Source organism: Drosophila pseudoobscura, chromosome X (genome assembly GCF_009870125.1).
Source record: "Drosophila pseudoobscura strain MV-25-SWS-2005 chromosome X, UCI_Dpse_MV25, whole genome shotgun sequence".
NCBI lineage: Eukaryota > Metazoa > Arthropoda > Insecta > Diptera > Drosophilidae > Drosophila > Drosophila pseudoobscura.
In genome coordinates this window covers 34,621,355-34,692,374 of record NC_046683.1, presented here as the reverse complement: position 1 = coordinate 34,692,374, position 71,020 = coordinate 34,621,355, and the positions used below count along the sequence as shown (strand labels likewise).

Genomic DNA, 71,020 nt, shown 5'->3' with positions numbered 1-71,020 from the left:
CTTCCTGCTGTGTCCTGTTGGTGACTCCTGGTTCGACGAGCTGGTCCTGGATTGATCCAGTGGAGCCCTAGCTGTCTCTGCCAAAGTCCCTTGCTTCCTGCTGTGTCCTGTTGGTGACTCCTGGTTCGACGAGCTGGCCCTGGATTGATCCAGTGGAGCCGTAGCTGTCTCTGTCAAAGTCCCTTGCTTCCTGCTGTGTCCTGTTGGTGACTCCTGGTTCGACGAGCTGGCCCTGGATTGATCCAGTGGAGCCGTAGCTGTCTCTGCCAAAGTCCCTTGCTTCCTGCTGTGTCCTGTTGGTGACTCCTGGTTCGACTAGCTGGCCCTGGATTGATCCAGTAGAGCCGTAGCTGTCTCTGCCAAAGTCCCTTGCTTCCTGCTGTGTCCTGTTGGTGACTCCTGGTTCGACGAGCTGGCCCTGGATTGATCCAGTGGAGCCCTAGCTGTCTCTGTCAAAGTCCCTTGCTTCCTGCTGTGTCCTGTTGGTGACTGCTGGTTCGACGAGCTGGCCCTGGATTGATCCAGTGGAGCCGTAGCTGTCTCTGTCAAAGTCCCTTGCTTCCTGCTGTGTCCTGTTGGTGACTGCTGGTTCGACGAGCTGGCCCTGGATTGATCCAGTGGAGCCGTAGCTGTCTCTGTCAAAGTCCCTTGCTTCCTGCTGTGTCCTGTTGGTGACTCCTGGTTCGACGAGCTGGCCCTGGATTGATCCAGTGGAGCCGTAGCTGTCTCTGCCAAAGTCCCTTGCTTCCTGCTGTGTCCTGTTGGTGACTCCTGGTTCGACGAGCTGGTCCTGGATTGTTCCAGTGGAGCCGTAGCTGTCTGTGCAAAGTCCTTGTTGTGTTGCGTTGTCCTGTTGGTGTCTGGATTCGTGCCGGGGAACTGGCCATGGTTGGATCCATCGGTGTCGCAGTTCTTTCCGTCGTAGCTTTCTTCGTGTCCTGTTGTGGTGGCGTAGTCCTGGGGTTGTTGCTTGATCTTGTCGGCTAAGGTCTTGTTGTAGCGGCGGTTGAATGGTTCGTGGTTGGCTGTGGGGTGTTGGTCTGGGGCTGGTCTCGGATGGCAGTGGAGTCCGCAAACGTGACGACCCGTGGGCGTGGCTGGGCGGTGCATGATGGTATCGTCCCGGCGGGTTTCTGCTGCAACTTCAGCTGTAGATATGCCCGTCCACAGTGGATTCTTGCGCGGATGCCACAGAGGAAGTCGAGTCCCAAGATGAAGTCGTCTAATACCGTGGGGAGTATAAAAAGCGACACCTGTGTTTCTTGTTGATCCAGGCGCACGGTGACTGCTATCGCTTGGTTGATCTCCTTCCTGGTTCCATCTGCCAGGCGGATCCTGGTCCTCACCTCTCGCCTGTTCTTGGTCGTCCCTATCTCCTTCGCCAACCGCTCACTGATGAAGGATCGTGTAGCTCCAGTGTTGAGGATAGCAGCAAATGCTCTCCCATTGATGTCCACCAGGGCAGCGATCCTTCCTCCGGTCATGCTTAATGGGTGGGTTTCCTCTGTTCCTGGGTGCGCGCCTCCGTCCATGTCCCAGTTGGGCGGAGACCCGATTCGTTTCCCGTCGCGGGTTTCCGGCAGCAGTTGATGGTCCGTACCCCTCGGTGGCCACATTCCCAACAGAACAGCTTCTGTCGGTTTGTACACGCACCACTGAAATGGCCGTTTTCCCCGCAGTTCCGGCAGGCTCGTTGTACGTCGATCGCTTGCTATTCCTCGGTTTTCCCGGGTGTCTCGTGTGTGTTGCCCCGTTGGGGGTTGGTTCCATTGCCGGTAAAGGCGGCACGGGGTCGATGGTTCTGTGCAGTCCCGATGCTGCGGAGTGCTTCTCGGTCCCGCGCGGTTTCGTAGGCCGAGACGAGCTGGGTCAATTCTGTGAGGGATCGGAAATCCTGTCTGCGCGTGTACATTTGATACTCCGGGCGGAGATTTTCGTAGATCCGCTCGAGTTCCTGTTCCCGAGTGTACTGGGCTCGCTGCATCATCAGACGTAATTCGATACGGTAATCCCGGAAGGATTCCTTGGGCTTCTGTTCCCGACTTCGTATGGTGTCTTCCAGCCGCTGGAAGTATCTGGGGGGCAGGAAGAATTCTAGGAATTCTTTCCGAAAGTCTGTCCAATTTTGTCTCTGCATCTGAAAAGTTCGGAACCATCCTTCGGCCTTACCTGTAAGAAGACCGGAGATGGCTTGCGGCAACTGCTCGGGGCTCCCGCCATACGATTCCCCTCGCTCCTCGAGCCTTTCGATGAACGCTAGTGGGTCCGCGTGGTCGTCGAAAGTAAATCCCCATTTCCGGAGTTTGCCCGCCAGTAACGAGTACGAGATCTCACCCCCTCCGGGTCGTGAGACCCGATGTCCCTGAGAAAAACATGGCTGTTCTCCTTCCGTGGATGTCTGGTGGCTAGGCGTGGCCAGGGGTCCAGTGGTAGTGGGTCCTGGCTCGTGGTTCTTGCTCGATGCCTCTGGTCTGGTTCCTTGGAGTGGTCCTTGGGTAGCTCGTTGTGGTTGCTCGTCCTGGGCGGCCGGTGTCTCGGTTGCTGTCTCGCGGTATCCGTGGGTGGATCCTTGGCTCGTGCTGGGCAGCTCGGGTATAATCAATCGCAGTTTTGGTCCCTCCTTACTGTCTTCCATCTTCGTCCGGCTCCCTGGCCCGGGTGACGTGGCTGGGCTCCGGTGGTCCCTGGGGCTCGGTATGTTCCCAAAGTGCGTAGCCAATTCATCCAGCCTTGCCTGCACGGCTTCGGGGTGCCCAGGGCGTGCGATGAATGCGGTGCTCCGGCTCCTTAGATCCTCCACCGTCCCGGTTTCTCCTAGTCCAAACTCCTTAGCCAGGCTCTGCAGCTCGTCCTTCCTGCGGGACGCTATCCAGCGGATGTTCATCCTGATCCTGTTCCACTAATCGGGGCACCGGTGAGAGTCGTTATCAGCACGGTACTGGGTCAGGGCTCCTGTACTAGGATACACAGCACTGGGTGGGGGGTCCTGTTCGAAGGACACGCGGCACGGTACTCGATTGATGATCCTGTACTAGGATACACAGAACTGGGTTGGATGATCCTGTCGAAGGATATGTGGCACGGTACAGGGAACGGTTCCCTGTGGAAGCTCGGTAATCTCTCTCTGACTGCTCGGTATAAACCGTCTGACTGTCCGGTAATAGCTCCTTCACTGCTCGGTAGTGACTACCTGACTGCTCGCTGGTAACTCCCTGACTGCTCGGTGATAACCCCTTCACTGCTCGGTCGTGACTCCCTGACTCGTGTTCCTGCTCCGCCTTATATTGGCCGTGGCCATTCCTTTGTGACCGAGGGCTCCTCTGCCATCTAGCTGTTCCTCTGCCTTCGCCCTCTGTCCCCCGCTGCTCCGTTGTTCTCCCGCTGCTCCGCTGCTTGGCTTCTCTGTCACTGCTCCGCTGCTCTATCGCTGGGACGCCGCTGCTGCTTTGCTGCTCTGTCGCTGCGCCGCTGCCGCTGCTTTCCTGCACTTCTCCGCTCCGCCGCTGGCTCGCTGCTCTGTAGCTGCTGATTTGCTGCTCTTCTCCGCTCTGCCGCTGGCTCGCTGCTCTGTCGCTGCTGCCTTGCTGCTCTTCTCCGCTCTGCCGCTGTCTTGCTGCTCTTCTCCGCTCTGCCGCTGTCTTGATGCTCTTCTCCGCTCTGCCACTGTCTCGCTGTTCCGTCGCTGCTGCTTTGCTGCTCTGTCTCTGGTGCCGCTTTGTCGTCGTCGCGCGCCAAAGTTCTAGGCGCCGGCCGCGGCCATTTTCTCCCGGTACGCGGTGTCTTCGGCGTCTCTCCCCGTCTCTTTCTACTGCGTAGGTGGCTGGCTGCGTGGTTTTCCGCGTGGTTTTCGCCGGCGCGTCTGGGACACGTGCCGGCGGCTGTTGTTTGGGGGGTATTAAGTAAACCAGCCTCAGCTGTACACAAGTCGAGGGATCAAAGATTGGTGCTGGCTGTTCGCCGGGGCTCTGATTTTGGGCTGCTAATCCCCGATTTGAAGAGAGGGGAGAGGGGAGCCCAGCTTAGCAGATGCCGCATGATCCACGACTCACATCTGCGTCGCCGGGTCCCCAGTGCGAGGGTGTAGGGGATGGAACCCAGCCTTGCGGATGCCGCATCGCCGGGTCCCCAGGGGAGAAAGGTATGGGAAAGGCAAGCCCAGCTTGGGGGATGCCGCATGATCCACGACTCACATCCACTTCGCCGGGCCCCCAGGGAATAGGGAAGAGAGGGGGAGGGGCTGAGGGACTCCTACGGGCGAAAGTTCTGAAACCGGTGGTTTGAGGTGGGTGTCTTTATTGTGGGGGAATAAACGACAAAAATTTACAAACATTTTGGGAAACTTCTGGTTCTGTGCGTACACCCTGCCTACTGCACCGATCTATCCCCCCAGAGCTCACATACGTGAGGTGGCTCACCCTTGCTTTCCCTTCCTTGGGTCCGGCGGCCGGTCCTCGTCACGGTGGTCACGACTTATATATTTTTGTCTTTTTTTTTCGCGGGGTCGGGGCACTGTTTCTTTCTCCCAACCGCTCTGGTTCAGCACTTGGAGATCACTCCCGAGCCTGGCCCGCGCTGGACCGTGCCCGGCCTCTGCTTTACTTTTTGCAGCTTCTCTGCCGCTTCGTGGCTGCGCAGCTTTCGGCTGTCGGCCTCGGCTCGGGGGTGTTTTTCATGGTTCGCCGTCGGCTCTCTCCCTCGGCTGCGTGGGCGATCGGCGATTCGCTCTCTTGCATGCTGTTCCTTTGCGTTCGGCCGTTCTCTCTCTTGCTTTGGCTGCGTGGGCGTAAGAGCGATCGGCGACTCTCTTCGTTTCCTTCTCTTCCATGTCGGCTCTCTTTGCTGCGTGGCCGTAGTAGGCGTCTCTCTTTCGTGTTGTCTCTTCGCTGTTAATAAGTAAAACGCCTCACTATTTTAGGGGTTTTCTTAGCCTATTTCTTATTTTAATTGGGGAAACTAAGGATTCATGGTTGTCTTTGTTATAATAGTAATAGTAGTAGTAATAAAATGAGATAATAAGCCGCCCCCGGGCTGTCCCTTCAGGGGATGGTGTTGTGGTCAGGTTTTGTGGAGGCTTGTGCCTTCATACTCCCTTCCTACTTCGGGGTGGGGCGCGGTGAAATGCGCACCAAATTTCCGCTGATGGATACGTGGAAGCGTTGGCCGTCGTGGTATTCAAGGCTGCGCCCGCGCCGCGTCGCGTTTGCCTGAGCGCTGGCGCCTTCCAGCAGGCTTTGTGGGATGCGGCGGTCAGGCGTGCTTACCCGCCCGGCGACTGGGGCGATTGGCCATGCCTGTTCTTCCCGCAACACGTTTAGCTCGGGCATCTCCTCGAACGCTGTGAGCAGTACGCCCGCCTCTGCCTCTTCCAAACCCAATGACAGGTCGCTGTCCTCCTTTGGGCGACTCGGGTTTCCAGGTTCGGCCGGTTCCAGGTCGAGTCCGGGTTCGGGGCGTTGGGGTAGGTGGGAGCTGGCGATAGCCACTCCATTGGTGCGTAGTCCAGCAGCTGCCAATCGCGATTCTTCTTTCTTTCCGGGGCTGCCGCCTTCTCCTGCGCGTCCCACTCTTGCAGTTGGGCGTGCCAACCGTCGTCCCAGCTGGTGTCCGGGATCGGGCCGCTTGGATTCTCCTGCCCTCCCAGAATGCGGGCTACCTCCTCGTCCCCGTCATCCCTGGGTATCGAGTCCGTCCTCCAGGCCGAGTTCCTGGAGTAGCTGGGGCAGCTCATTGCCGGTTACGCGTCTCGGTGGCTCGTCCTCACCCGGAAGGGTGATGTTCCGGAGCCGTCGGGGCAAGGCTTCGTCCGGACTGCTGTCGCGGATCCGTAGCGAAGTGGTGTCGTCCTCTCCTAGGAGCTGTGCCTCGTCGCTGCTTGCTGTGTCGTTGTCCGACGCAGGGATGATCTCCCTCTCGGGCCTGGGTGGGGTGATGGGTCGTGGATGGGCGAGCAGCAGCTGCAGGGTCTGGTCGGCGTCCTTCCAGGTGGTCCAGGGTGCCACGTCAGGCCTAGGCGGCCTGGGTGGTCGCGGTATCGCTTCAGTTGCTGGGCCATACTGCGTGGTATTGCCCGGTTCTGCTTGCGGGGTCGGGGAGTGGTGTCTCGGTTGTGTTTGGTTGGTCGTGGACCGTGGTTGCCTTGGGCTGGACGGCGACGCACTCTAGGATGCCATTCCGTGCCATCCTCTGCCTCTAGAGGCTGTGCGTCGCTCGTCCTTGGGTTGTCCATGTCGGATCTGGTGGGGGGAAGAAACCTTGTTTGGTTAGAACCTGACCTGTGCCACTGGTGTGCCCTGGGCCCTGGGTTTTCCTGATCGCTGCGTTTTCTAGTTTCTGGATATTTCTTCCTCTAATCCCTTAAGGGGAGTTAAGCTATCTTACTGCAGCGCACTGCATCGTCCTCATCGTGTCTTCTTCGTCTTCGCTGGTGAGGGTGGGTTCGTCGTCGTCGCTGGTGGGGGTGTGCTCGTTGTCGTGGTAGGCCTTGAGGTCGGCTAGTCCGGCCGTTCGTCGTTGTCTTCCCGCATGCTTCTGGAGTCGTGCTATGGTGGGGGAAATAAATTTTACTACTTTGTAAGACCCCTCATATTTGGGAGCCAGTTTGGCAGCGAAGTTGTCCGCCGCTTTGGACAGGTGATGTTGGCGTAGCATCACGAGCGTCCCGATCGTGGGTCTCCATTCCCGTCGACGTAGGTTATAGTTCCTGCTCTGCGTCTATGATGCCTGCTGGGTATTTTCCTGTACGATGCCGAAGATTTCCTTGAGTCGCTTGGCCTTGTCGGTTGGGATCTCTGTCACTTCGCCTAGTCCTGGGGTCGCCTCTTCGTACAAGGCTCCAGGCAACCGAGGTTCCCGGCCGAGTACGATGAATGCTGGGCTGAAGCCTGTGGTGTCCGATGTGCTGCTGTTGATGGCTAGGCTGAGTTCGGGCAGCAGCTCGTCCCATGTCCGCTGGTCTCCATCGATGTACTGAGCGATCATGGTTTTGATCGTCCTGTTGGCTCGTTCCGTGGGGTTTTGTTGTGGGGTATAGGGCGCCGTATACTCCAATTCCATGCCTGCGAGCTTGCAAAACTTTCGGAAAGAGCGACTTGTAAATTGGGTCCCGTTGTCGCATACGAATTTCCGTGGGGTTCCGAAGCGGCTCAGGATCCGTTCCCGGAAAGCGGTCTCCAGTAGTGCGGTGGTGACCTTGCGGAGGGGGACCAACTCCACCCACTTGCTGAAAGCGTCGAAGAACACCAGCAACATAGTATTGCCGTGTTTGGATCGGGGCAATGGTCCGATGAAGTCGGCGCAGACGATGTCCAATGGTTCTTGGGCTTGTCGGGTGTGCAGAGTTTCTGCAGCCAGGGGCAGGGGCAGGGGCAGGGGTCTCGGTCCGCGTCCACTCGCTGCAGGGTTTCTACTGGCTGTCGCGAGAGGGCGTCAGCCACAACGTTCTGGCTTCCTCGACGGTAGTGGATGTCCAACCGATATTGTTGGAGCTCCAAGGCCCAGCGGGCGATGCGTCCCGTTGGATTATCGATGGAGTTCAACCACTTCAAGGCAAGGTGATCCGTGATTACATCGAAGTGGTAGCAGGAAGCATCGGAGCTTCCTGATTGCCCAGACTATGGCAAGGCTGTCTTTCTCGGTGGCCGAGTAGTTTTCCTCTGCCTTGAGTAGTCGACGGCTGGCGTAGGCGATGACTCTTTCTGCTCCGTCGATCTGTTGTGTCAACACTGCTCCGAGGCCATACGAACTGGCGTCCGTTTGGAGTACGAATCGCTCGGCGAAGTCGGTGCTTGCGTGAGTCTTTCCTTGAGAGTCTCGAATGCCTGATGTTGTTCGTCTGTCCACTCCCACTTTTGATCCTTTTTGAGCAGGTTGGTCATGGGCTGGACCACCGTGGCGAAGTTGGGGACGAAACGTCGGTACCAGGATGCCATCCCGTTGCAGCGTCGCAGTTCTTTCAGTGTGGTGGGCGGTGCTAGTTTCTGGACTGCGCTGACCTTGTCTAAGTCCGTGTGGATGCCTTGTTCGCTGATGACATGGCCGAGTTAGACTAAACTCTTCCTGAAGAAACTACACTTGTTTCGGTTTAGTCGGAGGTTCGCCTCTCGCAGCCACCTGAAGACCTCGCGAAGGTGGTCGATGTGTTCTTCTAGTGTGGCTCCGATGACGATGATGTCGTCGAGATACGCGAACGCGTACGGCTCCATGGTGGGTCCGATGCTGGAACGTCGCTGGGGCTGAGTGCAGGCCGAAAGGCATGACCTTCCACTGGAAGAGTCCTCTGCCGGGGACGGTAAATGCTGTTGCCTCTCTGCTGCTTTTGGCCACCGGGATCTGCCAGTATCCGTTTTTGAGGTCCAGCGTGGAGATGTAGCGAGCGTGGCGTAGTCTCTCGAGAATGTGGTTAATCCGTGGCAGCGGATACGCGTCAGGCACCGAGCGGTCATTTAGCTGGCGATAATCCACGCACATTCGCATTTCTCCGGTCTTCTTTCCTACCAAAACGATTGGGGCACTGTGGGGACTTCGGGATGGTTCGATCCTTCCGTCCCGGAGCAGCTCGTCCACCTGTGCGTTGATGATCTTCTGCATGGCCGGGTTCTTCGGGAAGTAGCGCTGCTTCACGGGCCTGTTGTCTCGCATTGTGATCGTGTGTTCGGCGATGGGGGAGACTCCAGTTAGTCCGTCGAATTTCGCCAATTCTTCTTCCAGAAACTTGCCTGCCCACGGCGTAGGGGGTGGTTCGGGGTCTGGGTCTTGCTGCCACGGCGATAGGTCCTCCAGTTTCAGGGCGGTAATGGTGGCCAAGATCGCGTTCTCGTAGTCATCCGAGTCGGCTGGGCGAAACGGGTTGCGTTCCCGAGCTATCTCGGCGTCGGCTAATGGCTCCAGTTGGTATTCCATCGTCGGGGTTGCTGTGATCTCGTCCTGTGGTATCGGGGTTCGTGGCTTGCGTGATGTCTGTCATGTTGGGTGACTACGTGGTGACTCCCGGTTCGATGAGCTGGCCCTGGATTGATCCCGCGAGGCCGCACCTGTCTTTGCTGGAGTATCCTGGTGATTCCTGGGTCCTGTTGCTGACTCCCGGTTCGACGAGCTGGCTCTGGATTGATCCAGGGGAGCCGTAGCTGTCTCTGCCAAAGTCCCTTGCTTCCTGCTGTGTCCTGTTGGTGACTCCTGGTTCGACGAGCTGGCCCTGGATTGATCCAGTGGAGCCCTAGCTGTCTCTGTCAAAGTCCCTTGCTTCCTGCTGTGTCCTGTTGGTGACTGCTGGTTCGACGAGCTGGCCCTGGATTGATCCAGTGGAGCCGTAGCTGTCTCTGCCAAAGTCCCTTGCTTCCTGCTGTGTCCTGTTGGTGACTGCTGGTTCGACGAGCTGGCCCTGGATTGATCCAGTGGAGCCGTAGCTGTCTCTGTCAAAGTCCCTTGCTTCCTGCTGTGTCCTGTTGGTGACTCCTGGTTCGACGAGCTGGCCCTGGATTGATCCAGTGGAGCCGTAGCTGTCTCTGCCAAAGTCCCTTGCTTCCTGCTGTGTCCTGTTGGTGACTCCTGGTTCGACGAGCTGGTCCTGGATTGTTCCAGTGGAGCCGTAGCTGTCTGTGCAAAGTCCTTGTTGTGTTGCGTTGTCCTGTTGGTGTCTGGATTCGTGCCGGGGAACTGGCCATGGTTGGATCCATCGGTGTCGCAGTTCTTTCCGTCGTAGCTTTCTTCGTGTCCTGTTGTGGTGGCGTAGTCCTGGGGTTGTTGCTTGATCTTGTCGGCTAAGGTCTTGTTGTAGCGGCGGTTGAATGGTTCGTGGTTGGCTGTGGGGTGTTGGTCTGGGGCTGGTCTCGGATGGCAGTGGAGTCCGCAAACGTGACGACCCGTGGGCGTGGCTGGGCGGTGCATGATGGTATCGTCCCGGCGGGTTTCTGCTGCAACTTCAGCTGTAGATATGCCCGTCCACAGTGGATTCTTGCGCGGATGCCACAGAGGAAGTCGAGTCCCAAGATGAAGTCGTCTAATACCGTGGGGAGTATAAAAAGCGACACCTGTGTTTCTTGTTGATCCAGGCGCACGGTGACTGCTATCGCTTGGTTGATCTCCTTCCTGGTTCCATCTGCCAGGCGGATCCTGGTCCTCACCTCTCGCCTGTTCTTGGTCGTCCCTATCTCCTTCGCCAACCGCTCACTGATGAAGGATCGTGTAGCTCCAGTGTTGAGGGTAGCAGCAAATGCTCTCCCATTGATGTCCACCAGGGCAGCGATCCTTCCTCCGGTCATGCTTAATGGGTGGGTTTCCTCTGTTCCTGGGTGCGCGCCTCCGTCCATGTCCCAGTTGGGCGGAGACCCGATTCGTTTCCCGTCGCGGGTTTCCGGCAGCAGTTGATGGTCCGTACCCCTCGGTGGCCACATTCCCAACAGAACAGCTTCTGTCGGTTTGTACACGCACCACTGAAATGGCCGTTTTCCCCGCAGTTCCGGCAGGCTCGTTGTACGTCGATCGCTTGCTATTCCTCCTGGCCGATTCCTCGGTTGGCGATCTCGGTTTTCCCGGGTGTCTCGTGTGTGTTGCCCCGTTGGGGGTTGGTTCCATTGCCGGTAAAGGCGGCACGGGGTCGATGGTTCTGTGCAGTCCCGATGCTGCGGAGTGCTTCTCGGTCCCGCGCGGTTTCGTAGGCCGAGACGAGCTGGGTCAATTCTGTGAGGGATCGGAAATCCTGTCTGCGCGTGTACATTTGATACTCCGGGCGGAGATTTTCGTAGATCCGCTCGAGTTCCTGTTCCCGAGTGTACTGGGCTCGCTGCATCATCAGACGTAATTCGATACGGTAATCCCGGAAGGATTCCTTGGGCTTCTGTTCCCGACTTCGTATGGTGTCTTCCAGCCGCTGGAAGTATCTGGGGGGCAGGAAGAATTCTAGGAATTCTTTCCGAAAGTCTGTCCAATTTTGTCTCTGCATCTGAAAAGTTCGGAACCATCCTTCGGCCTTACCTGTAAGAAGACCGGAGATGGCTTGCGGCAACTGCTCGGGGCTCCCGCCATACGATTCCCCTCGCTCCTCGAGCCTTTCGATGAACGCTAGTGGGTCCGCGTGGTCGTCGAAAGTAAATCCCCATTTCCGGAGTTTGCCCGCCAGTAACGAGTACGAGATCTCACCCCCTCCGGGTCGTGAGACCCGATGTCCCTGAGAAAAACATGGCTGTTCTCCTTCCGTGGATGTCTGGTGGCTAGGCGTGGCCAGGGGTCCAGTGGTAGTGGGTCCTGGCTCGTGGTTCTTGCTCGATGCCTCTGGTCTGGTTCCTTGGAGTGGTCCTTGGGTAGCTCGTTGTGGTTGCTCGTCCTGGGCGGCCGGTGTCTCGGTTGCTGTCTCGCGGTATCCGTGGGTGGATCCTTGGCTCGTGCTGGGCAGCTCGGGTATAATCAATCGCAGTTTTGGTCCCTCCTTACTGTCTTCCATCTTCGTCCGGCTCCCTGGCCCGGGTGACGTGGCTGGGCTCCGGTGGTCCCTGGGGCTCGGTATGTTCCCAAAGTGCGTAGCCAATTCATCCAGCCTTGCCTGCACGGCTTCGGGGTGCCCAGGGCGTGCGATGAATGCGGTGCTCCGGCTCCTTAGATCCTCCACCGTCCCGGTTTCTCCTAGTCCAAACTCCTTAGCCAGGCTCTGCAGCTCGTCCTTCCTGCGGGACGCTATCCAGCGGATGTTCATCCTGATCCTGTTCCACTAATCGGGGCACCGGTGAGAGTCGTTATCAGCACGGTACTGGGTCAGGGCTCCTGTACTAGGATACACAGCACTGGGTGGGGGGTCCTGTTCGAAGGACACGCGGCACGGTACTCGATTGATGATCCTGTACTAGGATACACAGAACTGGGTTGGATGATCCTGTCGAAGGATATGTGGCACGGTACAGGGAACGGTTCCCTGTGGAAGCTCGGTAATCTCTCTCTGACTGCTCGGTATAAACCGTCTGACTGTCCGGTAATAGCTCCTTCACTGCTCGGTAGTGACTACCTGACTGCTCGCTGGTAACTCCCTGACTGCTCGGTGATAACCCCTTCACTGCTCGGTCGTGACTCCCTGACTCGTGTTCCTGCTCCGCCTTATATTGGCCGTGGCCATTCCTTTGTGACCGAGGGCTCCTCTGCCATCTAGCTGTTCCTCTGCCTTCGCCCTCTGTCCCCCGCTGCTCCGTTGTTCTCCCGCTGCTCCGCTGCTTGGCTTCTCTGTCACTGCTCCGCTGCTCTATCGCTGGGACGCCGCTGCTGCTTTGCTGCTCTGTCGCTGCGCCGCTGCCGCTGCTTTCCTGCACTTCTCCGCTCCGCCGCTGGCTCGCTGCTCTGTAGCTGCTGATTTGCTGCTCTTCTCCGCTCTGCCGCTGTCTTGCTGCTCTTCTCCGCTCTGCCGCTGTCTTGATGCTCTTCTCCGCTCTGCCACTGTCTCGCTGTTCCGTCGCTGCTGCTTTGCTGCTCTGTCTCTGGTGCCGCTTTGTCGTCGTCGCGCGCCAAAGTTCTAGGCGCCGGCCGCGGCCATTTTCTCCCGGTACGCGGTGTCTTCGGCGTCTCTCCCCGTCTCTTTCTACTGCGTAGGTGGCTGGCTGCGTGGTTTTCCGCGTGGTTTTCGCCGGCGCGTCTGGGACACGTGCCGGCGGCTGTTGTTTGGGGGGTATTAAGTAAACCAGCCTCAGCTGTACACAAGTCGAGGGATCAAAGATTGGTGCTGGCTGTTCGGCGGGGCTCTGATTCTGGGCTGCTAATCCCCGATTTGAAGAGAGGGGAGAGAGGAGCCCAGCTTAGCAGATGCCGCATGATCCACGACTCACATCTGCGTCGCCGGGTCCCCAGGGCGAGGGTGTAGGGGATGGAACCCAGCCTTGCGGATGCCGCATCGCCGGGTCCCCAGGGGAGAAAGGTATGGGAAAGGCAAGCCCAGCTTGGGGGATGCCGCATGATCCACGACTCACATCCACTTCGCCGGGCCCCCATGGAATAGGGAAGAGAGGGGGAGGGGCTGAGGGACTCCTACGGGCGAAAGTTCTGAAACCGGTGGGTTGAGGTGGGTGTCTTTATTGTGGGGGAATAAACGACAAAAATTTACAAACATTTTGGGAAACTTCTGATTCTGTTCGTACACCCTGTCTACTGCACCGATCTATCCCCCCCAGAGCTCACATACGTGAGGTGGCTCACCCTTGCTTTCCCTTCCTTGGGTCCGGCGGCCGGTCCTCGTCACGGTGGTCACGACTTATATATTTTTGTCTTTTTTTTTCGCGGGGTCGGGGCACTGTTTCTTTCTCCCAACCGCTCTGGTTCAGCACTTGGAGATCACTCCCGAGCCTGGCCCGCGCTGGACCGTGCCCGGCCTCTGCTTTACTTTTTGCAGCTTCTCTGCCGCTTCGTGGCTGCGCAGCTTTCGGCTGTCGGCCTCGGCTCGGGGGTGTTTTTCATGGTTCGCCGTCGGCTCTCTCCCTCGGCTGCGTGGGCGATCGGCGATTCGCTCTCTTGCATGCTGTTCCTTTGCGTTCGGCCGTTCTCTCTCTTGCTTTGGCTGCGTGGGCGTAAGAGCGATCGGCGACTCTCTTCGTTTCCTTCTCTTCCATGTCGGCTCTCTTTGCTGCGTGGCCGTAGTAGGCGTCTCTCTTTCGTGTTGTCTCTTCGCTGTTAATAAGTAAAACGCCTCACTATTGTAGGGGTTTTCTTAGCCTATTTCTTATTTTAATTGGGGAAACTAAGGATTCATGGTTGTCTTTGTCATAATAGTAATAGTAGTAGTAATAAAATGAGATAATAAGCCCCCCCGGGGCTGTCCCTTCAGGGGATGATGTTGTGGCCAAAATTTGGCGGAGCAAATGGTGTCAAATTGAGTTGGGGAGATGCTTCTCTTAAACGAGGCTATCTCCCTGGCATAAGAGAAGTTAAATTTCTCCACCTTTAATCCTACGCCTTTTATTTTGCTTTGAATAAAAGCAATTACGTCATTAGATGTGAGATCAGGGGCCAGCCGTGAAACAAAAACTTGTCGTTTTGGTGGGACTACCACCAGTAGTTTAGTCACCACAGGCCTAGTACCTGTGGTAGCAATATCCAGAGGTCCGGAACGTCTATTTACTGGTGGGATCGGGATAGACGGGACAACTAGCGAACTTGCGGACACCACGGACACGGACGCTGCAGACGTACTTGGCTGCTCATTCTCCGAGGAGATGAATTCGAATACCGAATCGGCAGCAGCTGTCGTTGCCCTTGGAGTGGCAAACGAGATCAGCTGCTGCACACTTGGAGCGGTCGACTGAGTGACGGTTGGCACCTGCAGATACGCTGTCGCAGAGCCAACAGGGGACATTCGGCTGATCGTGGGTGATCTGCTTCTTACAGGTTTTTTTGGCGCATACCACAGCGTATTCCCTTTTTATTATTTCTTTATTTACTCAAGTAAATTTACGAAAAAAATAAAATTTTCAAATCAAATTGGCATCAGACCAATGTGTCAGACAACGCTCAAAACGGAATTGATAAAAGATGAGAGCAGAGTGGAGAGCGGTTATAGCGAGCGGTACTGATTAGAGAGCGCTATTGCTCAGAAAGTTTAAAGAGTGAGAGAGAAATAACAGTTATTGAAGTTGAGGTGATAGCGATAAAACAACAAAAGCTACAAGACGAGACACGAGAGCTGTAATGCAATGTAATTTACTCACGGCAACAACACAAACACAACAAGCCGACGCCGAAAAATTTTAAGTTCAATAAATAATAATTAAACACAAATCAAAAGGCATGCACTCGCGGAATAAAATAGATTTCCAGATAGAAGTTGAATTGGGAAGGTATTTAATGTTTATTTAAGAAAACACCGGTTGTTCATGTTGTGAGGAAAGGTATTCCCACACATAGGGGGCAGTATAGGGTTAAGCGCTAACGACCGTTATCCGGGGATATCCGGAGGCGGCGAATTCCCGAGGAGAGCGCCCCCGGGGTCCAAAGATGAGAGGGGAGGACCCCTGGGGAGAGAGCAGGGATGACGGGATCGGGCCGGCAGTGGCCCAGCGCATGTCCAAATATGGTCATGAGATCACGCCACCAGCCAGGTCCCGTTGGAGAGCGAGCTGCGGGATGACGGGATCGGGCCGGCAGTGGTCCAGCGCATGACCAAATATGGTCATGAGATCACGCCACCAGCCAGGTCCCGTTGGAAAGCGACAAGGGAATGAAGGAACGCCGATGGAAAAATACGGGCACCGCATGGCGGAAAGTGCCGTTAGCGCCAGGCGGCATCGGCGGCATCGGCGGCGCCGACGCAGAAGCGAGCCTATAAGAGGAGGGCCGCGACCAGAAAACAGGACAGTCCACAGACGGAGCCAGCACGAGTGAAGTGAATAGTGAGCCACGAAAAGTGAAACCAAGCAAAGGGAAAAGAACCGTAAGATAGCGTACCGTACCGCGTAGCGTAAGATAGACTTAAGATACCAATAAAGCATTTTAACATACCAGTACAAGATCCAACCCGTGCATTCTTACTTGTCGTCGGGGCAACATATAAATATTGTTGCAGCGAGCCTACCGACCGCTGAGCCAGCCCAGCTGCATCAGACGGAGAAGAACGGTTCGTTACAACTGGCGCCCAACGTGGGGCCTTGCGACAAGTAAAAGACAAAGTGCACTTGGGAAGGGCGGTACTGAGTTTGGTATCGAGAGAACATAAAAATGAGGAGCCGACGATGGGTTCACTCATTGAGGAAAGAGGACTTGGTCCAGTGCGCGCGGGCGTGCGGTCTTCGATTGGAAGGTACGCTGACCGAGATGCGCCGAATCTTCAAGGAGTGGATTGAGAAGCACGGAGAGGAACCGGAGTATGCGGACGCGCTCGAGGCCTGGGAGATGAAGGCGGGAGGAGCCGCGACCGCGACCCAGATGGAGGACGGGGCGGATCCATACGAGCGCCTGACGCTGCCGGCGAGTGCGGAGCAAGTAACGCTGTGGAGACGGCCGTCCGAGACCCAAGAGGAGCTCATCGCGAGCCTGGCGGTCCCGGTGAAAAGCCGGCCGCCTAGCCGACCGCGGGCAGAGAGTGGGGAGAGGCCCACCCGGCCAGCACCGTCGGAGCAAGGGAGCGCGAGAAACCCACAGAGGGAGGAAGAAGGGAGAGCAGGGGAGGATCATCGACGGGGACTCGAAGAACAAACCACGAGACCGTCCAGTTCGAGTTTTGCCCACGTCGCCAAGCAGGTCAGGGAGTGGTCGTTTCGGTTCGACGGAACGGCAAAACCACTCGAGTTCCTGGAACAGATCGAGTGGTCAGCCGACATGTACGGGTTGGAGTTGAATTTAATTCCGCGAGCCATGCCTGAGCTGCTAAAGGGTCGGGCGCTCATGTGGTTCGTAGCCAACAACAGGCAGTGGCAGACATGGAACGCATTTGCGCGTAGCTTCCAAGCATACTTCCTGCCGAGGGGGTATTTTGAAAAATTACTCCAGGAGGTGAGGTTGAGGAAGCAAAGATGGGGAGAGCCATTCAAGGACTACATGGTGGAGATGCAGACCCTCATGCGGCCACTAAAATGCACGCCCGAAGAGCAGTTGGAGCTCATCAGAGACAACAGCATGCCAGATTTGAGGGTGTTCATCCGGCCACATAGGTGCAGAGACCTGGACCACATGATGACGCTGGCCGACGAGTTTGAGGCTCTGGAGAGGGATCGGCTGGAGTTCCAACGAGAATGTCCGGCGAGCAAAGCAAAAGCAAATAATCCGTTCGCCCGTCCGACAGTAACGGAGATATGTCGCCGCTGCCAGGGCGAAACGGCAGCCAGCCCTGATTCGACAGGGGAAAAAAGGCCGGTCCCAACGCGGCGGGACGACCAAACGAACACGAACATAGAGGCGGGGTTTGTGAAAAACCCAGCCCAGGCGTGTCGACGATGCGGGAGTGACCGCCATTGGGCACAAGCATGCAATGGCCGGCCTATAACATTCTGCTGGAGGTGCGGCAAGGTAGGGGCCCCGACATGGCAGTGCTGCCCGAAAGCGGGAAACGCCCCGCGACCCAAGCCGCGGAGGGCCGTGCCAGGGTCGCAAGACGAAGCCCCCCAAAGCTCGTAGGAGAACTCACGGAGGAGGATGTCCAGCTGTCGGCGGTGGTGAGGATCGCCGGCAGCAATTGGAAAGCAACGGTCGATACCGGGGCGACAAGCAGTTTTATCAGCTGCGAGGCGGCGAATAGACTGGGGGAAGAGAGGCAGCCGAAAGAAACGAGGAAGCTGGTGCGGCTGGCTGACGGACGCAGCCGGGAAATCAACGCCCAGATCGAGGTGGAGTTGGCCTTCGGGGACAAGATCGTTACAATCCCGTTTCTCGTGATGCCCGGAGTAATAGATGAGCTGGTCCTGGGATGGGATTTCCTCACCGCGGTCGGAGCAGAGGTGACCTGTGCGGGACACAGGGTTGTGATCCCTGCGAGAGGCCACCGCCAGGGGCGGTTGGAGGAGAAGTTGTCAGTGGCGGTGGTAGCGAACACGGAAGGGTCTGTCGGGCCCGCATCCGACGGAACGCGAGCGGAGGAGGGTTCGGTGGAAGACTTCCTGGCAAAGGAGTTGGAAGAGTTCCGAGAACTGAAGGGAGTGTCGAAGATAGCTACACACACGATCACGATGAGTGATGCCCAGCCGGTCAAGCAGCGTTACTATCCCAAAAATCCCAAGATGCAAGCCGAAATCAACCAACAGGTTGACGAACTGCTGGCAAGAGGGTGCATTGAGCCATCGAAGAGTCCGTACAGTTCACCCATCGTGATGGTCAAAAAGAAGACGGGAAAGTGGAGATTATGCGTGGACTTCAGACAGATAAACGCGAAGTCCATCAAGGATGCATACCCCATGCCAAGAATAGACTATATTTTGGACCAACTCAGGGAGGCACGGTTCATTAGTAGCTTAGACTTAAAGGACGGATATTGGCAGATACCACTGGAGGTAGGCAGTAGAAAATTCACCGCGTTCACGGTGCCCGGCAAAGGGCTGTTCCAGTGGAAGGTGATGCCTTTCGGACTCCACTCAGCCTCGGCTACGTTCCAGAGGGCATTGGATCAGGTGATAGGCCCCGAGATGATGCCACACGCGTTTGCGTACCAAGACGACATCATTGTCATCGGCCGTACCGAGGAGGAGCACAAGCGCAACCTCGAAGAAGTTTTTCGGCGGTTAAAGAACGCAAACTTGCGTCTAAATGTGGACAAGTGTCAATTTTTTAGGAAAGAGCTACGATACTTGGGGCATTTGGTAACGGGAGACGGAATCTGCACCGATCCCGAGAAAGTGGCGGCCATTAAGGAGTTGCAGCCGCCAGCAAGTGTCAAGGAGCTACGACAATACTTGGGCGTGGCCTCCTGGTACAGGCGGTTCGTAAAGGGATTCGCCACGTTGGTGCAGCCCCTCAGCACTTTGCTGAAGAAGAAGGCCAAGTGGGAATGGTCAACGGAGCAGCAACAAGCGTTCGAGGACGTAAAAAGTCGGCTGACAGCAGACCCAGTGTTGGCATGCCCAGATTTCTCAAAGAAATTCGTGCTCCAGACGGACGCCAGCGACTACGGACTGGGTGCGCCAGGCGCAAGACCGAAAGAGGGCGCCAGGGACCCCGGTCGAAAACAAAGCACGCGCGCGCCGGTCGCGCGGGTATTTTTGAAACATCCCAAACCCGGGTCGCGGAAAACCGGAGCTTTTCCGCTGTGAGGGAGCGTACGCTCCACCCACATTTTTTTCCACCCATCATCTTGCCGGCATTTTCCCACTGGAGGGACCCGAAATTATTTCATTGGAATTAAGATTTTTGACTTTTTATTTTCTAGGTTTAAGCATTGACTGTTCAGTTTTAGGTTAAGGGGGAGGGGGGAAGGCCACGAAGGCCACTTGTTATTAATTTTATATTATACGGCCCGAGGGGTCTCTAAGCCCCACGTAGCTTACTATTTTCGTAAAAAGGGGGCAAGTCGCGATCACGGCGGACGCCACTGGCTTTCCAGAACCAAGACCCAACAACAACGACGCAGCAGCGGCCAAAGGGAGACGAGGAAAACAACGGGATCCAGCGAGCCGCCGGCATCGACGCAGCAACAGGCAGAGAGGGAAGCATCGACAAGATAACACAACAACAACGACGCAGCAGCGGCCAAAGAGAGACGAGGAAAACAACGGGATCCAGCGAACCGCCGGCATCGACGCAGCAACAGGCAGAGAGGGAAGCATCGACAAGATAACACAACAACAACGACGCAGCAGCGGCCAAAGGGAGACGAGGAAAACAACGGGATCCAGCGAGCCGCCGGCATCGACGCAGCCACGGCAGAGAGGAAGGCGCTGACAAGATAAGCCAACAGCATCGACGCAGCAGCGGCCGAGGAGAAGCGCTGACAAGACAAGCCGACAGCATCAACGCAGCAGCGGCAGAAGAGGGCCGCTGAGAGCGGCAATCAAATCCAGCAACGACGCCCCAGCAGTGGAAAAGAGAGGGGAAATAACGACGCTAGCCGCCCACGCCGACGCTGGATCGGCAGAGCCAGCAGAACGCCGGCTCTGAAGCTGGGAAAACGTAAAAGGGAAGTTAGTTAGATGAGAGGCAGTGGTAGGAATCGGACGCGTTGACGGAAGAAAAAACCTAAGTGGCGCGCGAGAAGAAAAGGAACACACGTGGCGGACTACTTGGACATTAACGCGATCAACAGTGCGCGAAGGATCCGGCATCGACACTACGTTTACGGAGGCGGGATCCTGCACCGGCGCTGCAATCCCAGGGAAAAGAGGAGCCTTTCGCCAAGCACGAGCGTGGGAGTAGAGGGGTAAGCGAGTCTCAAGACGTGCATGCGGGCTGCTGAGCGGTGCGATAGGTAGGGAACCAAAGAAGAATAAAGTGAAATGTAACGAATACAACGAAAACATAGCCTGGTCGTCAACAATCTATATGCTAGGGAACCCGAATGCCAGGGGCTTCATCTTCTCCGCACTTCCCCGCGCCTCTTGCCCGAGTCTCCCTCTTTGGCTACACCCACGTAGTAATTCTTAGTCCGTCGGGGCCCCCGCGTGATTCCCCCAGTAGTTCGTGGCCCAACAGGATCCTGAGACCGCTGTCCGGCGATTGCCTAGGCGTTCTCGGTGACAACTGTTGGCGTCCCCCCCGCATGATTCCCTCCAGTAGTTTGTGATCCCGCAGTAGTTCTTAGTTCGACAAGATCCCGGGGGCGCTATCCGGCGATTGCCTAAGCCCTCCCGGCGATGTTTGCCGATATCCCCGACCCTCGTAGTAATTCTTAGTCCGACGGGGCCCCCGTTAGTGCTGTCCGGCGATAGCCTAGGTACTCGCGGTGGTATTCGTCGGTATCCCCGCATAGCAACGACCTTCGCAGTAGTTCTTAGTTTGACAGGATCCCGGGAGCGCTATCCGGCGGTTGCCTAAGTCCTCCCGGCGATACTTGACGATATCTCCGACCCTCGTAGTAATTCTTAGTCCGACGGAGCCCCCGCGAGTGCTGTCCGGCGATAGCCTAGGTACTCGCGGTGGTATTTGTCGGTATCCCCGCATAGCAACGACCTTCGCAGTAGTTCTTAGTTTGACAGGATCCCGGGAGCGCTGTCCGGCGATTGCCTAAGTCCTCCCGGCGATGCTTGCCGATATCTCCGACCCTCGTAGTAATTCTTAGTCCGACGGGGCCCCCGCGAGTGCTGTCCGGCGATAGCCTAGGTACTCGCGGTGGTATTTGTCGGTATCCCCGCATAGCAACGACCTTCGCAGTAGTTCTTAGTTCGACAGGATCCCGGGAGCGCTATCCGGCGGTTGCCTAAGTCCTCCCGGCGATACTTGCCGATATCTCCGACCCTCGTAGTAATTCTTAGTCCGACGGAGCCCCCGCGAGTGCTGTCCGGCGATAGCCTAAGTACTCGCGGTGGTATTTGTCGGTATCCCCGCATAGCAACGACCTTCGCAGTAGTTCTTAGTTTGACAGGATCCCGGGAGCGCTGTCCGGCGATTGCCTAAGTCCTCCCGGCGATGCTTGCCGATATCTCCGACCCTCGTAGTAATCCTTAGTCCGACGGGGCCCCCGCGAGTGCTGTCCGGCGATAGCCTAGGTACTCGTGGTGATATTTGTCGGTATCCCCGCATAGCAAAGACCTTCTAGTAGTTCTTAGTTCGACAGGATCCCGGGGGCGCTATCCGGCGATTGCCTAAGCCCTCCCGGCGATGCTTGCCGATATCTCCGACCCTCTTAGTAATTCTTAGTCCGACAGGGCCACGTAAGCGCGGTCCGGCGGTTGCCACTGCCGCGCCCCGTACTGTTCCCTTTCCTCTCGGTCGCTCCTGTCTGGGGATTGCCTCCCTGTCCCGTCGACGGCCCCGAACTCGGAGTCCCGGCAAATTATAAATATTGCTGTAATTTCGACCCTGGAGTAGACTGAGATATGTACCCCAGCCCAGGATCGCTTCCTTACAGATGGCGCCCGAGCAGGGACTCCGGGATGCCGTTATGTTTTGGGGCGCTCAGTAGAACAGTTGATCAGAAAACGAGTAGCAGAAGGAATCGGGACTGTACCACGCGCAAGCATGGCCAGTCGGAATCATTAGGCCAAGAATAGCTGTATATCTCTGGAAAACCGCACGTGAGGTCGCCCATTATTCACGTACAGCCGAGACTGGCTTCCCTAACCTCCCTAGCAATAGCGTCAGCACGTGGCCGCCGAGCCCACACGAGGAGGAGAACGCCGTGGCGAGACGGCAGAGAAAGAGAACCGAGCCGAAGCTGGGCAGAGATCGCAAGAAAGAGAGCGACACGCACGCGGCGAGCAGCGAGTCGTGAGCTGTAGACGCCGAACGAGTATCGGAACCCTCCCGTAGACCGACCGTCCCGGCTATATATGTCGGACTCAGTATCCAGCGTTCAAGCAGTCAGTGCCCGGCGTCAGCGAGAAGCAGTCAGTGCCCGGTGTCTGCGAGAAGCAGTCAGTATCCAGCGTTCAAGCAGTCAGTGCCCGGCGTCAGCGAGAAGCAGTCAGTATCCAGCGTTCAAGCAGTCAGTGCCCGGCGTCAGCGAAGAGCAGTCAGTATCCAGCGTTCAAGCAGTCAGTGCCCGGCGTCAGCGAGAAGCAGTCAGTATCCAGCATTCAAGCAGTCAGTGCCCGGCGTTCGAAGCAGAGAGTAAATGCCCAGCCTTCAAAGTGATCGGTCAGCGTCCAGCCATCAACACGAGACGAGATCCAGCGCTTAAATCAACGAACCCATCACGACCAGGACGACAAGGACAATTCCAAGGACAACGATAGCAAGGACTATTGACCGGCCCAGCAAGGATCAACAGTCAGGACAATTCCAAGGACAGCGATAGCAAGGACCATCGACCGGCCTAGCAAGGGTCGATCCTCAGGCTACTATAAAGACCGACGACAACCACGACCATCGACCAGGACCCCAAACAGCAAGGACTCCAAGGACGCCCCACTGTACAACCGTGTTAACCGTGCCTACGCCGTGCTTCCGTGACTAACCCCAAGGACTCCGGTATTCAGCGCGTTACCTAAGAAAAAGACTCTACCGGAGGGTCAATACGTGATACTACCGTCGGAAACGCGAAAGACTTCGAAGTGCCAGTTCGACCACCGTGCTTCGACATGGGGGTACAGTGGATTTCGTATCGGCGCAAGGACGAATTGCAGGCCATCGCCGTCGAATTCGGCCTCGGTGAAACCGGGACAGTGGACGAACTGCGCAGCCGGATCTCGGCCTTCATCTCGCGCGGCGAGCATCCGACGGCGATCGAAAAGCGGATCGAAGAGCTCGGAACGGTCTTCGACAGCGCGCCCAGCCCGAGGAACCCGAGGAACACGTCCACGTCGCCGGGACCGAGTCAACGTGAACAGAAGGAAGGGATCTGTGCGGAACAGCCCCTATCCATCGTAATTCCCGAGTTCCCGCGCGCAGCTCAAGGTCCTGGGTACAGTGACTCTAGCCGGCTTGAAGCCACGACCGACCGACGACATGGTGATAATCACTACCAGCACCGCTTCCCCGAGGAAGCCGGAACTTCGCGACCCGGAAGGGAAGAAATCTCCTTCGCCGCCCTCGCCGATAAGCTGCGCAATTGGGGCCTGAAGTTCGACGGACACTCGGATGCGCTGGCTTTCATCGAACGGTTGGAAGAAAGGGTCGACTCACATGGCGGGAGTCCAGCACAACTGCCGCGAGCCATCTCCGGGCTACTAACTGGCAAGGCAGAAGGATGGTTTAGGACGTTCCAGATGCAAGGCAAGCCGTGGACCGAGTTCCGGAAAGAGTTCTTGGAGTTCTTCCTACCCCCGCGATACTTTCAGCGCTTGGAAGATACGATCCGCTCCCGTCACCAACGACCCCGAGAAGCCTTTCAGGACTACTTGATCGACCTCCGACTCATGATGCAACGAGCTCAGTATACTCCAGACAGGGAGCTGAACAGGATCTACGAGAACCTTCGGCCGGAATACCAACTGTTCACCCGTAGACATGAGTTCGAGACGTTGCGAGAACTGACCCAATTGGTAGTAGCATACGAGACAACGCGGGACCGCGAACAAACCCGCCACGCTTACGACCGCCCAGATACGAAACCCAGAACGACATCATACCAAGGACCCGGATTAGCCACCCCGCAGCAGGCTCCTCCAGACGACACCGGGCCCTCCCGGAGCGCCGAGACGGCCAGCCGCGTAGTGACCCAGGATGGAGATCCGCCGGTGAACACACGCCGGGCCTGTCGGAATTGCGGAGAGGAAGGTCATTTCAGCAGTTCATGCAGGAATCGGCGAGTGTTATTCTGTTGGGAGTGTGGTCGCCGCGGCATCCGGACGATCGACTGCTGTAGGCTGTCCGAGTCGGGAAACGGACCGAGTCTCCGCTCGTAAGGGAACCGATCGGAGACATACCTCCAGGGCCCCCTGGAGTAACTCATCCCTTAAGTTTGGAAGGAGGCAGGATCGCCGCGCTAGTAACCATCGAAGGAGTACCGCTCACAGCTACCCTCGACACAGGAGCGACGCGGTCGTTCGTCAGTCAGCGCATCGCTCATGAAGTAAGTACCGGAGGGAACGCACGGAATATAAGGACTACCGTCCGCCTGGCAGACGGTACAGCAAAGGAGGTGACGCAAGCAGTTTCGGTCAAGGTACGTCTGGATCAACAGGAAACGCGGGTGATTCTATTAGTCCTACCCATGGTAGTGGACGACATCATACTGGGGCTCGATTTCCTTTGCGGCGTCCAGACCACAATACAATGCGGCCGAGCGTACTTGCAGTTGACCCAGCGGGCGATCCGGGAAACCAACCCGATCCCCACATCATCCTCGACTCGGCCCCGCATGGTTACTTTTAGTGACGAACGTCCAGCGACGGCATCCGCTGCTCCTACCCCCTCGACCAATCCTACAGCGACCCACCGGACGAAACCAACGCACCAGAGTCTCGAACCCGCCAGACCCCGCAATGTACCAGTGACAACGCACCAGAATCCCGACCACGCCAGACCCAGCAACGTAACAGTGAAAACGCACCAGAATCTCGAACCCGCCAGACCCAGCAACGTAACAGTGACAACGCACCAGAATCTCGAACCCGCCAGACCCAGCAATGTACCAGTGACAACGCACCAGGATCTCGAACCCGCCAGACCCAGCAACGTAACCCGAACCCAACCCACGATTCGATACGACCACGCCAGAATCATCAACGAAGCTACGACAGAGACGACTGCGACACCGCTGGACACACCCAGGGCCAGTCCGTCCGCCCCGAAGAACACCCAGAGTAACGAAACCACGCCGGAGACGACTGCGACACCGCCGGACGCACCCAGGGCCAGTCCGTCTGCCTCGAAAACCACCCAGAGTATCCCTAACAGGACAACGCTTCTAAGCCTCGACCACGCCAGAACCAGAAGTGACATCAGGACAGCGCTTCCAAGTTTCGACCACGCCAGACCCAGCCGCAATACAAGGACAACGCTTCTAAGCTGCGACCACGCCAGACCCAGCAACGATACAAGGACAACGCATCAAAGCCCCGACCGAGACGGACCCGGCGGCGCTAAAAATATAACCCGATCGACGCGAGCCAAATCAGACATGCCCAGCCGTGCGGCGCAGCCAGTGCAAACGACCCCGCAGGAAACCAGCCTCGCTCCACAACACGACCCGTTACGCCTGGAAGACGACGGCCCTGAAGGACATGGACGGGTCGAGGTAGACCACCTCGCGTCTAACCCCCCAACGGATTATCAACCCGCCCCTTTAGCCGATGCCGCGGCCGGTCGACAACGCAACCCTTTTCGAAGGTCAGGCTCGACTAACCCTATCGCCGTAAACCTCGCCGTCATAACCTGTGCCCCGCTCGAAGAAATCTCGCCACCGACAGCCCCCATCATCGAACCACCCCTACCGCCGTGGGTAGCCGAGTTCTTGAAGCAAGAATTGGCCAAGTTCGAGGGATTGAAGGGCGTGTCTCACATAGCCGAGCATACCATCACCCTGAAGGACGACAAGCCGATAAAGCAGAGGTACTTCCCCAAGAATCCGGCCATGCAGAAAATTATCAATGCTCAGGTCGACGAGTTGCTGCTAGACGGACGGATAGAAGCTTCAAAAAGCCCACACAGTGCACCCATCGTACTGGTGGGAAAGAAGACAGGCGAGATGCGGATGTGCGTAGACTACCGACAGCTCAACGCGCAATCGATACCCGACGCCTACCCGCTGCCCAGGATCAACCACATCATCGAGAGGCTCCGTAACGCGCGTTACATCTCGACGTTGGACCTCAAGAACGGGTATTGGCAGATCTCTATGGCCGAGGGGAGCCGAGAATGCACCGCCTTCACCGTTCCGGGCCGAGGACTCTTCCATTGGAAGGTGATGCCGTTCGGACTACACTCAGCATCGGCTACATTCCAGCGGGCCTTGGACAGCGTCATCGGACCACAGATGGAACCCAACGCCTTTGCTTACCTCGACGATATCATTGTCATCGGAGCGGCACTGGAAGAACACGTCGACCATCTGCGAGAGGTTTTCCGAAGACTGCGGGAAGCCAATCTAAGATTAAACCAAAAGAAATGCAGTTTTTTCCAGAAAAGCATCGCATATCTGGGACATGTCATTAGTGAGCGGGGTATACACACCGACCCAGATAAGATCGTCGCCGTCCGGAAGTTGGCCCCACCAAGTTCGATAAAGGAGCTTCGACGATGCCTAGGAATGGCATCGTGGTACCGGAGGTTCGTCCCAAACTTCGCAACCTAAACTTGTACAACCTATGACTAGCCTCTTGAAGAAGGAGAAAAGGTGGATCTGGAGTGACGAACAGCAGGCCGCTTTCGAGGAGTTGAAGGAGAAGTTAACCCAAGCACCCGTCTTAGCCTGCCCGGATTTCACGGAGAGGTTCGCTCTACAAACTGACGCAAGCGCCTACGGTCTAGGGGCAGTCCTGACGCAACAGATCCGCGGAGAGGAGAGGGTCATAGCCTACGCTAGCCGAAGGCTCTTGAAAGCAGAAGAAAACTACTCGGCCACGGAAAAGGAATGCTTAGCCATCGTCTGGGCCATCAGGAAATTGCGATGCTACCTGGAGGGTTACCACTTCGACGTCATCACCGACCATCTCGCTTTGAAGTGGTTAAACTCGATCAATAACCCGACCGGTCGCATCGCTCGTTGGGCTCTGGAACTCCAACAGTATCGCTTCGACGTGCTTTACCGACGCGGAAGCCAGAACGTCGTAGCAGACGCTCTTTCCCGGCAACCTACCGACACCATACAGCGAACCCTAGAAGACCTGCCCACCTGCCCCTGGATACTGTAGCAAGGTAATAATTAGTGAGGCATTCAACTAGTATTTAAAATAGCATACAGCGCGCATTGGTATTTACCGCACCATCGATACACTCGGTGGGAAATACCAATAGTGAGATATCGGATAAGAAACATCGATAAGAGAGTAAGTTCACTTTGTAAATGGCGATTGTGAGAGACGGACGCGCAGCTAATAAAAAAGAGTTACATTAAATCACCGGGCTTGTGTTTTTATACCTATACAGTTCACTCACGCACCGATATTGGTCACTACAATTCCCGGGTTAGACGGCCTACAATTTCAGAAGTGGGATACGATCAATCGCCGCCAGTGAAAAATAGCGAAAATTTTTATTTTCTCGTCCGTCGAAGACGCCATCGCTGAAAAAAAACATGTCGGACTTGGTCGGCACGGAGGAGTTCTCGGCCGCCCAGCTGCGCGAATGGCTGGAGTCCCTCAATCTACCAAAAGGTGGAAGCAAAGCTGCCATGGCAGCGAGACTTAACGAAATACCAGTAGAGCTGCGGGGACAGGGACCACCGGCAGCCGAAACATGCGAGAACGAGAGGGAAGATGAGGCAGCCGCAGATCAAGACTCGACGAAGAGCGAACGCAAAGAGAAGAACGAAAAAGCACCGCAAGCGCCTGGGCACAACAACAACCAAGGCGAATATCGAGCAGAGGTTGAAATGTTAAAACTGCAAATCGAGCTGCTGAAGCTGCAGAGCGAGAGGGAGAAGGAAGGGAGAGGAGAGAACACAGCACCAGCCGCCAACAATGACGCTGGCGTCATGTTGCTAAATGCCGCCAAAGACATGTTGCCAACATATCATGGCAACACTTCTGGAAACAACGATGACGTCACAACTTGGATCGCGCAGTTTAAGGCCGTCGCAAAAGTGAACAAACTGAAGGATGAGAAGCTACTAATGCTGCTAATGTCGAAGCTTAAGGACAAAGCATTGGTGTGGCTGCATTCGAGTCCGGAACACATGTCGCTGCCAATCGATCAATTGTTGAACGTCATGGAAGACACTTTCCATCCCAAGGAAAGCAAACTGTTGCTCCGTCGCAAGTTCGAGTCCCGTTCATGGGCACGTGGCGAGGAGTTCTCGATGTACTTCAACGCCAAAGTGTCGCTGGCATCCCGCATAGTCATTGACGACGAGGAGTTTATTGACGGAGTCATCGAAGGTATCCCAGATGTAGGCCTGCGTAGGCAAGCCCACATGCAGTGCTTTGGCGCTCCATATCAACTACTCAAGGCGTTCGAGAAGATCATGCTGCCAAAGAAGTACGGTTCAACTGAAGGGGCAAACACTGGAGCCTCGCCAACACCCATTCGCTGCTACAACTGCAACTCTTTGGGCCACGTGGCAGGGGAGTGCCGCAAGCCCAAGCGCGAAAGAGGAGCGTGCTACGGATGCGGCAGCATGAGTCACCAGGTGTCACACTGTGACGAAAAGAAGTACAAGGTACATAACGATTATATATACAAATTTAATATATACATTAGCAATTACAATAACAAATGCTTGTCCTTAGATTGCCTCATCGACTCAGGGAGCCCAATAAGTTTTATGAAGTTATCGTGTCTAGAGCACCAGTCGGAAAATAACCTAAATAAAGTGGAAGAGCGCTCACGATTAAGTTCGAACGAAATCAAAGAAGATGATTTAAGTTTATATAAGTTTAACAAAGACAAGAAAAACAGAGAAATTGAATTTATTTTGAATAAAAATGCGGATTACGCTTATGTTGGACTAAATAATAGCAAACTTAACATCTTTGGTAAAATACCCAGTTTTGTAATTATTAACAAAAATCGAATCAACTTTGAATTACTAGTAGTGGCAGACGAGTCGATGGGCTATGAGGCTGTGTTAGGTAGGGATTTTATGAATTTATGCAAATTTAAAATTGTAAGTGACATTTGCAAGGAGAAGGAGAGTGAGACAAAAAACGAGTGTGAAATAAAAGATGAGTGTTTAGGAGAAAATGAGTGTTTAGGAGAAAATGAGCGTTTAGAAGAAAATGAGTGTTTAGAAGAAAATGAGTGTTTAGGAGAAAATGAGTGTTTAGAAAAAAATGAGTGTTTAGGAGAAAATGAGTGTTTAGAAAAAAATGAGTGGAAAATAGAGAATGAGTGTTTAGGAGAATATGAATGTGAAGTAAAAGATGAGGGTGATAAAGAGAATAAGCATGAAGTAGAAAGTGGAGGCAAGGTAGAAAATGAGTGTTCTGCAATGGTTGAGTGTCTGGAAGACAGCGATACCTGCGAGAGCGTAAAAACCAATTTCAACGAACTACCAAGCCAGTATCCAGACAAAGAAAACGACTGGGAGTTGAAAGTAGGGACAGATTGTAGCCAAGAACTCGCAGGACGACTTAAATACATGTTTAGGACAGCGTATGTAAACGCAGAAAGACCAAACTTACCACAAACCAAGTGGGAAATGAAGTTGAATTTCGAACACGAAAAACCGTTTCATTGCCCACCTAGAAGACTGTCGTATAGCGAAAAAGCCCAAGTACAGAAAATGATAGACGAATACACAGAAAAAGGTTACATCAGAACCAGTGAGTCAGAATACGTTTCGCCTATAGTACTGGTAAAAAAGAATTCGGGAGAGTTGAGACTGTGCGTCGATTATCGCACACTTAATAAAGGTATGATAAAGGACAATTACCCAACACCTCTTATAGACGACCTACTAGATAAACTGTCAGGGAAAAGACTTTTCACCAAGTTAGACCTGAAGAATGGATACTTCCACGTATTTATGCATAAAGATTCAGTTAAATACACATCGTTCACGACCCCCATGGGACAATACGAATGGTTGAGGATGCCGTTCGGGTTACGAAATGCATCGGCGGTGTTTCAAAGATTCACAAACAAAATTTTTGCAGATATGGTAAAGGAAGACAAAGTTATAATATACATGGACGATATTATGGTAGCAACAAAAGATAGTGATAGTCACATGGAAATTTTAGAAGAAGTGATGAGACGATTGGTAGAGAATAAACTTGAATTAAGGATTGATAAATGCGAATTCTTACAGTCAGAAGTTAAGTACCTGGGCTATTCCATATCGGGTAACGGAATTAAACCAGATACGAAGGGATTACAGGCAGTAAAAGGGTTCCCAGTCCCCACGAAAACGAACGAAGTGCAGAGTTTCTTAGGGTTATGTTCTTACTTTAGACGGTTCGTAAAAGATTTTTCTACGAAAGCTAAGCCCCTTTATGATTTGGTCAAAAAAGACAGGAAGTTTGAATTCGGTATCGTAGAACTAGAATGTTTCGAACAACTCAAAAGTAATTTGTTGGAAGCACCGATCTTGGCACTTTACAATCCCAGAGATCCGACAGAATTACATTGCGATGCAAGTTCGTTAGGTTTCGGGTCAATTCTAATGCAGAAGAAGGGTGATGGCAGAATGCACCCGGTGTTTTATTTCTCCAAGCGGACAACAATTACCGAAGCAAAATACCACAGCTTTGAACTGGAGACACTAGCGATAATTTATGCACTACAACGGTTTAGAGTATACGTGCAAGGCATACCCTTCAAAATAGTGACAGACTGCAACGCGCTAACTATGACTCTAAACAAAAAAGAACTCAATCCACGCATTGCCCGCTGGGCGTTAGAGTTACAAAATTATGACTACAAGTTAGAACACAGGTCAGGTAGTAGAATGCAACACGTAGATGCGCTAAGCAGAGCCGTTCAGATACTCACGGTAGACACAAACACCTTTGAAGAAAATTTAATTATATGCCAAAACAGAGATAACAAACTGATGGAGCTGAGAGAAACGTTACAGAAATCAGAACACAAACATTATGAGATGAGAAACGGAATAATATACAGGAAAAAAGATAACAATACTATCCTATTCTGCGTACCCGAGGAAATGGAAGGCCACGTACTCTATAAGTACCACGATGAACTAGGGCACGTCGGTATAGACAAGATGACTGACGCTATATCGAAAAGCTACTGGATCTCAAACGTAAGGTATAAAGCCAAGCGACACATTGAAAACTGTCTAAAATGCATAGCGTACTCAGCAAAACACGGAAAAGAGGAAGGGTTTTTACACAACATACCAAAAGGGTCAGGACCATTCGAGGTAGTACATATCGACCATTTCGGGCCAGTCGACAAAGGCAGGGCCAACAAACATGTTTTAGTAGTAATAGACGCGTTCACCAAATTCGTAAGACTTTATACGACCAAAACCACTAGCACAAAGGAAGCAGTAATTGCAATGAAAGATTATTTCCGAGCTTACAGTAGACCCAGATGCATTGTGTCAGACAGAGGAAGCTGTTTCACGTCAAAAGAGTTTGAAGAATTCTTAGAACAGAGCAATGTTAAACACGTAAAGATAGCAACAGGGTCGCCACAGGCCAACGGGCAGGTAGAAAGGGTGAACAGAAGTTTGGGACCCATGATTGCAAAGCTTGTTGACCCGGAAAAAGGATTACATTGGGATATGGTAGTGGAAACAGTAGAACACGCGATGAACAACACAATTCAAAGAACAATTAATGAACACCCGAGCAGAATGTTGTTTGGGGTCGTACAAAAAGGAAAGGTTTCAGATTTACTAAAAGATCATCTAGACGAACTAACCGAACAGCGGACAACAAGGGATATAGAAAAGATTAGAGCAGTAGCAGGCACTCATCAGGAAAAAATACAGTCTTATAACAAACAAGCAACAAATTCAAAGCGAAGGGAGCCACACGTGTACGTAGATAATGATCTAGTTATGGTGAGAAATTTCGACACTCATACAGGGGTGTCTAAAAAGCTTATCCCGAAGTTCAAAGGACCTTATAAGATATCAAAGGTGTTAAAAAATGATAGGTATTTGCTAGAAGATGTAGAGGGGTTTCAACAATCAAGGATCCCGTATAAAGGAGTTTGGGCGGTGGCAAATATGAAGCCGTGGATTGAAAATGGTAATAATGCAAATGTCACAGGGAATCAAAATGAAGAAGATGATTGTAACACGTAAACTTAAGAGTAAACCACACCCAACTGTAATAAATCAACCTATCTAGAAACTAACTTAAATGTAAGGAGTTCAGGAGCACTCCGGTCAGGATGGCCGAATTGTAGCAAGGTAATAATTAGTGAGGCATTCAACTAGTATTTAAAATAGCATACAGCGCGCATTGGTATTTACCGCACCATCGATACACTCGGTGGGAAATACCAATAGTGAGATATCGGATAAGAAACATCGATAAGAGAGTAAGTTCACTTTGTAAATGGCGATTGTGAGAGACGGACGCGCAGCTAATAAAAAAGAGTTACATTAAATCACCGGGCTTGTGTTTTTATACCTATACAGTTCACTCACGCACCGATATTGGTCACTACAATTCCCGGGTTAGACGGCCTACAATACAAAGGTTGCTCAAACGTATCCAGGCACGACCCGAAGAATGCAGAGAATTTATAATCGAGAACGGACAGATCTACCGGCAGCCTGGACACCGACCAGTCGAAGAAGAATCTCACCAGTGGAAATTATGCGTCGCCCGTGGCCATCGTAGGCGAGTGTTAGAAGAATGCCACGATCACCCGACCGCCGGACACTTAGGAATACGGAAGACCGCCACTCGGGTAACCCAACGATATTATTGGCCAGGACTCTACAGGGACGTGACCCGATACGTGAAACATTGCGAAAGCTGCCAAAATTTAAGGTGAGCCAGAACAAACCCGCAGGTCACATGTATACGCGCCAGGCTAAGGGCCCGTTCGACATCCTTTGCGCGGACTTCGTAGGTCCACTACCACGCTCGACGCACGGCAACACGATGCTCCTCGTGTTCTTCGACTCATTCTGCAAATGGGTGGAACTTGTGCCACTCCGGAAAGCCACAACCGCCCACTTGGAGAAGGCGTTCCGAGAGAGGATACTCTGCCGATTCGGGGTCCCGTGGAAGTTTGTGTGCGACAACGGAACACAATTCACTAGTCGGTCCTTCCGGAAATTCTGCGAGGTGGCGGGAATGGAACTCGAGCACACCGCGCCGTATACCCCTCAGCAAAACCCGACGGAGAGGGCAAACCGGACCATCAAGACAATGATTGCACAATACGCCGACGGGGTCCAACGGACCTGGGACGATCTCCTCCCCGAGTTAAGCTTGGCCATAAACAGCAGCACGTCGGACACCACGGGCTTCAGCCCGGCCTTTTTGGTACTCGGACGAGAACCAAGGCTACCAGGAGCCTTGTACGACGAAGTGACCCCAGGATTAGGAAATGAACTAGAGCCTGCCCACGGGAAGGCGACACGACTGCAGGAAGTATTCAAGGTCGTACAGGAGAACACCCAACGGGCATCCCAAGAGCAGAAGAGAACATACGACCTCCGACGGCGCGAGTGGCGACCCGAACTAGGAGCCCTAGTCCTCCTTCGGCAGCATCACCTATCAAAAGCCGCCGACGGTTTCGCGGCCAAGTTGGCCCCTAAGTACGACGGGCCGTACAAGGAAACCCGATTCTTATCTCCCAACATAGTTCGACTACAGATTCAACAAGGCAAACAAAGGAAAACAGCGAGTTTAGCCGACTTAAAGGCCTTCCACGGAGCGGAACACCCCGAGGAGGACCCGACGACGCTGGAGAGACCCGAATGACTTGCCGACTTCGTAAGGGCCACTTGCGGTAGCGCGCTACCGTAACGTCCTCGCCCCGTAAGGGGTGCGACCCACGCAACCGTAAGCTACGCATACATCCCCTTATGGGATTAGATAAGTACTGCATCCAATGTAAACATCTTTTTACTCGCACCGCTCAAGCAGGATAGGGGGAGGGTATTAATACTTCTAGTTAAGACAGGCAGGTTCTAACCGACAGGCATTTTCTCCCTAGAATCGACAGCAGACATGAAGCGTCTAAGAGATGGAAGGCAAGCTCGGCCCCTAGGGGCAAATGGTGATACGACGGGACACCCTAGCGGAGACCAGCGGCCTGAAGTCCCGGCGCCTGCCGACGAACCGACTGCAAGCCGGACTCGCGACTGGATCGTCAACCCCGATGGGCCATCCACCTCCCGTCAAGCCCAGTTGAGGCGGGTCGGAGAGGCGACTCTCAGACAACCAGGCTGGATGCCATGGGGTCAGCGCGCGGCAGCCATCCAAGGGTGGATCGACCAACACACACACGACCCGCGGACCGATGCCGAAGGGGAAGTGGAGCCCGATGGCCGTTTCGCAACCGCTGGTGTCCGCTCGGCGCTCAATCACGACGTCGCCGCCTTGAATCGCCTTTGGCTCGGGAGTTACGGGGCTGCCATAGACGACGACAATGCAACCACGGACACCGACGAGCACGAGACGATCCTGCGCAACGCTCCAAGCCTGGCGTCCACGCTGCCGTACGAAGTGAGCGGACACCCAGTGGCTCGCGGAAGCGAATGGGACTCGCCCCTTTGGGCCGAGTGGGACCTGGCCGGTCACGGTCGACTAGGCACCCCTCCAGCTGTACGCAACGAGGACGAATCCGGTGATGGTGCTGGGCCACACTACTCTGACGTGTCTAACGCGAGCGATGCAGGGGAAGGAACAGGACCCCAACGCGACGACGGAGGGTCCGATTCCCGGTCCCTCATGGACCTGGACTTCGCGCCGCAAGCAAACCAGCATTGGGCACCAGCCAACCCGTCGGGGTCAGCTGACATCCCGCCCCCCTTCTTTGCCGCCCACGCCGGACCACCCCCACAACGCCCCGACGAGGAAGTACGCGACTTCGGCTCCGAAGAGAGCCTCCCGCTGGAGTATGGTGAGATAGCCGACCTGCTGCAAATCCTCCGACTCCACCCTACGGTAGCCGCGGTACAGGACGACCCGGAATGGGCAGAGGCTCCCCCCGAATGGCGGACCAACGCGCCAGGGCGGCGGTTGCCCCGGGACCTCATATCCAACATCACTGTGTTCCTACGCGATCGAGCCTACCGACTGGGAGTCCGGCGACTGGAGGTCCACGACGGCACCTGCTTCCGCATCAAAATTACCCGTAGCCGGGCTGTCACAGTCACTCTTCGGCACCCCCGAAGTATGGAGGGGGTGTGAGGGAGCGTACGCTCCACCCACATTTTTTTCCACCCATCATCTTGCCGGCATTTTCCCACTGGAGGGACCCGAAATTATTTCATTGGAATTAAGATTTTTGACTTTTTATTTTCTAGGTTTAAGCATTGACTGTTCAGTTTTAGGTTAAGGGGGAGGGGGGAAGGCCACGAAGGCCACTTGTTATTAATTTTATATTATACGGCCCGAGGGGTCTCTAAGCCCCACGTAGCTTACTATTTTCGTAAAAAGGGGGCAAGTCGCGATCACGGCGGACGCCACTGGCTTTCCAGAACCAAGACCCAACAACAACGACGCAGCAGCGGCCAAAGGGAGACGAGGAAAACAACGGGATCCAGCGAGCCGCCGGCATCGACGCAGCAACAGGCAGAGAGGGAAGCATCGACAAGATAACACAACAACAACGACGCAGCAGCGGCCAAAGAGAGACGAGGAAAACAACGGGATCCAGCGAACCGCCGGCATCGACGCAGCAACAGGCAGAGAGGGAAGCATCGACAAGATAACACAACAACAACGACGCAGCAGCGGCCAAAGGGAGACGAGGAAAACAACGGGATCCAGCGAGCCGCCGGCATCGACGCAGCCACGGCAGAGAGGAAGGCGCTGACAAGATAAGCCAACAGCATCGACGCAGCAGCGGCCGAGGAGAAGCGCTGACAAGACAAGCCGACAGCATCAACGCAGCAGCGGCAGAAGAGGGCCGCTGAGAGCGGCAATCAAATCCAGCAACGACGCCCCAGCAGTGGAAAAGAGAGGGGAAATAACGACGCTAGCCGCCCACGCCGACGCTGGATCGGCAGAGCCAGCAGAACGCCGGCTCTGAAGCTGGGAAAACGTAAAAGGGAAGTTAGTTAGATGAGAGGCAGTGGTAGGAATCGGACGCGTTGACGGAAGAAAAAACCTAAGTGGCGCGCGAGAAGAAAAGGAACACACGTGGCGGACTACTTGGACATTAACGCGATCAACAGTGCGCGAAGGATCCGGCATCGACACTACGTTTACGGAGGCGGGATCCTGCACCGGCGCTGCAATCCCAGGGAAAAGAGGAGCCTTTCGCCAAGCACGAGCGTGGGAGTAGAGGGGTAAGCGAGTCTCAAGACGTGCATGCGGGCTGCTGAGCGGTGCGATAGGTAGGGAACCAAAGAAGAATAAAGTGAAATGTAACGAATACAACGAAAACATAGCCTGGTCGTCAACAATCTATATGCTAGGGAACCCGAATGCCAGGGGCTTCATCTTCTCCGCACTTCCCCGCGCCTCTTGCCCGAGTCTCCCTCTTTGGCTACACCCACGTAGTAATTCTTAGTCCGTCGGGGCCCCCGCGTGATTCCCCCAGTAGTTCGTGGCCCAACAGGATCCTGAGACCGCTGTCCGGCGATTGCCTAGGCGTTCTCGGTGACAACTGTTGGCGTCCCCCCCGCATGATTCCCTCCAGTAGTTTGTGATCCCGCAGTAGTTCTTAGTTCGACAAGATCCCGGGGGCGCTATCCGGCGATTGCCTAAGCCCTCCCGGCGATGTTTGCCGATATCCCCGACCCTCGTAGTAATTCTTAGTCCGACGGGGCCCCCGTTAGTGCTGTCCGGCGATAGCCTAGGTACTCGCGGTGGTATTCGTCGGTATCCCCGCATAGCAACGACCTTCGCAGTAGTTCTTAGTTTGACAGGATCCCGGGAGCGCTATCCGGCGGTTGCCTAAGTCCTCCCGGCGATACTTGACGATATCTCCGACCCTCGTAGTAATTCTTAGTCCGACGGAGCCCCCGCGAGTGCTGTCCGGCGATAGCCTAGGTACTCGCGGTGGTATTTGTCGGTATCCCCGCATAGCAACGACCTTCGCAGTAGTTCTTAGTTTGACAGGATCCCGGGAGCGCTGTCCGGCGATTGCCTAAGTCCTCCCGGCGATGCTTGCCGATATCTCCGACCCTCGTAGTAATTCTTAGTCCGACGGGGCCCCCGCGAGTGCTGTCCGGCGATAGCCTAGGTACTCGCGGTGGTATTTGTCGGTATCCCCGCATAGCAACGACCTTCGCAGTAGTTCTTAGTTCGACAGGATCCCGGGAGCGCTATCCGGCGGTTGCCTAAGTCCTCCCGGCGATACTTGCCGATATCTCCGACCCTCGTAGTAATTCTTAGTCCGACGGAGCCCCCGCGAGTGCTGTCCGGCGATAGCCTAAGTACTCGCGGTGGTATTTGTCGGTATCCCCGCATAGCAACGACCTTCGCAGTAGTTCTTAGTTTGACAGGATCCCGGGAGCGCTGTCCGGCGATTGCCTAAGTCCTCCCGGCGATGCTTGCCGATATCTCCGACCCTCGTAGTAATCCTTAGTCCGACGGGGCCCCCGCGAGTGCTGTCCGGCGATAGCCTAGGTACTCGTGGTGATATTTGTCGGTATCCCCGCATAGCAAAGACCTTCTAGTAGTTCTTAGTTCGACAGGATCCCGGGGGCGCTATCCGGCGATTGCCTAAGCCCTCCCGGCGATGCTTGCCGATATCTCCGACCCTCTTAGTAATTCTTAGTCCGACAGGGCCACGTAAGCGCGGTCCGGCGGTTGCCACTGCCGCGCCCCGTACTGTTCCCTTTCCTCTCGGTCGCTCCTGTCTGGGGATTGCCTCCCTGTCCCGTCGACGGCCCCGAACTCGGAGTCCCGGCAAATTATAAATATTGCTGTAATTTCGACCCTGGAGTAGACTGAGATATGTACCCCAGCCCAGGATCGCTTCCTTACACCGCCAATAAAAGAAAGTGGGAAGTGTGAGGAAAGGTATTCCCACACATAGGGGGCAGTATAGGGTTAAGCGCTAACGACCGTTATCCGGGGATATCCGGAGGCGGCGAATTCCCGAGGAGAGCGCCCCCGGGGTCCAAAGATGAGAGGGGAGGACCCCTGGGGAGAGAGCAGGGATGACGGGATCGGGCCGGCAGTGGCCCAGCGCATGTCCAAATATGGTCATGAGATCACGCCACCAGCCAGGTCCCGTTGGAGAGCGAGATGCGGGATGACGGGATCGGGCCGGCAGTGGTCCAGCGCATGACCAAATATGGTCATGAGATCACGCCACCAGCCAGGTCCCGTTGGAAAGCGACAAGGGAATGAAGGAACGCCGATGGAAAAATACGGGCACCGCATGGCGGAAAGTGCCGTTAGCGCCAGGCGGCATCGGCGGCATCGGCGGCGCCGACGCAGAAGCGAGCCTATAAGAGGAGGGCCGCGACCAGAAAACAGGACAGTCCACAGACGGAGCCAGCACGAGTGAAGTGAATAGTGAGCCACGAAAAGTGAAACCAAGCAAAGGGAAAAGAACCGTAGCCAGCAAACGCGTTGTGTGAGGATTAAGAGGCGGACTCGAGCGTGCAGCCAAGAGCCAAAGACTCAAATCCCTTGAACCAACGGCGCCCCGCTTGAAACACATCCCTTCAGGAGTGAGGCACCCTCGGGCCGAAAAGCCAATAGAGTCGAGTGAGAGCGAACGCGTCAGGCGCCTGGCCGAGAGGTGGATTTGGGCCACGTGCCAAGAATCGCTAGCCCCAGTCAGTAGAGCCGGCGGTGCCACGCTTGGCGACGCCGTGGGGGGCCCAGGGAGCAACGCGCTCATCGGACCACAGAGGAGAGTCGGGAGGAGAACCAGCGCCGGAATCCGCGTAGCGTAAGATAGACTTAAGATACCAATAAAGCATTTTAACATACCAGTACAAGATCCAACCCGTGCATTCTTACTTGTCGTCGGGGCAACATATAAATATTGTTGCAGCGAGCCTACCGACCGCTGAGCCAGCCCAGCTGCATCAGACGGAGAAGAACGGTTCGTTACAATGTAAAACAAAGGTAAAACAAACAAAAAACGAGGTGGAACGTTGTGAGTTGCTGCGGACACCGCAACTCTACAGTTATACCCGATACTATGTCAGTATGGCTCTCCTCCGGCAGACGCCGCTAATATTTAACGACACGACAAAGGGTGCGTGCGAGAGAGACAGAAAATCAGTCTGAGCGTGACGTCGGGCGCTGCCTAGTCACTGTAAATTGATTTGTTCCTTTTGGCTATAAAAATGATCTGATCTGATCCAGATTCAGCAATCTGATAGATATGGTCATTATCTATGACTCTGCGTTTTTAGTTTTCTCAAATCTGCAATATTATGGATGCAACAGATTTTCGTTTTTTGTGGTGGCGGAAGGGGGTGGGGCGAAATTCTGAGATATACGTTTTATAGTGACATCTTAAAGGAGTGTGTGTACCAAATTTGGTTACTCTAGCCTTAATAGTCTCTGAGATTTGTGGTTGCCTCAGATTTTCGTCCTTTGCGGGGGCGGAAGGGAGTGTGGCGAAATTTGGACAGGAAACGGTCAAGGTCCGATATCACAGGAGTGTGGATACCAAATTTGGTTGCTCTGGCTTTTATAGGTTCTGAGATCCTTGAACTCATATTTTGCAATTGGCAAAACCGACCATGAAACCTGTGTGTTAGAGTGAGACAGAGCGAGAAAGAATGAAATTGTTTTCGTGATTCTGGCTGTAATAATTATACGATCTGGTTCAGATTTTGCACTCTAGAAGATATAGGCATCTTCTACGATTCTGCGTTTTTAGTTTTCTCGTATCGTTGAAATTGTGGATGCCACAGATTTTCGCCTTTTGTGGGGGCGGAAGTGGGCGGGGAAAAGTTTTGAAATATTTTTGGAGCAGTGACATATCACAGAAGTCTGGATCCAAAACATCGTTGCTCTAGCTCTTATAGTCTTTGAGCATTAGGCGCTGAAGGGGACGGACAGACGGACAGACGGACGGACGGACAGACGGACAGACAGACATGGCTCAATCGACTCGGCTATTGATGCTGATCAAGAATATATATACTTTATGGGGTCGGAAACGATTCCTTCTGGACGTTACACACATCCACTTTCACCACAAATCTAATATACCCCAATACTCATTTTGAGTATCGGGTATAAAAACGCGTCTGATCTACGAAAGAGAACGAACGAATTTGAAATTGTAAGTCGGAACTTGTGATCTACATTCAAAAGATTTCATTTTGTCGCTCAGTGTACTTTATGGGGTCGGAAGTGCTTATTTCTGTTACATACATCTACACAAATATAATATACTTTGAATGCCGAGTAAAATAATTAGCCTTTTATTTCATAGCCTTCAGAAATCGAATAAGAAGCAATATGAAGGTGTTTGGAGCTTACAGCTGGTGGAGCAATTGAGAAAGAGTACAAAATGTGTTTATTTTTTTCGAGCGTATTAACTATCTGCGACATAGAGTACAAATGCTTCGATAGCCAAAAACATGCCGTCTGAATACTCGCTGTCCTGTAATTGGGGAGTTTCACTTTGCTCAAAAACTATATTTTATTTACTTACTTAACAATCGCATGTGGAAATATTTTTTCAATTATACGGCACATCATAAAATGAATTGTGTGTTCTCTCTCAGACTTAGGGTGAACTACTGTTGGCCAAGTCTGGACAGTTCCGTCAACATTAGGATTACTTCTATTAAATTTTGATCTTCGGTAGAGCCCCTCCCTTAGTGATTTATGCTCTGAAAGCCTATGAATATCGATTTGTGCTTCGACGACGTAGTATGTTAAATTCATTCCCAACAGCTCCTGCCGTTCACCAATAGCGGTCATATTTGAGTTACTAATTGTAGCAATGCGTGGAACGGTTTGAGAGTTCAGAGTATTAGAGCAAGTGAAGACCACTGAGTAGCCTTGTCTGCATATCGCTTCTATCAAATGATGAATTTTGTTTTGGCTGATTATATCCAGGTGGGAAAAAGGGTCGTCCAGCAAGATTAAATCAGCATAGCCAGTTAGAGCTATTGCAATACTTAAACGCTTTAGTACACCAAGACTGCATGAGGTAAGCGAAAATAACCGAAAATTGTATAAGTCAAAGATCCTGCACAAAGCCAGTGCCGAGTTTTTCAGATTTACATTTTTTAACCCACGAATTGCCAGCACCATTTCAATAGATTCTAATACCGTCAGCGGATCCAATATTTCATCAACCTGAGCACTATAGGCGGTATGAATACAGTATTCATGTTCGCTGGGCTGGTTATTAAAGACACTTATGTTGCCTAGAATTGCTTTTATCAACACTGTTTTGCCAGCTCCATTTTCCCCGCAAACGCTCAAAATTTGGTACCTAAAACAGCAATAATGTCAAAATGAATGAGCTCCACATCATACATACCACTCGACCATGAAATTTATATGCTTAACCGCCGCTTTGGATCCGAAGAAAACTCTCAGGTTTTCTACATGTAACGGCTTGGCCTTTATGGATTGCCGTTCAACAGTACGTGTACGGGACTTTTCCTGAATACAAGTGCTATCTAGCTCCTTCCGCTGACTTATGTGTAACACATTCTGGTCATACCGACTGTCTGGACTTTAAAATACATTTCTTTACAAGATTTACATGTCGACTATACAACTTACTTAATGTTCAATAGATAGTTTCGTTGGCGCGGATTGCGTGTGACCCTCTGTAAATTAAAACATATATAAGTCAAGATCCATATCACCAGTATCCACAGATAAGTGCACATAAATGAATAGAATATTTTGAGCTCCCGTGCACTTTTATCTAAATACATAAAAGTAGAAAAAGCTGACATATGTAAGTAAAGTATAAATATTAAACCAGTTAAGAAACTATGTTTCCTAAAAATTTTAAATTAGTATTAGTGACATCCATGTTCATAACGAAATAAAAATTGTTTGTTAAAGTTATATACTTTTCAAGTTATTTATAAAGAAAGTTTAAATAAACGGGTAAGGCGCTGTGCTGCCTTTCCCTCAATCAGGCGAGCGTGAATGTCCTGGGGGTCGATTCGGAGTACAGTTTCGAGTGCTTTTGTTGGGGTTGACCTCAACGCCCCTGTAATACAGAACAGAGCCTGTCGCTGAGTCTTTTCCATACGCTTATGGTATGTCTTCTTTTCAGTAGCTTACCACCACACCAAGGCTCCATACAGCAGAGTTGGTCGCACCACCGAGATGTAGATCCAGTGCATTAGGCCCCATGTGCTGCTGACTATCTTCTTGGATGCATAAAGCGCAATTTTTTTTTTTTTTTTTTTTTTTTTTTTGGACGTTGACATGCAATGACTGCATCTAACAAGAGGCGATGCAATTACTGCACCGTCAAGTGGCCCGTGTGACACCAGCAGAAGGCTGTTACGCGCGGATCCCAGGCAAAACGCAGCCCTCCTCCCGCCCAACCGACCGAGGGGCGCTGCCGCATGACGCGCGGTGCGTAGCCGAACCAAACGCGAGCATGCAAGAAAGATAGATTATAGACTAACCTTCGAGGAAAATTAGCACTAAACTTATTAAGAAATTAAGCATGCAATAAAATACAAAATACAAATACCACTACAATTACTAATTACTAGAAAGGTGTGTAAGGATTAGTAATTTAATAAGAGCAAGAGAATTAGTGGTGGATATAATATGGTAGAGGGAATTATAATCCGAGCATAAGACCCTAAACGGTTCATGCAAGGAATAATTCGATCTACAAAGTGGAAGGAACAACGGTGTAAATTTTCTAGTAGGTCTAATAGCAATCGTGAAGTTTATGCGGCTCAACAGATCAGGGCTGTCTATGTCACCCCTGATCCAGTTGTGCACAAAAATCACAACAAGCATTTTTCTACGGTTAACTAAAGATGGGAGGTTTACTAATAGTAGTCCACTATAGTAAGATGGGAGTCTCACACCTTCATCCCAGTTAAGGCCCCGCAGAGCAAAGAGTAAAAAGTTTTTCTGTACTGATTCTATACGATCCTGGTGTACTTTGTACTGAGGGCACCATACACAGGAGCCGTATTCTAAGATCGGACGAACAAGCGAGGTATAGAGAGTCTTTGTTATATAGGGGTCGTCAAATTCCTTTGACCACCTCTTTATAAACCCAAGCACGCCCATGGCCTTATTTACCATGGTAGAAATGTGTTCGGAAAACTTTAACTTGGGATCTAACATAACACCCAGATCATCCACCAGGGTAATTCTCTCAAGAGAACCACCAAATAGGGTGTAGGGAGCCAACAAAGGGTTAGAACGATGAAATGTCATAACTTTGCATTTCGAGGCATTAAGGTGTAACAAGTTTGCACAACACCATGACTGAAAGCTATTGAGATCGGATTGCAAGCGAGAATGAAATGAAATGTCCTTGTACTGGACACAGAGTTTAACATCATCCGCATACATAAGTACTCGAGAGTATGTTATTACTGAAGGCAAGTCATTAATAAAGAGTGTGAAGAGTAAGGGGCCTAGATGGCTGCCCTGTGGTACTCCCGAAGAAACCTTTACTGGTAAAGAGAGGGAGTTTTTGAAGAGGACTCTTTGAGACCTAGAACAAAGATAGCTAGAAATCCATCTCAGGAGGTTGGGCGGAAACCCTAAAAGGTCAAGTTTATGTGCTAAAAGGGAATGGTTTACAGAGTCGAATGCTTTACTAAAGTCGGTGTAAATAACATCCGTCTGTAAGTTACCTTGAAAGCCTTTAATAATGAAAGAGTTAAACTCTAACAAGTTCGTGGTGGTTGATCGCCGCCTTATAAATCCATGCTGAGTTGGAGATTTAAGTGACTTGCAGAGATGTTGCAAGTGCGGAGTTAAAACCTTCTCAAACATTTTGGGAATAGCGGATAACTTTGCTATACCTCTATAATTTTTTACATCAGACTTACTACCTTTTTTATGGAGAGGAATTATAAACGATTCCTTCCAGATTGGGGGGAAGCAAGATGAATCAATGGACATGGTGAATAGTTTAAGCAATGGTCCACACAGAGCCTCGGCGCAGTACCTGAGTACACAACCTGGAACCCCGTCTGGACCCGGTGAAAACACCGGCTTAACTAGTCGAAGATCTTGAAGTAGGGAATACTCATTTAACAAGGGACTGAAAATGCCGTTCGACCTCGGTAATCCGTATGGGTACGGTTGACCAGAGTAGCGTTCCTCAGAATAGGTAGTTTGGAAAAACTGGGCAAAAAGATCGGCAATTGCCTGATCATTATTTGCCGACGTATTACAAAATGATAGCGAGCATGGGTGTGCGGACGTTCTACGCTTACTGTTTACGAAGCAGTAAAACTGTTTAGGGTCCTGAGAAAAACGTATCCTGCAACGAGATAGGTAGTTCTTATAGCATTGAGCATTAAGAACTGAAAAGTTTGACCGAGCTATTACATAACGAGAGTGAGAAGTAGGAGAACCCACTTCTTGAAATTTTTTATAAAGTCTTGATTTTAAGTTTTTTAGACTGGATAACTCTTTGGTAAACCAAGGGGGTTTTCCAGATCTAATCGGACAAGAAAGCGGGACACAAGAATCAAAAAATGTGCCAAGAGCATTGTAAAAAATGTTTGAGGCTTTTGTGACATCAGTGCACAAGTACAAAGCGGACCAATCAAAATCCTTAATTAGGTTATTAAGCTTCGCAAACTCGGCTTTACGAAAGCAGCGGACACGTTCAGGTAGTCTACTCGATCGATCCAATACAGTTGGTCCTATGTCTAGCGACACCTCGAAAGTAGGGTGGTAGGCGTCTTCAGGTATAGTGAGCGGAAGGGCTCGGGTTAACAACACTATGGTCGGATCCGATACAAAGCATAGATCAAGCAATCGACCCAAGGAATTTTTCACATGATTGACTTGAGACAGGGACAGGTCAAGCAAGCCGTCAACAAAGTCATGTCGTGACATGGGCACTAGGATACTAGACTCGTTTACCGAAGACCAAGCAGTTCCTGGCAAGTTGAAGTCACCAAGAACTATCATACGATCTTTATCAGATAGCGAGGAAGCAACAGCGGTTAAAGCGGACAAGTGCTGCTCATAAATTGAAATATCCGAAGAAGGTGGGATATACGAGCAAGTAATGAATATAGCGAAAGCGGGAAGAATCAGTTTTACACACAGGAATTCCAGTTCCTGTTGAACTTGGACTGTGAAGTGTTCTGACGTGAAGTAAGAGTCCACTGCAATTAGAACCCCTCCTGCACGTCGAGACGAACGGTCCTTTCTAAAAGTTGTGTACCGACCTGCCGAAACCTCGAAACTAAGAATGTCCGGCTTTAACCAGGTTTCAGTAAACACAATAACGTGGGAAGCAAATGCAACACTATCCCGGAAAAGAATGCTGAGCTTACTACGCAAGCCTCTTACATTCTGATAGGTTACTAAAAGAGAAGTTAGTTTTTTGGAAAGGTTGGAGCAAGACGGGAAGTTGAGGAAGAGGAAGTTGAGGTTGAGGGTGGCACGCTGGAAAGATTTGGAAGCGATATGGGGGGCCTATTCTTCTTCTTAGCCTTAAACTCCTTCACCACCAAATGCTCCGGCCAAAATTTGGTGCAGCAAATGGTGTCAAATTGAGTTGGGGAGATGCTTATCTTAAACGACGCTATCTCCCTGGCATAAGAGAAGTTAAATTTCTCCACCTTTAAACCCACGGCTTTTATTTTGCTTTGAATGAAAGCAGTTACATCATTAGATGTGAGGTCAGGGGCCAGCCGTGAAACAAAAACTTGTCGTTTTGGTGGGACTCCCACCAGTGGTTTAGTCACCGCAGGTCTAGTACCTGTGGTGGCAATATCCGGAGGTCCGGAACGTCTATTTACTGGTGGGATCGGGATAGACGGGACAACTAGTGAACTTGCGGACACCACGGACACGGACGCAGCAGACGTACTTGGCTGCACATTCTCCGAGGAGATGAATTCGGCTACCGAATCTGCATCGCCAGCAGCTTTCGTTGCCTTTGGAGTGGCAAACGAGATCAACTGCTGTACACTTGGAGTGGTCGGAGTCAATTTTTCGGCGGCGCACGGCTGAGTGACGGTTGGCACTTGCAGGTCCCGCGGAGTGACCTTTTTGCGCCTCGGAGACTCATTCAGCAGTTTTAAACCGCTAAACTGAGCCTCCATGGCTAGGAGCCGATCGTATTGGTTTTTAAAACCAACTCCTTAAAGCCACTCCGCGTCTGCCTCATGAAAGCCACCATGTTTTTCTCCACCGCACGGCATGCCTCGCAACTGTAATGCAAGCCATTACGTTTGGCTATGGCATCGCTCACGAGGCCAGAAAATCCCGCGCATTTTGCGTGGACTACGCTGTCGCAGAGCCAGCAGGGGACATATGGCTGATCGTGAGTGATCTGCTTCTTGCAGGTTTTTTTGGCGCAGACCACAGCGAATTCCATTTTATTTTTATTATTCAAATATTTTATTAAAATCAAAAAAATTAAAAATTTCCAAAACAAATTGGTATCAGACCAATGTGCCAGACAACGCTCAAAGCGGAATTGGTAAGAAAAAAAAGAGAGCAGAGTGGAGAGCGGTTATAGCGAGAGCTACTAGACAGAGAGCGCTATTGCTCAGAATGTTGAAAGAGCGAGAGAGAAAGAACAGTTATTGAGGTTGAGGTGATAGCGAGAGAGTGATAAGACAACAAAAGCTACCAGACGAGAGCGGACTGCAATGCAATACTCACTCACTGCAACAACACAACACAACACAAGCCGACGCCGAAAAATAAAAAGTTAAATAATATTTTAACATAAATCAAAAGGCATGCACTCGCGTAAATGAATAGGTTTCCAGATTGTTGTCTGGTTGGAAAGTATATTTAGGATTTAATTAGGAAAACTCCGGCTGTTTATTCGAAACAAAAGGAAAAATGCGGAGCGCAAAACAAAAACACGTCTGATCACTACGAAAGAGAACGAAATTTAATGGTGGCCTTCTTCACCCTTTCCACTACATTGGGTCTCCATGCCAGCTTGCTGTCCAGTACTGTGCCTAGGTATTTTACCTGTGCTTTTGGAGTCAGCCAAGTTTGGTCAATTTTTGGGGGGGGGGTCCATATCGATACCTTGTAACTCTTGTTAAAGAGGATGAGGTCCGTTTTGTCCGCGTTGATACTGAGTCCTACCTCTTCCGCCCACTCACGTATCTCCCTAAGTGTACGTTCACTTTAGTTAGAAAGTAATCGAAAAGTTTTTCTTAAAGTGAAAACCCGACCATGTCTGATAGATAAACGCTGAAATTAGTATCGGAGACGATGCTCTCTTTTGCTCTTTTAGGCATCGCTATTCACTAAAGGGACATATATCGAGCATATCTGCTTGCATTTGTGATTAGAGATGGAACGACGGAGATGAGAAATATAGAAAAACCGAGCTCGAGCTAATGTTAGTTCTGGCACTCCGTCAATCTTCAGACTATCAGATGGCCAATACTTTATTTGTTTCCGCACCGTCCATTGAAAATCTCTTTCTCTTTCTTGCCCACTTGCGATGTACCAGCCGTTTTATCTCGTTTGCTCATCCAGGGGGCGCCTCTGGATGAGAAAGAGTCAGTGAGTATGTGGCAGGGGAAATATATTTTTCATTCTGGAATACATATATGAGTGAAATTACTCGAGAAGAACATAACGTGCAAGTGATACGCTCCATCAACAAGTGCGTTTTTCCGTGGAACCTGCAAGCAACAACAAATCAGCTGATGTATAATCCAAGCATAAGGAGCTTACCAACATCTCAGCGCTGTCAACGGGTCCCCAGCGACAGGTCCGTGTGTTGAAACCTGATTTCAAACACTCCAGAGTCACTCAATATTGGCGAAAGCAATATTGCTGCGGACGCCGCAACTCTACATTTATACCCGATACTTAGTCAGTATGGCTCTCCTCCGGCAGACGCCGCTAATATTTAACGACACGACAAAGAGTGCGTGCGAGAGAGACAGAAAATCAGTCTGAGCGTGACGTCGGGCGCTGCGTAGCCACTGCAAATAGATTTGTTCCTTTTGGCTATAAAAATGATCCGATCTGATCCAGATTCAGCAATCTGATAGATACGGTCATTGTCTATGATTCTGCGTTTTTAGTTTTCTCGTATCTTCAAAATTGTAGATGCCTCACATTTTCGTCCTCATAATCTCACAAAAAGAGTTCAGTTTCTCGAGGACAAACAGAGTGAGACCCAAAACCTCACACAAGAGATAGAGAATATGGAAGCCCAGTTTAAGCTACAGCTCCATGAACAGGCTAATGCTAACATCGCAAGCAGCCTTAGGATCCATTGAGTTCCTTACGTGGAAGGCGAGAAACTGAAGCACGTCTTCAACAACTTGTGCCTCAGACTTAATCACACTCCAGCGCCTGCTATTAAGGAAATCAGCTGAACAAACATTTTCCCCACTCTTCGACGTCGCGACTGCGATAATGTCGACAATGCAATTCTGATGACTCCGCTGTTCTTTACCCCCAACATCGACCAGCAACATTGATTTCCTATTGCCGGTCAATGACTACAACTCCGCTGTCGCCACCGACGCCGCCGCCTACAATAATTCTGATGACCCCAGCAATTCGGCCACTGCCGAAGTTCCTCTGCCGCGATAAGCGATAGGTTTCTTTAAGAATTATAATTCTATATTTAAGCAGTCACATTCTGATATTCAATAAAAGTACTTCGGCAAATTGAACCGAATAAAAACCATCTTTTATTTTGTCCTTCCAATAAGGATAAAATTAACTGGCGCCCGAGCAGGGACCTGACTAGTGAACAACACAACAAAAAGTTTACGTGAACGTACGAAAACTGCCGAAACTTGCAGCCATCGGTCTCAAACATAATTACCGTTTCGACTCACAATATTTCGTAGTATTGTCCGGTATAACCCATCGGTGACTCCAATTCCTGAAAGTTCCCAGCTCAGGAAAACCAAACAAAAAGGAGCGAATTCTAGGAACCTCAGTAAGGTGATACCATCATAAAAGAGACCAATTCCGGATCCCCCGTTGGAGGAGCTACATCCAACATGTTAAGGTAAGTAAAAAACAAAAACAAAACAACAGAAACGAGGGGGAACGTTGTGAGTTGCTGCGGACACCGCAACTCTACGGTTATACCCGATACTAAGTCAGTATGGCTCTCCTCCGGCAGACGCCGCTAATATTTAACAACACGACAAAGAGTGCGTGCGAGAGAAACAGAAAATCAGTCTGAGCGTGACGTCGGGCGCTGCGTAGCCACTGCAAATTGATTTGTTCCTTTTGGCTATAAAAATGATCTGATCTGATCCAGATTCACCAATCTGATAGATATGGTCATTATCTATGATTCTGCGTTTTTAGTTTTCTCGTATCCTCAATATTGTGGATGCAACAGATTTTCGTCCTTTGTGGGGGCGGAAGGGGGTGGGGCGAAATTTTGAGATATACGTTTTCTAGTGAGATCTAACAGGAGTGCGGATACTAAATTTGGTTACTCTAGCTTTAATAGTCTCTGAGATTTGTGAATATCCCCAGACTTGCATCCTTTGCGGGGGCGGAAGGGGGTGTGGCAAAATGTTGAAACAAACTCGTCTCGGTCCGATATATTAGGAGTGTGGATACCAAATTTGGTTGCACTAGCTTTTATAGTCTCTGAGATCTAGGCGCTAATGTTTTACTCTAAGCAAAGCCGCCTATGCTACCTGTGTGTTAGAGAGAGACAGGGCGAGAAAAAATGAAATTGTTTTCTTGATGCTGGCTATAATAGTAATACGATCCAATTCAGATTCTGCAGTCTAAAAGATATGGTCATTCTCTACGATTCTGCGTTTTTTGTTTTCTCGTATCTTTAAAATTGTGGATGCCACAGATTTTTGCCCTTTGTGGGAGCGGAAGTGGGCGGGGCAAAGTTTTGAAATATTTTTGTAGCAGTGACATATCACAGAAGTCTGGATCCAAAACATCGTTGCTCTAGCTCTTATAGTCTTTGAGCATTAGGCGCTGAAGGGGACGGACAGACGGACAGACGGACGGACGGACAGACGGACGGACGGACAGACAGACATGGCTCAATCGACTCGGCTATTGATGCTGATCAAGAATATATATACTTTATGGGGTCGGAAACGATTCCTTCTGGGCGTTACACACATCCACTTTTACCACAAATCTAATATACCCCAATACTCATTTTGAGTATCGGGTATAAAAATAAAAACCAAAATACATTTTTTTTAAGTCAAAACAAAATAAAGTGAAGAAAAAATTCACAAAAGGGAAACGCTTAAAAAATAAATTTTCCGCGCGATACAAAAAATATAAAACGGGAAACAAAAACCCCAAAGTGAGAAAAGAAAAAAAAACCTACAAAAGTTAAAACAAACAAAATACCTATTTACATATTTTAAAAAACGTATTCATATCCTACAAATACTTAATAGTTTTACATTATGGCAGACCCTAATAGTCTAATCAGATCTGCCGTTCTGGTTCAAGGCCCCAGTGCTGGTACAAATATGAGTAGGCAAGAAATTACATCCTTGGTAACCAATTTAGTGAACACTTTATTCGAACGATCCTCACCTAACCCCAACACCGACTTTCTCAACGACATTGATCAAGAAGTAAACCCAGCACTTCCTCATAATTTGAGTGACTATGACAAAATCCCAGACCTAGTGAAAAGTATTCGGGAATTTTCTGGAAGCCTATCCGTCTTTAGTTCTTGGAAGAAGGGGATAGATAGGATTCTAGGGAACTACGAAGACATAGTAGGGACCCGAAAGTTCTTCGCGATCCTCCAAGTCATTCGATACAAGATAGTCGGAAATGCCGGTACGGCACTGGAATCATATAACATTCCTCTGAATTGGAACGGTTTTTCAAAATTTTTGACCCTACACTATGGTGACAAGAAAGACCCGATGACCATGCTGGTGCAGGGAAATCAACACTCAGTGGAAGATTATCACCAAGTTGTTTATCAGCAAATGTCACTGATTCTAAATAAAATAGGTTGCGAGGAATTGGGAAGAGAAGCAGAACAATTAAAGACCAAATTATACCGCGATAAAGCATTAGATACTTTTGTCAGAGGACCACGAGAAGATCTTCCTCGACTCCTGGGTATGAAAGAAGCAATAGACCTCCCATCAGCTCTACATCTTTGTTTAAAACTAGAAAACCAGAACTATCGTTCTAATTATTCTAACGCCAAAACACCCACTATTGGATTTGGGGAGCAAACCAAAAATCAATTCAAGCACACCGATCAAATATCAATTATAACAACTTTAGGCCTCCTCAGCACTACCAATATAATTAGTACAAACCTTCTATTCCCCCCGACAAAACTGTAATTACCAAACATCACAAGTTACACAGAGTTATCCCCGTCAACAATTCCCTCAGAATAACATTCCGAATCGTCCGATCGCACCAAAGTCACTACCAAAACCAGAACCAATGGAGAAAAACCCAAGTCTTCATACTAGAAACGTCAACTACATGAATCGACATGAATCGATGTCGGCTCTAATAAAAGTTATATTCAACCTCAACATGTTTGTCGGGTCAAGCAACTTAAATATTGTAAATTGTTGCCAGTGGTGCGGCCCAAAGGAAATGCATTTTGTTGTTGTCATTTCCAATGCCTCTTTCGCCTCTTATATCGCAATCTCTCGTACTCGGCTTAACAGCGTCCCCTCGTTCGCCCAATCACCCCCATATGTACATACGCGATAAGTCGGTTTACATATGCAAATAAATTGTGAATTATAAACAGCCTCTCGACTTTCATTAACTTCAAATTGCAACATTTATTAAAAACGCTTAATAGCTTAACATTTGGTAACCCCGACGTGATTGTGCAATAAATAATCCATCAGTGCAATCACAGACCAATATAGCACTCAAAGATATAAACTAATTGCCATCTCAACCAGTGTAGCTGTTGGCTTGCGCTTCTCTTTTCGGTCATCTTTCCGCAAGAAACGTTTCTTACACCGGTCGCCTTTGTATATACAGTTCGTACATAGCTGTTCGCTTGCTGGGCTCGGTTCTTGTCGTCTATTGCTCGTGTTACTCTTTGCGATCATCTTCCCGCTAGAGAAGTTGGTATTTCTGCTAACGCTACCGCTACCATGGAAATTAATGCTGGTAACGAAATTACAATGACCAGTGAGCAAAACAGGGTGTCTTTTTTGAAGCTTAAGTCAACGGAATTATGCGAGAAAATGAAAAGGTTAGCTACCGCTTGTCAGAATGAGTCGTTGGACTGTGACTACTACATGCTCGTGGTAAAGCAAGAGCAAGTCGAGAAGTTGATCGGCAAATTTGAGACGTTTCACGGCGAGCTTGAGGAATTGGATCGAAGCGAAATTCACAGTGGTTTGTGTGACATTTTTGAGTTACTGGCAAGCTCGCTGAAGGCGGCGATTATGAGGGAAATGGCTAAGAGTAGCGGCCGCATGCCGTTTCATTCTACCTTGGCCGGAGAAAACACTACGGTTAATTTTGCCGGTTCGCAATTTCTACCTCACCGTAGACAAGTACCATCCCTGCCTCCTATACAATTGCCGACGTATGCGAACCGCGGGTATGCGAACTGGACGGACTTTTATTCAATGTTTGCCACCATCATCGACAGCCATCCGGACATAACAAACATAGAAAAGCTCCAGCATTTGCGTTCCTGTCTGCGGGATTCGGCATTGGAGACTGTTCGGTCGCTCGAAATCTCAGAAGGCAATTATGCTGTGGCATTAGATTTGTTGGAAAACAGATTCAATAATCGGCGATTGGTCTTTCAGGCACACATCACTGAGATCTTGGCGCTCCAGGCTGTGGAACCTGTGTCAGTGGTCATGCTTCGGGAGCTTTCAGAAAAGTTCAATTCACAAATGCGCGCGCTCCAGGGCTTGTGCACCACTGAGCAGATCGCAGGATGCATCGTCGTGGAGGAGCTTCTCCGAAAACTGGATCCAGCGAGTCAAGAGAAGTGGGAGGAACGATTCAACGACCGCGCATTCGCAAACTTAATTCCGACGTGGGAATCTATGGCCTCGTTCTTGGATCAGCGATGCAGATCATTGGAGACGATGGACTTTTCTATGGCAAGCTATGCGTCGAGCAGTCAGGTGGGCAGAAGTAGAAAGCATAATAATTCTACGTCCACATTGGTTACAACGAACCAAACCGTAGCACGCTGCGCGCTGTGCAACGATGGTGCTCACGAGGTCCAGCACTGTCAGAAGTTTAAGGCACTGTCCCCCACAAATCGCCATAAGCCAGCCAAGCGGCTTTCATTGTGTATAAATTGTCTCAGAACAGGGCATCGATTACTTCAGTGCACCTCGAGCAACTGTCGTACCTGCGGGGGCAGACACCATACCCTCCTTCATATTGGTAGCCCTGAAGATACCGCAGTCCAAGGGAAATCAGCGCCGTATACTCCATCTCAGTCTGCGCTGTCTGAGTCTACGCCGTCTGAGCATACCACTGAGCCCCCTCGTCTGCCCTTATTGCCAAAGATCTCAGGAATGGTGTTGTTCTACTTGCCACGGCTACGGTCTTAGTCACAAATAGTTCCGGAGTTTTAGTTCCCTGCCGAGCGTTGCTAGATTCCGGCTCCCAGTTGCATCTAATACCTTCTCGGTTTGCGAATCAGCTTCTGCTTCGAAAAATTAAATCATCGACTGCAGTCTCGGGAATAGGCGACTCTAGCTTCGTCACGGATGGATTTTCGGTTAACGTTAGCCAGCACTCTCGCTCATTGGATTACTCAACTCTCATCACTCCTATTGTAGCCCCTAGCATAACCGATCGACAGCCAAGCTTTGGAATTGACACTAAAAACTGGAATATTCCATCGAACATACCACTAGCAGATCCGGAGTTTCATAGGTCGCAGCGCGTTGATCTGCTAATTGGCGTAAGTCTGTTTTACGAGCTCCTGTGTGTTGGTCAGGTCAAGCTACTGCCAGGATTGCCTTTAATTTAGAAAACGCGCTTGGGACGGGTCGTGTCTGGACGTTTTTCCCGTTTAAAAGGTTCCTCGTTGATGGTCTCTCGCGCTCGGACCGTAGCTGCTGAGGATAATAGTCCAGAGGATCGGCTTGAGGTGCTTCTTCGGAGGTTTTGGGAGGTAGACAATTGCATCGAACCAATAGTAAAGTCTACCAAAGAAGAGTTAGATTGTGAAGCACACTTTGTGCAGCATTTCCGTCGACTACATAAAGGCGATTATTGTGTTCGGCTGCCAGCAAAATATAATTTGGATCTCCTTGGAGAATCGTAGATTCCTCACCCTTGAGAGAAGATTAGATCGTCGCCCTGATGTTAAATGTCAGTATGCAGCATTCATAAAGGAATACCTTGATTTGGGCCATATGTCTCAGGTTCCTGCCAAATCAATCAGCAACTGCCGATATTTTTTGCCTCACCATTGCGTCCTGAAGGAAGATAGTTCTATGACCAAGCTTCGCGTCGTTTTTGATAGATCCGCTTCAACCTCATCTGGATATTCCCTGAACGACGTTTTAATGGCTGGTCCCGTAATCCAACCCAAACTGTTTCATATTCTTGCTCGATTTCGGTCATACGCCGTTGCGATTACTGTAAGATGTATCGTTGTGTAAGAGTCTCGACCGAGGATAGCAACTTGCAGTGTATTCTGTGGAGAAACTCCAGGAAAGAAGACTTGCGTGTGTTTCAATTGGACACCGTTACTTATGGGACGAAGCCAGCCTCCTATTTATCTGTGCGAGCGATGCATCAGTTGGCAATGGACGAGCAGATGGCGTTTCCAGTTGGAGCTGAAATCCTTCGCCGTGACTTCTACGTGGATGACTTGATATCTGGAGCCAGCTCTCAGGAAGCGGCTATCCGAATTCGGGAGCAAACTACTGGAATTTTATCTAGAGGTCAGTTCAGATTGAGGAAATTGTGTTCGAACGTCCCTGCTGTGCTGAATGGATTTCCGGAAGAGGACAAGGAAACATTTTTGAAGTTCGACGATGGCAGCCATGTGACTAAAACTTTAAGACTTGCGTGGGATCCGGTTTCTGATCTACTATTGTTTTCGTTCTCGGCCCTTCAATCTTCTTTGAATTCCTGCAGGCGCACTGTTTTGTCATCCATAGCGGGATTCTACGATCCTCTCGGACTAGCTGGTCCCGGAATTACTAAATCCAAAATCTTTCTCCAGCGTTTGTGCCAAGAGAAGTTGTCCTGGGATGAAAGCCTTCCAGTCGCACTGAACACCGAGTGGCAGGAAATATGCACCAGGTTTGGTCAGATTCGTCGACTTGAATTTCATCGGCTTGTACTCCTTCCAGACTCTACGCTGGAAGTTCACGGATTTTGCGATGCCAGCATCGAGGCTTATGGTGCATGCCATTATGGTGCATGAATGAATGTCTTCAAGGGAAGGTGCTACTTTTGGTGTGATTCTGTCGTTGCGCTCTCTTGGATTCGGGACTAGCTGTCAAGATTTAATATATTTGTTGCAAATAGAGTGTCAACTATTTAGGAAATGTCCCAAAAAATGGAATGGCGCTATGTTCCCACAGCTTTAAACCCAGCCGACATTCTGTCTCGAGGGGCTCATCCGACTGAACTGAATGAGTCACCTCTTTGGGCTCATGGTCCTCCATTTCTTTGCGGCTCCTCAGATGACTGGCCACCCACCTTGCTACCTGATAAGCCAGCCCTTAAACTTCGTCGGAAGGCTCTTCTGGGTAAATCGCCCTACATAGACTTTGTTGCTGATTCCAAGTATGCGAATACATTTGCCTCTTTGCAACGCGTTTTCGGATATATTCACAAGTTTTGCAACCGAATTCGGCGCCCCGGACTCACTGTCTCAGACATTGAACTTGGAACCCAGGTATTGCTATGGGAGGACATGAAGTCACTGCGGGCAAGGGGAGCAGTCTCCTCATCGAGCTCAATCGCATCGTTATTGCCATTCATGGATCAATTTGGACTTCTCAGGGTAGATAGTTGACTGAAAAACTCTTCGTTGGATTTTGATGGCCGCTGACTTCACTGACTCTTGCAATAATCTCCCAATTTCATGAGCGGAATCTGCACGCTGGTCCTCGAGCTTTGCTTGGACTAATTCGATCCCAATATTGGCCTATTGGGGGGAGGAAGACGGTAAACAAGGCAGTAAACAAGTGCATAAGATGCTTTCGACTGAAGCCCAGGGTATTGGAGCATATTATGGCGGATCTTCCAAAGGAGCGGCTCGATGATTCTCATGGCTTTTAAGATCACAGGCGTGGACTTCTGTGGGCCGTTTTTCTACAAACCGGAGGCACGCAACAAGGCTCCAATCAAGTGCTACGTCTGCGTCTTCATTTGTTTCGCTATCAAGGCTGTTCCTATGCAGCTTGTAACAGACTTATCCACAGTTGCTTTTCTTCATGGACTAAAGCGCTTCACATGTACCAGAGAAAGCAGCGTCAAATTTGATCAGAAAACGCAACCAATTTTGTCGACGCTAAGAATGAGCAGATGGAATTAAAGCGCCTAGTCCTCAGCGATGACCATCAGAAGGCGCTGCTGGATTTTTGCTTGGTCAAGGCTATGGACTGGCATTTCATTCCTCCGCGCCCCCCTTTTGGTGGTCTATGGGAGGCTGCAGTGAAGACGGCCAAGTACCACATCTACCGTGCGATAGGTAACTCGGTTTTTGGATTTGACGCGCTGCGGACGCTGTTGTGCCACATCACGGCAGTGATTGATTCATGACCTCTAGTTTCAATTTCAGAGAGCCCTGCCGATCTTTATGGCCCTCCTGCTTCGTTCGCTGAGCTTGACGTCACTCAGCTAAACTTCGATCGCATGGACGGCTGGCAGCGCATTTCGTACCTGCAGCAGCTCTTTTGGTCCCGGTGGAAGGAGGAGTACATAACGTCACTGCAGCAGCGCTCAAAGTGGCGCACTGCGAAGCCTAGTTTAGCAGTCGGAGATTTGGTTCTTGTCAAGGATGAGAATCTTCCTCCCATGAAGTGGCCACTGGCGAGAGTGGTCGAGCTTTTGCCTGGACGAGATGGCGATTCCCGAGTTGCTATGCTAAAGACGTCATCTGGAATCACCAAGCGCGCCAACAAGCTGTGCCTACTGCCCCTTAAATATGCTGTTGAAAGTCAGGCTTCCAACAGGGGGAGTATGTCAGGTCAAGCAGCTAAAATATTGTAAGCTATTGCCAGTGGTGCGGCCCAAATGAAATTTTGTTGTTGTCATTTCCAATGCCCCCACTGCAAAGATCATTTGCAGCGGAATTCTTTCGTCTCTTATATCGCAATCTCTCGTACGGGCTTAATAGCGGCCCCGAGCAGCTCTAACGCTCTCGGGCTATCATACGCTCTCGCTCGCGTCTAAGCACGCTGCATAGGGCCCGACAATTGGCCCGTCAGCCCTTGCATTGTCAATCTTGAGCTTATCGTCGCAGCTATTAGATTAACATCGTCGCATCAATCGTTCGCCCAATCATCCCCATATGTACATACGCGATAAGTTGTTTTACATATGCAAATAAATTGTGAATTATATACAACCTCTCGACTTTGATTAACTGAAAAATTGCAACAGTTATTATGTTAATAATCCAATTTTTAACCACGAACTTTTTAACGCTATCACCGTTAGTGGCAGCATAAAACTACCACACCATAAAATTGCAAACCTTTTCAATATCCCTAATATTAACGTAAAATTCTTTCTGTTACCCACTGTTCGCGAATAATATGCTCGATGGATTTTATTTATTTTGTTCTTGTCCAGTTCGATGTCTATTTGGTACTGAAAAATGCCGTCGCAGCGGCTATTAGAATATGTGTGTATACAAATTTTTGTCTCTTTTGGCGATTACTTCTTCGCTTAGCGATGGACTTATTATGCGTTCCTCAACATCCCGGCCCGCCCTGAAACAAAGGGCGCGATTTTAGTAATTGGTCGGGTTAATTCTCCAGATGCGGTCTTGAGCTTGACAGCTCAAACTAGTTCTAGTTCAAACTATTTGGATTCCTTAACAAGCACAACGTCCCCGATCGAGATGTTAAGGATTGACTTGGTCCTTTTTGGACGATATTGCAGAGTGGTCAGGTACTCCAGATGCCATTGTTTCCAGAAGCATTGGTACATGGATTGGATACTCTGCCAGTACCCCAATCGACCCACAGCCTCCGGTATGGTGGTGAATGGTCGTCCAATTAAGAAGTGAACCGGCGATAAATAGTTGACCGCAGTATACGGTGTGTTGTATAGACGTGAATTGACCACTGCGCTGACTTGCGCAAGTAGGGTACGTATCTGCTCAAATGTAAGCATTGTGGTTCCGACGACTCGTCGAAGGTGCAGTTTAACAGATCGAACTGCCGATTCTCCATTTTCCACCCCAATGAGGTGAACCACGCGGAATAAATATCCATTGTATGTCTTCATCCGGCAGGTATGAGTAACCAGGTCGGTGTGTTACTGTGACGCCAGTAGGGTTTGCATTTCATCGAGTGAGCGTTTCGTGCCGATGAAATTTGTGCCGTTGTCACTGTAGATTTTGGCACACTTGCCACGTAGAGATATGAAGTACCGCAGTACAGCCAGGAACGTTTCAGTGGTGAAATTCGTGGCAAGTTCCAAATGTATTGCCGATGTGACCATGCAAACGAATAGGCATATATAGCTCTTGCTTATACTTGGTTTGCGAACCTTGCCATCCTTGAGAAGGATTGGCCCAGCATAGTCGCAACCGGTGTTGACAAATGGCAGTGCTTGTGTGATATGAATGCTGGGTAGATCAGCCATTCGTTGCTGTGATGCATGCAGCCAAACATTCGTGCGTGATTTTGAACAATTACGAAGAGTGCAGAAACACCAGGGTGGAGGTTGACCCGGTGCTCGTGATGCAATGAGTCTTTGGCAGCAAAACTGGATGTTTCGCCTCTACTTTGAATTGAGAATGATGCCATCGTCCGCCGAAGATAGTAGTCATCTTGAAAGCAGGTTTGCGCGTAACGCAAACACAGAATCCATGTAGTCCTGATCTCATGAAATGTAAGATATTAGGAGCTCCTGTCCCGAGATGGATGTTTTGAGCGTGGGATGAAGCGAAGGACATAGCCAATAGTGTGCACCAGCTTCCGCCAGGAGGAGACTCGGGCTATTAGATCTTCCAGTGGATTATCCAATTTTGATTCGGCCAATGTAGACAAACAATTGGTTTTGACTTTGTTTTGTATGCCAGTTTCTAAAAGCGTAACATAAAACTTTGAGTTGTTCAAGTTTACCAAGAATTTATCGTTGTCACGTAGCCATGAAGGACTAGTCCACCACAGCTGAAAGTCGATGAGGTCAGCAGCCATGAGGCCTCTGGACGCATAGTCAGCTGCGATTGTTTTGGAGTCCACATGAAGCCAAGCATGGCATGTAATGGAATCCAGAATTGCCGAGGTTTGATTGCCAACAAACGTCTTCAGCTGGGCTGGTGCATATGATAGCCACGATAAAACAATTGTAGAGTCGCACCATGCAAATACAATTGTATCTCTGTGTCGTAATCCAGCCTTAATTGATCGTATGAGTTGGCTCAGAAGAAGTGCTCCGCAAAGCTCCAAGCATGGCAAGGATTGCTGCTTGAGTGGAGCCACCCTTGTCTTTGCAGCCACTAAAGATACGGACACAGAGCCGTCGTCGTGTATTACTCTGCTGTAAACTACAACAGCGTATGCCTTGATAGAAGCGTCTTGGAATCCGTGCAACTCGATGTTGTCTGCGTCGTTGACAACCAAACGTGGTGGTTGAAACTGCTGTTATGTGTCGAGGTCAGCTCGCCACTTCAGCCAATTGTCAGCCAGTTTTGTTGGAAGTGGATGATCCCAATCCAGATTGAGATTGAGTAACCATAGTCGCTGAGAAAGAATCTTAGACTAAACCACGACGGGTGCCAAGAGTCCAAGTGGATCGAATATCCGTGAAACATCGGACGAGACTTGTCTTTTTGTGCACTTAGGATTTGCAGATAGACCCACATTAGGAAAGGATCTACAATTGGTCCTAGTCTTCAGCGGTTGAACCCATTCATCCATGAAGACACAGTGACTTGGTGCAAATTTTCGTTGTTGCGAGTGGGGGGGCGACTAGCCAAAGCTCCTATATCATACGATGCCAAGTTTCCTCTGCTTTTGACTAAGCGCTCGCAATTCGTGCGAAGCTATATTCGTCATCTGCACCATTCGAATTTTCATGTCGGCCCACGAGCACTTGTGAGCATCCTTCGACAGAGCGTTTGGATAGTGAACGCTCAGGAGGTCTACCGTCAGACAGTTCGATCGTGTATGCGCTGTTTTAAATGCAAGCCTCGATTGCTGACGCAACTCATGGGAAATGGGGATCGACTCCGTGCTCTTCGCCCATTTGATTTTGCGACGTTGATTTTTGTGGACCAGTGTACACGACATTGAAAATTCGCGAAAGGCCCCCAAACAAGTCATACATTGCGCTTTTTGTTTGTTTTGCGTCCAAGGCGGTTCACCTAGAAATAGTTTCCGATCTAACCACTGACTGTTTTTTGTTGGCTTTCCAAAGGTTCGTCGGGCGCCGAGGATATCCCCAATTCGTCCATTGCGACAACGGGACGGACTTCGTCGGAGCGAGCCGCCATCTCAGCGCTCTACGGATCAGGCTCAAGGAGCAGGGAGACGCAATTCGCGACTTTGCGTCAAAAAACGGATGCGAATTTGCGTTCATACCGCCGCGAGCTCCTGACATGGGAGGGCTATGGGAGGCAGGTGTAAAAACTGCCAAGAGCCTACTCCTACGGGCGGTAGGCAGCGCGCTCCTAACCGCCGAAGAACTCGCCACAGTCCTCATCGGCATCGAGGCCATAATGAACTCGAGGCCGCTGGGAGCCATCAGCCAAGATCCAAGCGACGGCGAGGCCCTAACACCCGGGCACCTGCTGACAGGCGGGTCGCTCATCGCCCCCCCAGCACTGCGGACTCCGGACCAGGAGAGTCTCAGTTGCTTGCGGCGATGGCGACTTGTCTCGTCAGTCAGGCAAGCGTTTTGGCAGCGATGGTCCCGCGAATATGTCCTGGGGCTGCAAGTTCGGGGCAAATGGCACCAGCAGCAACCGAACCTCGAGGAAGGAGACCTCGTCATCGTGGCCAAGGACAATCAGCCGCCTCAGGAGTGGCTCGTGGGGAGGGTCATCGCCACGCACGCAGGAAAGGACGGCATGGTCAGGGTCGTCGAAATAAGGACTAGCACTGGAGCGGTTTTTCGGCGGGCCATACACAAATTAGCGCCGCTCCCAATGTGTTGAAGCCGATGCAGGCGTTCAACGGGGCCGGTGTTGCGTGACCTTCCATCCATGGCGGCGATTATTAGTTATTGATCTTAATTATGAAGTCTAGTGTAAGTTAGGCTAGGGCAAAGCGGGAACGCAATAAAAGCTCGCTCTCTCGCTCTTGGCGAATTCGCCCCGCTTTGCCACCGTAGGTTAGCTAGAGTGAGAGATTTGAATTGTGAAGGAAATATAGTTGTTCGCTAACATTGAAATAGATCGAGCGTATCAATTTTTCGCCGAATAAATAATTTAAATTACAGCCACCCAAAGTTTTCGGTTAATTCATTAGAAAAACTCTTCTAATTGTTCAACTACAGCTACTAATTAATAGAAAGGTGTGTAAGGATTAAGTATTTAATAAGAGGAAGAGAATTAGTGTTGGATATAATATGGTAGAGGGAATTATAATCCGAGCATAAGACCCTAAACGGTTCATGCAAGGAATAATTCGATCTACAAAGTGGAAAGAACAACGGTATAAAATTTCTAGTCAGTCTAATAGGAATAAAAGTAATAGGAGTAAAAAGTTTTTCTGTACTGATTCTATACGGTCCTGATGTACTTTGTACTGAGGGCACCATACACAGGAGCCGTATTCTAAGATCGGACGATCAAGCGAGGTATAGAGAGTCTTTGTCATATAGGGGTCGTCAAATTCCTTTGACCACCTCTTTATAAACCCAAGCACGCCCATGGCCTTATTTACCATGGTAGAAATGTGTTCGGAAAACTTTAATTTGGGGTCTAACATGATCTGGGTGTTAGATCATCCACCAGGGTAATTCTCTCAAGAGAACCAACAAAGGGCTAGAACGATGAAATGTCATAACTTTGCGCTTTGAGGCATTAAGGTGTAACAAGTTTTCACAAAACCATGACTGAAAGATATTGAGATCGGATTGCAAGCGAGAATGAAATGAAATGTCCTTGTACTGGACACAGAGTTTAACATCATCCGCATACATAAGTACTCGAGAGTATGTTAATACTGAAGGCAAGTCATTAATAAAGAGTGTGTAGAGTAAGGGGCCTAGACGGCTGCCTTGTGGTACTCCAGAAGAAACCTTTACTGGTAAAGAAAGTGGGTTTTTGAAGAGGACTCTTTGAGACCTAGAATAAAGATAGCTACAAATCCATCTCAGGAGGTTGGGCGGGAACCCTAAAAGGTCAAGTTTATGTGCTAATGCTTTACTAAAGTCGGTGTAAATAACATCGGTCTGTAAGTTACCATGAAAACCTTTAATAATGAAAGAGGTAAACTCTAACAAGTTCGTGGTGGTTGATCGCCGCCTTATAAATCCATGCTGAGTTGGAGATATAAGTGATTTGCAGAGATGTTGCAAGTGCGGAGTTAAAACCTTCTCAAACATTTTGGGAATAGCGGATAACTTTGCTATACCTCTATAATTTTTTGCATCAGACTTGCTACCTTTTTTATAGAGAGGAATTATGAACGATTCCTTCCAGATTGGGGGGAAGCAATCCATGGACAGGGTGAATAGTTTAAGCAAAGGTCCACACCGAGCCTCGGCGCAGTACCTGAGTACACAACCTGGAACCCCGTCTGGACCCGGTGAAAACACCGGCTTAACTAGTCGAAGATCTTGAAGTAGGGAATACTCATTTAACAAGGGACTGAAAATGCCGTTCGACCTCGGTAATCCGTATGGGTACGGTTGACCAGAGTAGCGTTCCTCAGAATAGGTGGTTTGGAAAAACTGGGCAAAAAGATCGGCAATTGCCTGATCATTATTTGCCGACGTATTACAAAATGATAGCCAGGATGGGTGTGCGGACGTTCTACGCTTATTGTTTACGAGGCAGTAAAACTGTTTAGGGTCCTGAGAAAAACGTGTCCTGCATCGAGATAGGTAGTTCTTATAGCATTGAGCATTAAGAACTGAAAAGTTTGACCGAGCTATTACATAACGAGAGTAAGAAGTAGGAGAGCCCACTTCTTGAAATTTTTATTTTTATAAATTTATATTTTTATAAAGTCTTGATTTTAAGTTTTTTAGACTGGATAACTCTTTGGTTAACCAAGGGGGTTTTCCAGATCTAATCGGACAAGAAAGCGGGACACAAGAATCAAAAAATGTGCCAAGAGCATTGTAAAAAATGTTTGTGGCTTTTGTGACATCAGTGCACAAGTACAAAGCGGACCAATCAAAATCCCTAATGAGGTTATTAAGCTTCGCAAACTCGGCTTTACGAAAGCAGGTAGTCTACTCGACCGATCCAATACAGTTGGTCCTATATCTAGCGACACCTCGAAAGTCGGGTTAAGAACACTATGGTCGGATCCGATACAAAGCATAGATCAAGCAATCGACCCAAGGAATTTTTCACATGATTGACTTAAGACAGGGACAGGTCAAGCAAGCTGTGAACAAAGTCATGTCGTGATATGGGCACTAGGATACAAGACTCGTTTACCGAGGAAGAAACAGCGGTTAAAGCGGACAAGTGCTGCTCATAAATTGAAATATCCGAAGAAGGTGGGATATTCGAGCAAGTAATGAATATAGCGAAAGCGGGAAGAATCGGTTTTACACACAGGAATTCCAGTTCCTGTTGAACTTGGACTGTGAAGTGTTCTGACGTGAAGTAAGAATCCACTGCAATTAGAACCCCTCCTGCACGTCGAGACGAACGGTCCTTTCTGAAAGTTGTGTACCGATCTGCCGAAACCTCGAAACTAAGAATGTCCGGCTTTAACCAGGTTTCAGTAAACACAATAACGTGGGAAGCAAATGCAACACTATCCCGGAAAAGAATGCTGAGCTTACTACGCAAGCCTCTTACATTCCGATAGGTTACTAAAAGAGAAGATAGTTTTTTGGGAAGGTGGAAGCAAGACGGGAAGTTGAGGAAGAGGAAGTTGAGGTTGAGGGTGTCACACTGGAAAGATTTGGAAGGGATATGGGGGGCCTATTCTTCTTCTTAGCCTTAAACTCCTTCACCACCAAATGCTCCGGCCAAAATTTGGCGGAGCAAATGGTGTCAAATTGAGTTGGGGAGATGCTTCTCTTAAACGAGGCTATCTCCCTGGCATAAGAGAAGTTAAATTTCTCCACCTTTAACCCTACGGCTTTTTTTTTGCTTTGAATAAAAGCAATTACATCATTAGATGTGAGATCAAAGGCCAGCCATGAAACAAAAACTTGTCGTTTTGGTGGGACTACCACCAGTGGTTTAGTCACCACAGGCCTAGTACCTGTGGTGGCAATATCCGGAGGTCCGGAACGTCTATTTACTGGTGGGATCGGGAGAGACGGGACAACTAGCGAACACTGCTTGTAGCAGTGATATATCACAGAAGTCCGGAGATAAAATGTCGTTGCTCTAGCTCTTATAGTCTTTGAGCACTAGGCGCTGAAGGGGACGTACAGACGGATATACGGACGGACGGACAGACAGACAGGGCTCAATCGACTCGGCAATTGGTGCTGATCAAGAATATATACGCTTTATGGGGTCGGAAACGATTCCTTCTGGACGTTACACACATCCACTTTTACCACAAATCGAATACACCCCAATACTCATTTTGAGTATCGGGTATAATAACCAACTATACCGATAGTCATGTTATAACCATTCATACTAAAACAGGCAAACTAACCTCAGAACACACAAAACGAATTCATGTCATTCAACACTAATAAAACAAACTCTAGACCAAACTCTTTGGTACATCAAAAAAGATCTAAAATATAATGATTTTTACAATACCTTGAACCATAAACCAAACTTACATTATATTAAATACACTTACTCCCATTCGACACAGTAGATTTATAGATATGATCGGCACGGCATGGAAATATATAGCCGGAAGTCCCGATCATGAGGATCTAAATATGATCCAAAATAATCTTAATGTTATTGTTGAGACAACGAGCTTTTTCGCTGACTATAATTGTTCAAGAATTTCACAAATTAATAATTTCAGAAACGTTATATATTTTATTATAGGTTTTTTGTGTGTTGATGGTGGCCGAAGATGCCAGAACCTTTTACAATAGTATTAGAGAGTGGTACACTTGGATGAGGCAAGCGAGCCGATCTCGAGCCAAAGTAATAGATTGGGGACAAAAATTAGCTGTTCTCCAACAATATAAAGCGGTAACTGCTAGAGCAAGCGCAGCTGCTGACGGTTTAGCGACGGCATACGAAAGAAAAGACAACAAGATGGATCATAGATAAAGAATAGATGATTAAATGAGAGCATATTGCTGAGCGAGCATAGATAAAGCTACGCTTACGTTACGTTAGTTTAGTATAATGACCAAAATGGAGAGAAGTGAATTGATAGGCAATAGAAAGATGGTACAAAATTTACAGCCGGGCCTCGCCCGAACATACTTCCCCCGTGGAAGGATCCATGCCTATCACCTCATCTCGTAGAGGCAATAGACATCATTTTGCAAGTGCTCTTCGGCTGACACCTGTAGCCATCCTGATCAAGGCGACTCGAGATACGCCATCAGCTCCTGGGATGAGCTCGAGGATTCTCGCTAAAGGCCACTTCAGAGGAGGGAAGTTCTTGTCCTTAACAAGAACGACACCATTGACGTGAAGCTCAGGATTCCGGGTGCGCCACTTCGTTCTTTCTTGAAGACTGGTTAAATAAGATAGTCACCAGCAAGACCAAAAGATTTGCTAAAGCTGTGTGACCTTCTGCCAACGGTCCAAGCGATAGACGTTTAAATGAACCAAGTCTGGCTCCAAGAAGGTTGTGATAGGGGCGCCAACCAGAAAATGCTGGGCGTGAGTACATCGAGATCTGCAGGGTTCTCTGTAAGAGAAAACAATGGCCTTGAATTAATGATTGCACAGATATTGCACGCGAGAGTGCGCAGCTCATCAAATCCAAAATGCGAGGATCCAAGGGCACGTCGAAGATGATATTTAGCGAGCTTGACTGACGCCTCGCACAATCCTCCAAAATTTGGCGATCTAGGGGGAATGAAACGATAGTCGATGCAATCGTCGAGACAAGCTTGATGCACGGCCTCTTTATGACTGCCGCTTAGGAATAGCGACTTAAGTTCCGCTAGCGCGTTCCGAGCTCCAACAAAATTTGTGGCATTATCTGACCAAATACGAATCGGTCTTCCACGGGTGCAAATAAAACGGCGAAGAGCAGAGAGGAACGCTGACGTTGAAAGATCCTTCACAAGCTCAATGTGAACCGCCTTAGTGGAGAAACATATAAAAATGCTCATGTAGCACATTAGTGGGGGCCGTTTTCGAACTTCTGATTTATACAGGAACGGACCGCAATAGTCAACGCCGGTAACTTAAAATGCACGAGATTCGCTAGCTCTGTCCACCGGAAGATCTGCCATTATTTGCTCTAGAGTTCGAGGCTTCACTCTAAAGCATCTGACACACTTTTGGATTACGTGTGCTACGGTCTTTCGGCCACCGATTGGCCAGTACGTTTGAGGAATGATGGCTAATAGCGACTGGGGTCCAGCGTGAAGGTGTTTTTCGTGTAAGTGCCGTATCAGAGCAGAAGTGATGGAATGATTCCTGGGCAATATTATGGGATGCCGTGCCTCGAAGTCCAAGGTAGAGTTTTTAAGACGCCCTCCAACTCGAAGCAAACCGCAATCATCTAAAAATGGCGAAAGAGAGGCGATTGAGCTTGAAGCCTTGATGTCCTTTCGGGTTTCCAGGGCTCTTATTTCAGTAGATAGACGAGAATGCTAAGTAAGGCGAAGAAGCAGTGTAGTATGTGCATATATTGAGGGTACACTGTACCCATCGGCTAAGCATAAATATATCAGCAACACATTGTTGCACAATACACAACCAAAACCATTTCAAGTGTGCGTGCAATATGATCGCCGCTTATGAGCTAAGCTAAGTCAGCATTCCTACGCTGACCACTTGTAGCATATATATATATATATACATATGTACTCCCGATTATGCTGATAAGACAAAATATGTATGAAGCCGCTCCGCTGTTGGCGTAACCGGCAACGCAGCTATGCGGTCTTAGCTATACGAATATATTCAATAAAGACATTCGAAAAACTAAAGTCAAACGGCACAGAAGTACCAGTGTAATAATTATAATATTGACATATTACAGCAGTTCGGTTCCCAAACGCAAGTCCTCCACAGTTATTCGATATTTTCGTTGATGAATGAATTTGCATACATACGCAAAAATTGGTTGCAGCTTGGGAATGGAATTTACAAACTTTAATTCTTCCACCAAATATCTTGACGCGCAGTTTGTAATTTGTATGGTTTTTCGTGCCTCCAATACTGGCTCTGGAAGAGCAGGCGTACTTGGCCATTGATCCTTACCGGCTGTCAAGTATGACGGTCCATACTTCCAAAGATGAGAATTGATGAGCTCAGCTGGTACTGATCCTCGAGAAAGCATATCGGCAGGGTTTAGATCAGTTGGCACCTGCAGCCAAGACATTCCAAATGTGAGTTCCTGAATAACAGAAAGTCTATTAGCGACAAGTACATTGAAGTTGGATGGTTGATTCTTGATCCAAGCCAAAACGACTGTGGAGTCACACTAGCAATAATGAGAGCAATTGAAGTTCATCAAAGACACTTCATGCATAAGCTGGGCGAGTAGCGCTGCACCAAATAATTCCAACTTGGGTATTGTGATAGTCTTCAGTGGCGCTACACGAGATCTGGAAGATAGAAGATTTTGCTTGACTCCATTGTCGCCTTGCGAAACAGCGTAGATGCAAGCTCCATAAGCATAAAAAAATCCATGCATTTCAAGGTTGCTGCTTCGAAGAAACGATAGGCGCGGGAAAGAAATTTATTGCATAGAGTCAAACTGCTGAATAAAGTTGATCCAAGTTGTGCGTAATAAGACTGGCAGACTTTCATCCCAATGAAGCTTTTCTTTCCACAGCTGCTGTAGAAATATTTTTACTTTGGTAATTACTGCTAATTACCCTATAAGTCCGAGTGGACCATAAAATCGTGCAATAGTTGACAATACGACTCGCTTAGTTGGTTTCGAAGGGGCTTGATTGGGACAGAATGAAAATAATAGCTCATCCGAAGTAGGATTCCATGCTAAACCTAGCATCTTATTTACATCGCTGCCATCGGTAATTTTAACAAATGTTTCCCTATCTTCACTGGGTGTTTGATCGAGTACAGATGTATCGTTGGAACACCATTTCCTGATTTTGAAATTTCCTTTGGGTAAGAGTCCTGACACCTGGCGAATTATTTCCAGCACCTCATTTGTAGTATCTCCCCCCGTTAGCAAATCATCCACGTAAAAGTCCCGCAGCACAACTTCAGAGCCAATTGGATATGACGAACTCTCGTCTGCCGCTAGTTGGTGCATAGAACGGACGGCCAGAAATGCTGCTGGTTTCGTTCCATAGGTCACGGTATCCAGCTGGAATGTTCTTAGCTCCTCGAGGGGTGAGTCACGCCACAGTATGCACTGCAGAAAACTATCTTAAGGCGAGACACGGACGAATCTATACATTTTACAAATGTCACCAGTCAATGCTATGCGAACGGTACGACATCGAAGAAGAGTCGTAACAAACTTCGGCTGAATTGTTGGGCCTGACATCAATACATCGTTGAGGGAATATCCTCTAGATGTACAAGCGGATCCGTCGAAAACTACTCGGAGTTTTGTGGTGGTTTTGTCTTCTCTTAAGACGCAGTGATGAGGAAGAACAAATTTGTATTGTTTAAGTACGTCACCTTTGACAGGGGACATGTGATTCAAATCGACGTATTCCTTTATAAATGCGGCGTATTGGGCCTTGAGAAGTGGTTTGCGAACCAACTTGCGCTCTAGATTGAGGAATCTGCGATAGGCTTGTTGATAAGAATCTCCAAGAAGACTGTCACTCAGCTTTAAAGGCAATTGAACGCAGTACTCGCCACTTGGAAGCCGACCGCAATGTTTTTTGAAATGTTCCTCGTAAGCAATTTCCTCCTTTGTTGCTTCTGTAGCGGGACCGTGGCAGTTTTCCACTTTCCAGAACATTCGCACTAGCTCATCCAAACCAACGGTAGGCGTTTGACTCAATTCCGTCGAACTAAAGGCAGCTAGGAGCACTGAGCTGTGGGAGTAATGACCTCCACCTGTGACAACCCAGCCGAGACGGGTTTTTTGTATTATAGGAAGTCCCCTCTCCAATTTGATCTGTCCAACGCATAAAATGACGTAAAATAAGCTGGCTCCAATAAGTACATCGATGCGCTGAGATTTGTTGAAGTGTGGGTCAGCAAGGCTGATATTGAATGGCATTTCCCATTTGGATACATCAAATGAAGAAGCAGGCTGGTTTCCTGTAATACGTGGATCAACGAGAGCTGTGAGACTCGTGAAGTAATCGGAAGTCCTGGATTGAATGACCAAATTAACTGAACCTTCCGTGTGAAATGCAGAATCAGCGCCGATACCGGATACTGATACCAGGCCTTTGGCTCGTTTCAGCTGAAGCTTCTGAGCAAAGCGAGAGGTAATTAAATTAATCTGAGAGCCTGAATCCAGAAAAGCCCGGCAAGGAAGAAGATCACCAAATCGACTCTTTATCATAATGACTGTCGTGGCTAGAAGCACTACGTCTGAGCTAAGATTCTGAGCAGATTCTTAGCTCAGACGTAGTGCTTCTAGCCACGACAGTCAAGGCGAGCATGGTTATGAAGCGGCAACAAGAGAACTTGAAAGATTGGGGCCTGAGCATGAGTCTGTCTGAATAGGAGACGTAGTAGCGTTTGCAGGTTCCATGTTAACTAACGTAGGCAGCGGATTGTTGATGTGTAAAAGGGTATGATGCTTTTCACCGCATGTGCGACAAGAGTTTGAACTGCAGGAGGTATTCCGATGTCCCTTCTTCAAACAGTTGAAGCAAACTCTAAGCTTCCTTGCCTCTCTAAGACGCAAAGATTGCGAAAGGTTTCCAAAGCGAGTGCAGCTGTAAATGTTATACCCTTTATTATCACAGAATACGCATTCCAATACGATTGTATTTGTAGAACCAAGACTTTGTTTTGAATGAGTGATTCGTTTATGTTTTCCAACTTGACTGCTATGGGTTTGAATCAACATAGCTTGATCCATGGTCTCCATGGCTTGACATCTCCTTTCCAAAAAAACCGAAAAATGGTCCCATGTTGGTATGACGTTAGGGGGCGACAGCTCCTCCCATTTGGTCCTGGTATCAGAGTCGAGATTCTTGTATGTGGAGTGAACGATGATGCATCCTGCTATTTCCTCCATGGTACCCATCGAACTAAGCGCTCTCATGTGAGAATGAAGCTTGTCCGACTAAGTTCGTAGCTTTGTAGTTGACCCATCTTCAACCTTCTCATGTCTCAGAATATCAGCGACGTGTGCCTGAAATATCAAACGTTTATCATTGAAACGATGGTTTCAAATGTCTAATGCAATATCATAATTGCTCTCCAATACTTCCAAAGAGCGAACAGCCTCCAAGGCAGGTCCATCCAAACATGAGCGTAGGTGCTGGAATTTCTCAATCTTTGATAGAACGGGCTCCTGATCTATTACTGTGCTAAACATCGAGTGAAAGTCTGCCCACTCAGTATAACCTCCACGGAAAGTGGGAAGTTTAATGTCAGGAATATGATATCGTGACCGTATGTTTCCTGAGGCAGCAACGTTGAGCTCGGGTCGTATCGTTAAGTGATATGGCATGTTCTGGGTAGTTCTGCGGAGTGCTGAGCGAATACGAACTTCGATTTCCATAGCCAAATCCTCAAAATTGTTGCTTAGGTCGCTGCCAATTTCGTTCACATCAAGCTCTTCCAAATTGTAATGAGTAACGTTAAATGAGTCGGACATTTTTTCCAAGAATTTTAAATGAACACTTAGCGCATCTTCATTGATTGG

At 50.1% G+C, this 71,020-nt stretch overlaps 3 protein-coding genes across 3 annotated transcripts; 2 read left to right on the top strand and 1 right to left on the bottom strand.

The window, feature by feature from the left end:
* The first annotated feature begins 27,050 nt into the window (after nt 1–27,050).
* Nucleotides 27,051–28,851, top strand: LOC117184893 (uncharacterized). The gene is made up of 2 exons (XM_033384003.1): nt 27,051–28,297; nt 28,368–28,851. The coding sequence occupies exons 1-2, from the start codon at nt 27,215–27,217 to the stop codon at nt 28,395–28,397; spliced, it is 1,113 nt and encodes a 370-aa protein (XP_033239894.1). The 5' UTR covers nt 27,051–27,214; the 3' UTR covers nt 28,398–28,851.
* Nucleotides 28,852–33,480: 4,629 nt separating this feature from the next.
* On the top strand, nt 33,481–35,158 carry LOC117184925 (uncharacterized). The gene is made up of 3 exons (XM_033384118.1): nt 33,481–33,581; nt 33,666–33,677; nt 33,736–35,158. Exon 3 carries the CDS (start codon nt 33,750–33,752, stop codon nt 34,932–34,934), a length of 1,185 nt encoding a protein of 394 aa, XP_033240009.1. The 5' UTR covers nt 33,481–33,581; nt 33,666–33,677; nt 33,736–33,749; the 3' UTR covers nt 34,935–35,158.
* A 4,915-nt stretch (nt 35,159–40,073) lies between these two features.
* Nucleotides 40,074–41,578, bottom strand: LOC26533594 (uncharacterized ABC transporter ATP-binding protein YvfR). The gene is made up of 4 exons (XM_033382962.1): nt 41,418–41,578; nt 41,170–41,367; nt 40,330–41,121; nt 40,074–40,278 (listed from the first exon to the last, which is right to left on the bottom strand). The coding sequence occupies exons 1-4, from the start codon at nt 41,573–41,575 to the stop codon at nt 40,089–40,091; spliced, it is 1,338 nt and encodes a 445-aa protein (XP_033238853.1). The 5' UTR covers nt 41,576–41,578; the 3' UTR covers nt 40,074–40,088.
* Nucleotides 41,579–71,020: the final 29,442 nt, after the last annotated feature.

Bases quoted from the DNA above. Each gene is read 5' to 3' on its own strand.
- LOC117184893 (XM_033384003.1), top strand. From the start codon at position 27,215: ATGTCGGACTTGGTCGGCACGGAGGAGTTCTCGGCCGCCCAGCTGCGC. The intron at 28,298-28,367 runs GTACATAACGAT...GCTTGTCCTTAG, and splicing joins GTGACGAAAAGAAGTACAAG to ATTGCCTCATCGACTCAGGG.
- LOC117184925 (XM_033384118.1), top strand. From the start codon at position 33,750: ATGAAGCGTCTAAGAGATGGAAGGCAAGCTCGGCCCCTAGGGGCAAAT.
- LOC26533594 (XM_033382962.1), bottom strand. From the start codon at position 41,575: ATGTATTTAGATAAAAGTGCACGGGAGCTCAAAATATTCTATTCATTT. The intron at 41,368-41,417 runs GTAAGTTGTATA...TGTATTTTAAAG, and splicing joins AACTATCTATTGAACATTAA to TCCAGACAGTCGGTATGACC. The intron at 40,279-40,329 runs GTAAGTAAATAA...CCCCAATTACAG, and splicing joins TTTCCACATGCGATTGTTAA to GACAGCGAGTATTCAGACGG.